Genomic DNA, 72,089 nt, shown 5'->3' with positions numbered 1-72,089 from the left:
TCATCCAAAACAGTTTCCAACAGTAGTAACCACTGGAGCTGCTGCTAGCGCGGGGGGGGGGGGGTATCGGTGGCAAGGTCCTTGATGAGTGATAAACGGACGGTGGCATGGTTTATGAAGCATAAGATTGTTGAGAGGCCATTGAGAGTGGTACGGGTATGGAAGGTTGAATATTGATAAGGTATATTCTAGATTATAGCACCAATTGCCCCACGGTGGACGCCAAATTGTTTTGGTCAAAAATCGGCTAAGGATCAAGTAACCAAATTTGTAAGGTGAGGTTTAGTGCTATGATGATAATATCGATTATGTAAAGATTGCAAACACAAACACAAGGATTGTTGCGAGGAAAAGCCCTTGATCTTGTTCGGATCACCGGCACAAAAACCCCGGGTGATGACAAATCGTCTATCACCACTTTATTAATCAAAAAAATGAGGTTACAAAGTTGGAGTTTATGATCAATGAATACAAAATGGCTAAGTGTGTGTGTGGTAGCTGCTATGTTTTGCTCCGTGTTTGATAATGAACTTGATAGTGTATCTCTAATTGATCATAAGCTCAATTAAATAGAAAATAAAAGCTAACAAGAAGTCCTATAAATATGCCACTCTCCCACTAGCTTAGTCATTCACTTTTGACCACGTGCTGAATGAGACTTGTAGCGAAATCTTAGGTAGACTAGGTCCTAGAGTTGTTATATCTATCAAACATGAGATACAAATGTTAGTAAATAATAAGTACTGAGGATCCTTGATCCTGACAGGATCTGACTAAGGATAACTGATCCAAGAACATATGCCAGGATAACGTATCCATAGTGTCAAATTTATGTGCCCTAACAAGGGCTACAAATATTTTATATATATATATATATATATATATATATATATATATATATATATATATATATATATATATATATATATATATATATGTAGGGTAAGGATCCTAAGAGAACCTTTGCAAATTGAGAACTTTGAGAACCATTTTGGACCACTAAAAACATCTTTAAAAAAAATATTTAAAAAAATCATAAAACAAAAAATAATAAAAATTTTAAAAAAGTAAAAAAACCAAAATTCTTATATTTCATTTCGGTTTCATTAAAAAAAATAAATAAATAAAACGTTGTATTATACACATATGTATAATTTTATATAATTTTAGTTACGTAATATACACATATGTACAATATCATTTATCAGATATTATACACATGTGTAACAAAACATGTAAATGTACATATATGTATATATTATACATATGTGTATATAACTTAGCTAAACCGAGTTTTTTTTTATGAAACCGGGATGATAAAATAAGAATTTTGGTTTTTTTACTTTTTTGATTTTTGTGTTTTTTTTATTTTATGATTTTTTTTATTTTTAGGTTTTTTGTGGTCCAAAATGGTTCTCAATTTCAAAAAGGTTCTCTCATGATCATGATCCTATATATATATATATAATATATATATATATATATAAAAAAAGAGTTCAAATAAAAACAATTGTTTTGTGAGAAGCGTGAGAATGGTTTAAAATAAAGTTAACCACCTAAATATAACACTATAACATGAAAATAAGAAACTATACAACTTTTAAAAACTACTAATCTCAACCACTAGATCCTAGATCTAAGGGTGTACATCTATTCTTATGCTTCTCACAAAACTATTGTGTTTTACATTAACCCTACCCATATATATATATATATATATATATATATATATATATATATATATATATATATAACACATATTAAATATTATATTATTTTTTTTCCCTTCTTCCAGGCGACAAAACCCACCCGCCCCCGCCCCATTTCGCCCTAAAATCGCCTGGGGTGCCCCCCCCCCCCAAATCGCCCCATTTTTTCCACTTTTGTCACCCACTACGTTAAGCCTAAGAAACTAGAAAAATGAGATAAATGTGGGCCATTTTGCAAGTGGTGGGGTTGGATGGGGGTTTTTTGGTGTAAAATGTCGTGATGATGTGATAATGCTTTTGATGTTTTAAGAGTTTTTATTGGGTGAGTTTTGAGTGTTTTTAATAAATGGTATTTTTATGACGTGGCAGATGACTGTGCATGTTTTTTGTTGTTTTCCGGAGTCCTTAATCCTTATTGTGGATGCTCTAAGAGCATTCTCATCCAACGCCCTATCTCTAAATCCAAAATTACACTAAAACACACTACATATTCTCTCTTCTTTTTAATTAAATAATACTTTTTATACATTTATCATTACCATTTCTTTTTCTTTCACTCACAACCACTTTCAAAATATATTAAAAAATTATATAAGGCGAACAGTAGTTTTTCAAATATACAGAAAAATCACTAAGTTTTCTAAAATATAAAAACTCTTCACTCACAACACCCTAAATCACTCTCTAAATTATAAAAACACCCCCTCACATAATATGGGGGTTGGATGAGAATGTTCTAAGAGCATTCTCAACTCGTCATTCATCCCTATCTCTATAATTACACTAAAAAACTATATTTCTCTTTCATGCTTAATTAAATAATACTTTTTTATATCTTTATCGTCCAATATTCTCTCTCATCTACTCGCAACCAATTCAACATATATTAAAAAATAAATAAGGGCAAACAAATTTTCTCAAAATTTACAAAAAAATCACTACTTTTCTCATGTCACCCTATAATTTACACTCATAATCACTAATAACCTCACCCTATAATTTGCAAATTTCTCTCACATTATTTTAGAGGATGGGTTGAGAATGCTCTAAGATTCATAATAGATCCTTTAAATTTTTATAAGTAGGTTATTTATATTATATAGAGTGGTTGTAAGTGGTTATGAGTAAAGAAGATAGATAAACTTTTGTAAATGAGTAAATTTTTAGAAACATTGTTCATCCTCTATAACTTTTTAATGTTATTTTAAAATGGTTGTGAGTGAAGGAAAGAATAACGAATAATGATGAAAGTATTATTTAATTCAAAAATGTCATTGTTTTTATTGTAATTATAAAGATAGAGATTTAGATGCTATTGGGAATGCTCTAGGACGAATAAATAATGTATTGATATGTGTTAATACTTTTATTAATATCTTTATGGGTTTTCTTAGATTTTTATTGATTTAAAATAAAAGAATTCATTTAATATCTAAAATTAAATACATGTAATTTTTTATTTTTATTTTTTTGGTGAACGGTTTTTTCTTTGTTTTTGTCAGTTATATGGTTTTAGCTCTCAACTAAAACTTAGTCGTAAGTTTTATTTTTGAGGGGCACAAAGTAATGTTTAATCAAATAAAGTAGTACTCCATGAGTAAGTAACGCATTATTTTCAATAGAAAATTATTACGATAATAACATACATTGAAGTGAGGTCATTTATAGTTCACAATTATTAGAGCATTCACGTTTCATCCTTCATTCTTATCCCTATAATTACACTGTAAACACTATATTATTCTTTCCTGTTTAATTAAATAATACTTTTTATACTTTTATCATTACAGTTTTCTCTCTCCTCTACTCACAACCAGTTCAACAAATATGAAAAAATAAATAGGGACAAACTTTGTTTCCCCAAATTTACAAAAAAATCACTACATTTCTCTCTCCACCCTATAATTTAAACTCACAAACATTCAAAACCCAACCCTATAATTTACCAATCCCCCTCACATAATTATGAGGGATGGGTTGTGAATGCTCTTACTAACGACGAAAAAGAATATTATTTTTCCTCTTTCCACGTGATTTTCATTTCCATTTATTATTTTGTTGGCTAGATTTCACACACAGCAATAAAATATTTGTTTTTTTGTTTCATCTAATTCTTTAACAACGAATTACATGACTGTTATTTTTAAATATACAACCCACATTTTTAATACTATTGTTTACTGCACGATATAAAAATAAATATACTCAACAATTTAACATAAATTGAAATGACAAAAATACAGTTGGAGCTCCTTAGGTTGAGTTTGTGTATACAAAATTTCATAGGTTTAGTCGATTAAAAGTTTAAAACTTGGGCCATCACTATTATCTGAAAACATTATTAAAAGTACAAAGTTAATTGTAACAACCAATATACATGAATAATCGTTTTCTTAAATTCAATATATTACATATAAATATAACACATGATACAAGTTATTTATATTCAAACTCATTCTATGTCTACTAGTCATAATGAAAACCATACATCAATAAATGTATCTTAGTGCGCTAATAGAAAATCCAAAAGTGTTAGGGCCTCTCACCTATATATAAGAATAAAATATAACCCATGAGACAAGTTACTGATAAACTCATTCTTTGTCTACTTGTCATAACTTTTCTCTAATGAAAACCTTTACATCAATAGATGTATCTCAATGCACTAATGGAAAATCCAAAAGGGTTAGGCATCTCGCCTATACATTAAGGCTAAGCCTGTAAAGTAAACTTAATACGATATTATCTAACATATCCATAACATTTTAAGTGAATGATTCTCAAGCGTTTCAATTGAAGTACAAAAACCCGAAATGAAAAGGCGCATGATACTTGTGATGCTACTGTTGTTGATAACAACTATGACATGTGGAGTCATGGAGAACAGTCATTGTATAACAAAATTTTGAAAAAGGAAGTATGGTTCAAAGCAAACGGTCCACAAAACAAAGTCGATGCCAAATTGACCAAGCCAAAGCCATCTAGGGCAATAACAGGGTGAGGCCTGATTCACGACACAATTAACAATGGGGTTGAGAAACAGGGTTGTGACATGGTTGAGTTCAAGTGGTAGTGTGAGGGCATAACACAATAAACCTAGTAAAATATTATTTATCATAACAACGAAAAGTAAAAATGAATGCTATATCAATCTTATCTATCATAACTGGGTGGGGCTTGATTCACAACATAAATAACTTTCACACCCCAACCTACGGCGGAAATGCCGGGGCATGAGCTGATTGCTCACAGCGCTCGAAGTACTATCATGCAATATTTAAATGACAATATCTATTAATTAAACTCAATTTTCAAATAAATCAAGTACAAACAAATACATAATCCATAAATACAACAATAAAAATTTATATTCCTAATGATCTTGACTAAAATATTCTTCTAACTTAATTATTCACTAAGTCTTCACCAAATCTTGCAACTACACTCCTACGATAACCTGCATATGCGTATAAAATAGAAATTTGTTAACAACACATGTTGAGTGAGTAAAAACATCAGTTAAGTTAGATATAATATGTGATATTCGTCAATTTCGGGTTCTATTTGTATTCGTTTGTGTATTCGTTTATCACGTAAACCGACCCGATTTATATCCCGAATATTTCAAATATATAAAATATTGGATTTTATGTTACTAAATCATTCCCACATGTTCAATTTGAAAAAACCCTTTTACAGATTCGAAAACGCCTTTAAAACGATCAAATTACATCAAAAACGAACTTCCGGGACGCAAAATGAACCACGCAAGATGAGCTGACCAAACCCCACCCTCATGGGCGCGGCGCCCAGCGGCCATGAAAGTTAGGGCGGCCGCGCGTGGTGGCCTCAGACCTGCAGCAATCCGAATTTTGTTGTTTTGTGTCTTGTCTTGATCCATTTTTCATGCAAACTCTTGTAAATTACACTCATATTTGACCACCAACATTACCATATATATACACACCACCATTTCCCTTCATTTTCCCCTTCTACAACCCCAAAAACTCTCTCAAACATCAAAGATCCAAGGTTGTTTATTTATGTGTTCTTGAAGGTTTGACTTCCAAAAGTCAAACTGAGTTTAATCTTTCATTCTAATTAGCTTACGTAGTCTTATTAACACTTGTTTATGGTGGCACAACATATATATAATATAATACCCCTTGTTACCTTTTGTAGTTGCTTCTCCGATTCCGGTCTGTGAGGTTTCGGACCTTGTAAGGCAAGGCTTCATGGAGAACTTCGTGTTCTTGATATATATATATATATATATATATATATATATATATATATATAACTTGTTTATACATATTAATCTTGCTTAACTTCTACTCATTTTAGTTTGTTTGTCATATTTACAAGTTCCATGGTTATGGGTTCTAAGAGTCTATGCTTCGGTTTAACCGTAAATAGCTCTAACCGTAAACCGCACTTTTGTTTAAAGACTTTGTTATTAACTTTTCGGATGTAAAACTTAAAGTATTTTTATTGTACATTATTATACAAGTTCTTTGGTATATGGGCATGTGGAAACCATCTATGAACTTGTTGTGAGATGGAAACCGAACCAATCCGATTTTTACTCGCTTAAGACACACAAGTGTGTTTTTAGCTATCAAGACTTGTATATTTCTTCAAAAATAGTTTACAAACTGATTTTAATTATTTTCTTAAGTACTTGGAAATGTTGGATCCAACTTGATCTCATAACAAAGTTTGGACCAACAAAACTGAACACTCGTTTAACGTGCGTTGTTAGTTCTAAAACAATAGAACTACATACTTGGTTAAGTCTTATTAAGTTTTATTGAGTTATTCCATAACATTCATTATCTTGGAAACTTGACTTTGAGTTTGACCAATTATCAAGACCCGAAGCACTCGTTAAAACCCGTTTTAATATCTACATTATAAAGGGACTTGCATTTTAGCATTTTTACCCGCCTTATTATTTAACATAGGTTGAGTAAATATTAAGGCTAGATACTTTAATCCGGTTTCAAGCAAACTTATATTTTAAAGACTAGTATAACAATTTATTAATATTTACATTTTTAAACCTTAACTTTAAATTGTATGCATTTATTTTCATTTATTTTATTTAAAGATTTCGTAGACAACCTTTCATATACAAGATTTCCTTTCACCTATACCTTGCTCGTTCAACCTCATCCTTCCGGTTACTCGTCATTTTACCGATAAAGTTTATTACTTGAATGTGAGTACTTTCATCCCCCGTTTTCCATCTTTCGTTTTGGGGTGATATTGCATACTTATTCAAACTAACTGTTTTATACTTGAGTCTTAAACCACAAATTTTATTGTATATTTTACTTAAATAAATGCTCGATTTGGTGTTATATGCTTACATGCTTAATTGCTAATGTGTTTACCGCTTTTGGTTGGTTGATTCATAAATCCGTGAACTATCTGGTATTCTCTTATAGAACGGTGTCGTTAATGTATTCTTATTAACGATCTCATGGAAATCCGAATCTATCTGGTATTCTCTTATAGACGGTGTCGTTAATGTATTCTTATTAACGATCTCATGGAAATCCGAATCTATCTGGTATTCTCTTACAGACGGTGTCGCTAATGCGTGCTATTTAGCGATCTCATTTATTAAAATTGTTGCTATTATTTATTGTTTCGTATGCAAGTTGTAGAATTTCTTATTATATACATATTCGTTCAAAACTATGAAATTGCTCATCAACCTTTGTGTTGATAAACTTTATTTTATGCAATGTTACAGGTTTGACTATAGTTGACTCGAGGACTTGGAGAAAACGTTATCAAGACTATTAGGATATTAGTAAAACGAACAATATATTTGTTTACTTGTATTCAATTTGTTTGTATGAACAAGATGTGTTGTTTATTGATTTATGAAATAAATGAGTTGATTAAATATTGTCACTTTAATAGTGTCTTGTGTTTTGGGCAATCCGTTGCACCCCGGCATGTTCTACCGCCTTTGGTCGGGGTGTGACATAATATAAGATATAATAAATAAAGAAAAATGTAAATTGTGTCAAGTGAGATAAGCAATTTAACCAATAAGCAAGTAAATAATGATGTCGGTAAGCCTGCTGTCAGATGAACTGAACGATGGCTAACACGATGGACGTATGATCATACTAGACTGAGAATATGTTGGACCTCTCCGACAAGTATTCAAGTAAAGCATATAAGCATATAAAACGTTAGGTATAAATCGTTAAACACACAAGACAAACAACTGCAAGTTGAGTATTAAGTAATAGGTAAATAGATAATGTACGTACATGTCCCCAAAAGATTTAAAATAAGTAAAAAAGAGGAGTGATTACTCACCTTAACGGATGAACAAAGGATCAAGTGATGATGAGAGAAAATAAACAGTTAAAACCTTCGGGATGCACCGACAAGAATTCCTAGTTGATGATAATTTTATGAGTTAAATTACAAAAGATATAACACATAATGAATTAAGGCCTTGATATGATTTGAGTTAGGATTGGGATTATAATGTTTATTGATCGAACTAATATTGTTATTGATCCTTTACTTAAATAATTATTATTTATAAACTCGCCTTTAATTTATACTTTATATATCATAAAAATATAAATGAAATAATTTAAATAAATATTTATCTCAACTTTTTAACGAAAAATATTTTTAACACGTTTAACGTATTTGTTATACATACATACATATAGGGGAGTGTTCAAATGAGAACCACCCCTTAAGTTAAAAACTAGATAGAATTACAGAAATTGTCTTTTATGTTTGCACTGAATTTCATTGCGTGTCCTTTATCTTTAAAATTGATATGTTTTATCCTTTACGTTTTCAAATATAACAAAGTTTGTCCTTTGTCCCTAACCTAGTTAGTTTTTCTCGTTAACTAGATTATTTATGTGCCTTGAACATAAGAATAAATTGGTCATTTTGCTATTAAATTAAAAGAAGCCATTTTAAGAATTAAAATTTACATATAACTTCAAATGAGATATGGATTGTTTTGAGATCTGGTAACTTGTCACGACCCCACCACCGTCCTCCGTCACTACCTCACAACCGTCACCATCAACTTTCTCCGGCAACCACGACAACGGTGGTCGTCCTCCGGTCAATTTCGTCACCACCGTCACCATCAACAACAAGTAGAATCTATTAATTATGAAGAAAAAAAGGAGCAATTGGAGTGTTCGATGAGAAGTAGCCGTGGAAAAGTGTTATGGGGTTTGTTCATGACTAATTTGGTACATTGGAGGTGGGGGTCGATGAGTTTGGTGGTAGCTGTGATTTGATTTTCAGAGTAGAGAGAGAGTGAAGAGGGAGAAACTTATATTTTTATATATTTATTAAAATATGTTTTTAAATAAATAGGCAAAATGTCCAATGTACCCTCATGTGCAAGACATGTGACCTGATTTAACGAGAAAAACTAACTAGGTTAGGGTCAAAGGACAAGCACTGTTAGATTTGAAAACGTAAAGGATAAAACATATCAATTTCTAAGATAGAGGACACGCAATGAAATTCAGTGCAAACATAAAAGACAATTTCTGTAATTTTGTCTAAAAACTATGAAAACTTCTATGGACCAATCACAAAATTTCTTTCTATTTTTTCTTTTTTTTCTATAAGGTTATTATTGTAATATGACAACATTCTACTTCTCACGTTCATTAAATAGACTCCCCTTATTTATCTCTGTCAGTTCCAAGGTTTATCAACTATTCCACGATTATCACGTAATACATCACATACAAAACGCTGAAATATTCGCAATCACACAAAATTCTATTCTACAACCGATTGAAGAAGCGTGTACGAATTACGTGATGTTATATATTTTCCTTTAAAAATAATTGATTTAAGCGTTCAAAAAACCTCTATGTTGCAATTAATGAGATTTCAATTCAGTGGATAATCGGTGCTTGATTAACATTATTGGTGATTCAGATGGGCAATCAAATAATACATCATATCACAATCATGAAGGTGCGTCAATAGATTTCTTCAATACTCATTGTATATTTTTGTTAAATAAAAAGTATGGATATTATATTTGTTTGAATTCATTATAAAACATTACAAAGATATATATGATTGTGAATATATGTTTTCTTTTTTATATATCATTGGTAGCATGTAAAGGATTTTGGTGGGACCTTGCTATTATTGATTTTGTTGTGATGTATTACATAAAACATTTATTCATAGAATTTTGTAACTATCAACATGGGATTTTGTTTTGAACTTGCTCCATATTGATTTGTTTTGTTATCATTACATATATGTTGTACATATAGCATGCTAGCCTTTTTTTAATGATTTCATTATTTACACTCATGTAGAATCGATGACCAGTAATGTGTATCAATCCCCCAACGGAACAATATACTGGATTCCTAACGTGCCACTGGAGCCAGTACGTTTTATGATAAATGGGAGGATGTTGTCACTATGTACGAAGGCTACACTGAGAAAGCTGGATTTGAAACTCGTCTAGGTACTACGAAATATAATAAGGAGGGAATCCTTACACATAGGTATATTTTGTGTAACAAAGCCGGACAACCTGCTGGGCAGAATTTTGACTCACTGGATGGTTGTACCAAATCTCCTGTTCGTTGTAGCAATTTCAAAGTTACAAATTGTTGGGCACGTATAAAACTCGGCGTTGAAAAAGGTGGCACACGCTTTGAACTATATGGATTTATCGAGAATCACAACCATGGTTTTGTAAGTTCCTACAATTTAGACTTGACAAAAAAGAGAAAGAAGCTAAATTTCTCTGAAATGGAGTATATTGCCAAATGTCGTTTGGCAAATGTTGGCCCAACAAAAGCATTTAGGTTGTAGACCGCATTAAAAGGGGGTCATCATATGGTCCGAGGTACAAAAACTGGATTCAAGAATTGGTCCAGGGATATAGACCAAACGATAGGTTTGAAAGACGCAGAAATGTTTGTAGCATACGTGAAGGGACGTGCTACAAATTTAGAAAATTTCACATTTCTACACCAAGTGGTTCTTGGTGAGCTTATAGCGATGTTCTGGGATGATGGAGTTTCAAAGTGTAACTTTGATGCTTTTGGTGATGTCTTGGCTTTTAATGCAACATATCAGACAAATAAGTAATTGCTTTTATCCTTTTTTTAATACATTTTATATATTTTACTTTTATTATATGTACTTTTGTTTTTTTATAGGTACAACATGATTTTTGTATCATTCACTGGTGTTGATCACCACAAGAAATGTGTTACTTTTGGTGTTGGGATATTGTATAGTGAAACAATTGAGTCATACGAGTGGTTTGCTGAAAGCATTTCTGCAAGCACATTCCAAGCAACCAAGAGTAGTTTCAACCGATCAAGACCCGGCTACGAAGCAGGCGGTTAGTAGGGTTCTTGACATGGCAACCCATCGTCTTTGTATGTGGCATATAATGAAGAAACTCCCGTTAAAGGTATGTATATTTTCATATATGTATATATAGTATAGATATATGTTGTGACACATACGTATGGTGCATTAATAAATGTTCTAAAACAATTGGGGTTTGAAGCGCAGGCAAATACATATATGATACATAAGTTTCACTTTACATATGTTGTTTAATAACATATATGTAGGTCTGTAAATTCCATCTTTTGTGAATTTTTCCTTTTCAGATTTCGGGAGAATTGTTAGATAATACAGATCTTCGAAGGTCAATACATAAGTTGGTTTGGAATGTTTACATTAAGCCATCTACGTTCGAATCAAGATGGAATACACTAATGAATGAACATGGGTTAACCAAACATAGCAGTGGGTTCCAAGATACTTTAGAGATATCCCAATGTGTTGCTTGATGAAAACATCAAGGTGTGAGAGCTCAAACTCACTTTTCAAAGTATATTCCAGTTTTACAAACACGCTCGTTCAGTTCATGATGTGTTTTGAAACTGCCCTGGATGGTCAAAGGCATGTGCAACGCGAACTTCAATTTAAAACGATCGATACTACACCTAAAATTAAAGCAAAACTACCTATTGAACAACATGTTGCTCATATCTACACCAGAACTATATTTCTTGAAGTTCAAAAGGAGATAATAAGAGGTAAAGATTTTTGTTACATAGCTAATCGTGAGCCTGTTACTGGAGGTTTCACTTACACAGTTGTCCACCAAGACCACAGGAGAACAATTGTCAATGAGTATACGGTACTTTAATATACTTGTTACAGATTACTGTTTTGTTTATGTAATAAAATTTTTAACTTTACATTATGCATACTTCTTAAAAATTAAAAATTTTAAGTTAAAAATTATTATTACATAAAATTATTATTACTTTATAAATTATTCATAAAGATAAAAATTTTATTACATAAACAAAACAGTAATCTGTAACATAATTTAAATGGTTTAACACAGGGTAATTTAACAAGATTAGAAAAGTAATATAACGGTAGCCTTGCATACAAGCTGAAGTTGGAGAAGGCACTACGTGAGACCAAAAATTGTGTGGCAGAGTAGAATGTCAGGGAAGTAGTAAGAAGGGGTGATAAGGTGAAACACCCATCTGCTAGCAACCGTTCACCATATAATGACAAGTACAGTTTTGTTTATTGCAAGTTGTACAATTATATTAATATTTTATTTCTTGAAATATACATATATGAATGAAGCAATTGTACACATATGTACATGATGTACATGTATATTAATATTTTATTTATTGAAGCATACATATATGTTTGAAGTTATTTTACACATATGTGCATGAATGAAAGTCATGCTAAGGGGAAGGATAAAGACAAGCTTGTTGTGACTAATGCATAAGAGTAAGTTATTTGTGTTATCATATAAGTTATTCATGATGATAGTACAATTCTTAACAACTATTAATATTTTGAATGTAGCTCAGGAAAGGCAAAAGTTTTGGAAGATTAAATGGAGGCCGTTGAAGAACAAAAGTAAGTATTATACTGTTAATAAATTGTAGACTATTAGCTGTTAATGGTATTGATAAAACCATGTATGTTAATGCTATGAGTTATGTAGCCATGTAATAAAAGTGCGTCGATATGGTACATACGAGGTTCGTTTTAGATTTATGTATATAAGACATGTGTGGATACATATGTGTATAATAATACCTTATTGACTTAATTCATAACATGATACATGTATGAACCATAATTTTGTAGTGTCAATGTAGGACACATATGTTGACCAAATAGCTGTTGCGCTCTGTTTTTTGTTATGAGAGTTGTAACCATCATACGTATATGTAAAGTAAACATAATTATGTAATATTAGTTAGTAATGATATTTGCAATCACTTGTGTAGTAATGCAATTTTCTTGACAAATTTGGGATATTTATACCTAAAAATGTTCTTAAAAGCCTATTACCTGGTGAAGAGGTATCTACTAGGGTATTTGATTGTTGGGCAACAGTGTTAAATCATGAGGAGAAATACTAAAGCCAGAGTTCGAAGCATCGACTGTTTTGTCATGCAACTGTATTTGTAAGTGTTTAAGTATTATCCCATTGGTTCATATTTTATTTACAATTTGTAAGTATTAATTTTATTGTTCTGCTGGGTGGCAGGCTGAAGAATTACTAAATCCTATGATGACAAACAGATAAAAAATGTTCGATGCATTCAAAACCAACTCCGCGTGTGTTTTTGAAGGACGTCACCATCTAAAGACCTTTGACATAGTACTTTTCCCTGTGTTAAATAAAAGGTCACTATTTTCTGGTATGTTTTGATTTGAAGAATCCAGCAATTAAGGTAATTGACACCTCAATAGACAAGCGGGTACAAGTTGGTGTGAAAGACAGCCTGTTATTTTCAGACAAAGACGCACCTATGAAAGTGGTATGATGATAACACATGGTTACGATTATTAACATAATTTAAATTTTTATAACGTATGTGTGTAAACATTAAACCACTTCTTTTATTGCATAGAAACACTATTTTGTGGAGTATTTGATGTCGGTAAACCATTTGAAATGTGATGTCATCCATATAGTTGATGCTGAACTAGTAGAAATCCCATGGGCAACAAAAAAAGGTAATGTGGATTCTGGTGTTTTTGTCATGCGCCATATGGAGATGTTCATGGGTGATTATGAAACGACATGGGATTGTGGTTTTCCAGCAAATGAGAGAAGCAAGAAAGCAAAACTGAATATGTTAAGAAAAAAATATGCAGCAGGGATCTTATCGTCCGAAGCAAATATTAACCTAGATAAAGTTATCAGGGAGGCGGAACGATCGACAATGAAGTAGCACTTAGGATTCGTTGCATATTTATGAAGTTTAAGTTTTTTTTTTTGTGCCACTTTGGATTCGTTGTTTAGTTTTTTGTTTATGTTTTACTTGGAATGTTATAAAATTGTTTGGTTATTTTGAAATTGTTTAAACTTTCCTTTCAGGCTATTGTGTTTTTTTATGATGTGTTATGACCGTTTTTTTAATATGTAAAAAGTAATACCATATCGATTCAGTTTTTTCTCAATAATATCTCAGAACAAACAGATACATATGTGCAACTAGACTAAAAATAAAGTATTACATCCATATACTTTTGTAATGTATATCTTTTGTAAAAATAAAGATTTATTCACAATCATATATCTTGTTTTATAATGAATTCAAACAAATATAATATCCATACTTTTTAATTAACAAAAATATACACTAAGTATTGAAGAAATCTATTGACACACCTTCATGATTGTGAATATGGTATGATGTATAATTTGATTGCCCATCTGAATCACCAATAATGTTAATCGAGCACCGATTATCCATTGAATTGAAATCTCATTAACTGCAACATACAGGTTTTTTAAACGATTAAATCAATTATTTTTAAAGGAAAATAGATAACATCACGTAATTCGTACATGCGACTTCAACCGGTCGTGGAATATAATTTTTTGTGATTGCGAATATTTCAGAGTCTTGTATGTGATGTACTACGTGATAATCATGGAATAGTTGATAAATCCTGGAACTGACAGAGATAAATAAGTGGAGTCTATTTAATGAACGTGAGAAATAGAATGTTGTCAAATTACAATAATAATCTTATAAAAAAGGAAAAATAAAAAGAAATTTTGTGATTGGTCCATAAAAGTTTTCATAGTTTTTAACTTAAGAGGTGGTTCTCATTTGAACCCAATCATATATATATATATATATATATATATATATATATATATATATATAGGATCAGGATCATGAGAGAACCTTTTTGAAATTGAGAACTATGAGAACCATTATGGACCACAAAAAACCCAAAAATAAAAAAAAATCATAAAATAAAAAAACACAAAAATCAAAAAAGTAAAAAACCAAAATTCTTATTTTATCATCCCGATTTCATAAAAAAAACTCGGTTTAGCTAAATTATATACACGTATGTATAATATATACATATATATACATTTACAAGTTTTTTTGTACACATGTGTATAATTTAAGATAAATGATATTGTACATATGTGTATATTACGTAACTACAGATTAAATAAAATTATACATATGTGTATAATACGACGTTTTTTTATTTTTTTTTTATTTTTTTAATGAAACCGGAATGAAATATAAGAATTTTGGTTTTTATATTTTTTTAAAATTTTTATTATTTTTTGTTTTATGATTTTTTTAATATTTTTTAAAAGGTGTTTTAAGTGGTCCAAAATGGTTCTCAAAGTTCTCAATTTGTAAAGAGTTCTCTAAGGATCCTTACCCTATATATATATATATATATATATATATATATATATATATATATATATATATATGGGAGGGTTATACTAAAAATAAGTAGTTTCATAGGAAAATTAGGAATAAATCATAGTCATTTGATCATGTTAATCAATAGTTGAGATTTAAAATTACCAAAAACCGATATAGTTTCCTATAATTACTCTTTCACCACTATATATATATACACACACACACATATATATAGGGGAGGGTTATCCTAAAAACAAGTAGTTTCCTAGGATGACTAAAAATAATTCATAGTCATTGGATCATATCAATCAATGGTTGAGATTTAAAATTAGCAAAAACCGTCATAGTTTCCTAGAATTACTCTTTCACCATTATAACCGACATAGTTTCCTAGAATTATTCTTTCACCATAAGTTTTAATGTCAAATGTCAAAATTCTATTGATTCTTACCATTCCTAGGAAACTACTTCTTTTTATTTGAACTTTTTTCTATATATATATATATATAAGCTTATAAAGATTTTTAACGACAAGAACCGTCAATATACATCAATATAAAGTGTCGGTTTGAAAAAAAATAACGTTTATTTATCATAAATATTATATATATATATACATAAAAGCTTATAAAGATTTTTAACGACAAAAACCGCTAATATACGTCAATATAAAGTGTCGGTTTGAACAAAAATAACATTAATTTATCATAAATATTAGTTATAATTTATTAAAAAAATTAAAACATAATTTAAAAAGACTTGAACAACCAAACAGGACGGTCTTCACCTTCACCAACTGTGCAAATATGTTAAACCTTTGAAAACTATATATTATATCTTAACCGGTTTATCCCCAAAATCAATTAGAAACCCTAGAAACTGAAATCACTCAATTCGTTAATTGATTGCTAAAATTTGTTTAGGGTTTTCGTTAAGCAGAATCCGACGAACCATATGCATGTTTAAATTACCTGTAATCAAGCCGAAATGAAGGAGAACGATCGAACAGAAACCGACGGCAAGAACATGGACAGAAAGCCCTTATTGAAGATTGTTATAATGAAATTCGTTGGGAGTTTAGGCTCTCGAGGTCTCCGTGATGATCCAGCCGAGTTTAATTGATTTATTATTAATCCTAGATGATATAATCCCTAAATTAATAGTCGGTTTGCTTATTTTGAACAACAATATCAGTTTTGATCTTTATTCCTTAATTGCAGTGTCGGTTTTGGTCGTTTTGGTGAAATAAACGATTTACAAATGATTCATTCCAATTTTAATACGAAGATTTAGGTTCAAGAAAACAAACGGGTATACGAATTGTCTTAACGGGTCATAGATATGGATATGGGTTTGGGTAAATGGGTTAAAGGAATATTTATATAATATAATAATATAGCAGATTTTACAAATAAGCCCCTGTACTATTTAAGTGAAAACAAAGTAGAGTTAAAGTTTAGTTTTGGGTTAAAAATGTATATTTTTTAAAGTTGTTTTAGTAATTAACTAAATAATATCTTAAAATAATAATGAGTCGATAAACGCTCTATTTTACGGGTAAAATTTCCCGAATATAAAAACGGGTCGGGTTATGATTAATAATTGTTAATTTGGAATATTCGAGTTGTTACAATAACAATGGCTTGACAAGATTTAGCCAAACCAAAAAGCACATGGTGGATTAGGAATGGAATACTTGAGAGACATGTATTGCGCTTCTTGCAAAATGGCTGTTGGGAGCTCTGGAAGGGATTTTCAATAGCATGGTACTTTGATCTTCGATCTTCGATCTTCGATCTTCTTAAAAGAAACGTTGGGTCGTAAACAAAACTCTATTTTGGAAGGACATTTGGTTCGAAATGGTCTCACTTATAGACTTGTTCTCAGGGATTTTCAATATTAAGAAAAAACAAAAATTGCATGGTCTCCCAAAGGATCACGATCAACGGCTTAACCATACAAAACATGATTGGGTTTGAAATAAGAAACATTTGAGTCATGTTGAAAATTCAGAACTATCAAATCTCTTCAACATGATGGATGGTTTTGAGTTTAATCAAGGCAGAGACGATTTGGTTTGGGTTGGCAAATGGTGGGTGAATTCTTGTGAAGTCTGTAACACTTTGTTCCTAAGTTTATTAAACGATAGAAAAGATGGGAAAGGGAAATAGTGAGAGAAAAGAAAGAGAGAGGAGGAGAAGAATATAATGTTATTTCATGTTCCGTAGTTTGAAAGAAAAGTAAGTCAGAGATTTTATGTGTTTTTGAGTCGAATGGAATAGTAAATAATGGGTTTATGTTGTATTTTATTAATTAGTTGAGGGTGATTTATAAAAACTTCAAAGAGTTGGAGTTTGGTTAGACTCTTTTCTTTCCAAATCTCTTCAATTCAAAAGATAGAAAAATAGTATCAATAACCTCTCCAAAGCTACATCTACTCACTTGAAGATTATAGTTAATCGACAACCATGTTGCTTACTTGCTTTCATTTGATGAACTAAAGATTATAGTTACATCTAAAATGTAGTCTTATAAGTTTATTTGTCACATTGATTGACGTAGTTGGATTGGACTAAAACCTGAATAACATCAAAATTAATATACAAATAAAAATATATATATAAACAATATAGAACCAATTCCCTGTCCTAATTGTTAGGCCCTTTAAACGACACAATCGTCCCATACTTGGTATTATTCCCATCAGGACCTAACTAATGCAACATGAAGAACTTATCCTTTATCCCTCTTTCACTCATATGATATCTTCATTCAACATTGAAGATTCGGTTTCAATTGACAAAGAGAATAAAACATCAAGGTTATCATTTCTACTTGAAGTTATCTTTTTGGAAACCATTGTATTTAGTTATCCGTCTCTTAAATTTTGGATTATGGAAACCCGCCAATCGATTGTTAGTTCATTCCCATAACCAAAGTTTAGACATCGGTTCAAATGTGGCGGCATGATAGGAGAGAAAGAGACCATAAACCAAATGCCAACTTCACGTGATACCCGTCAATATTCTTAATTTTTGGCCATTGCTTTAGCTATTTTTCAAGTATAAAAATGATTTTTTTTTTTTTCGATTAACTTAATGTAATTTCTATCCAGTATACTTGTAATATACGGGTAAACATGAAATCGATAGTTTAGGACTTAAAACCGAAATTAAACTAAATATTTGTTATTTAGAAATGAAAATTGATGGGCTTTTGTAAAGCCGTTAATTCGGTTATAGATTGTACATGGGCCGATTTCTTTTGGTGTGAGAATCTGAGCCCAATAGTTTTGGGTTTGGACCTGTGATATTGTAAATTAGTTGTGTTTGGCCCAATAGCAAGAGGAAGTCAGGAAACTATTAAAAACAGATCAATAAAAAGTATAGATACTTATCACTTGTATAAGTAAGTTAATAACAGTTATAACACAAAATCTTTTTGCTTTCATACAAAACTTACTAATTTTAAATATTTATCTATTTTGAAAATAAAACAAATATCATTCTGCTTATTTAATTTAAGAGTTCTATAACGTTGTTAATCATGGTATATATACTTCAGTCAGCTTGAAATTACAATTAAAATAGAATAAACCAAAACGAAAAGATCGATGGGTGGGTGTAGTGGTAAACGAGTAAACTCGATAAAAATTCTAATCTAATTGCGTTAAACAAATTCAAGCCTAAAAATAAGTTTGTTTAATAAACGAATTCATAGCTCGCAAGTCTAAATGTGGTTAACATCTATATATTTTTATTTAATATATTAAATATATATATTTACATAATAACTATTAATATATATATATCTAACTATCTATATAATTGTCTACCATGAAATCCTATGTGTCGCTCTCAGGTTGTTTCCTCCATTCCTTAGAGCCACCAGATTGCTTAATTTTTAAATGGAGTCTTCTCATGCATTTGACCCAAATTCACGGGTATGGGTCTTACCAAACCCGGAAAGTATTTAAATGGGTTATAACATCTCATATATTTATGAAACTCTTTCATAATCAAACAAGAATTTTTGCGGGTCATGGGTCTCACCAAACCCGGATAACTCCTAAACAGGTTATAACATCTCATTTATTTGTGAAATAACTAACCCCTTAATCATCAAAGAATAATTTACACGAGTTATGGGTCTTACCAAACCCTAATAGCCCTCAAATGGGTTATAAGATCTCATTTACTACTAAACACTATCATTAAACCCTAATTTAATTTATCTCTTTTACATATTCTCTGTTGATGGTCTATCATCTTCATCGTCGGTTAATTTCCGATACTACCCACCATTGTCAACTACATTAACGTTCCCGTTTTCATTAGACAAATAATTGTGTTCATGTTTGTTCATTTAAAAAAATCAACATGCTCGTGTCTGTTTATGTTTGTTCGTTAAAAATCTAAAAAACCTACACATCTCAATTGAAAAACTCAAACGCTATAAAATATAATAACAAACTAATATATATGTATTAAATTAAAACTAAACTTCCTTAAAAATAAAATAAATCATCATAAAATAGCAAAACGATTAAAACAAAATTTTGAATAAACCCCCGTAACACGGGAGGGTCAAACTAGTATATATATATATATATATATATATATATATATATATATTTAATAACAAAAGTAATTAAAATAATATATATATATATAATATTTTATAATAAAAAATATAGGGTTTGGATTAAATACAAATTAATTAACGTGCTAACTATGAGAATCAAGTAGCGTAATTATAGTGTAGCATAATAACACTATTTGTATATAATTACGCTATTTGATTCTCACAGTTTACATGTTAATTTAATTTATTCGTTAACTTTCTTCAAAAAATATAAACATAAATCTTACTACTCTAATAAAAGGCTACTATATTTTGCCACTTGTCATCCTCTCACCACTCCTTACTTTTTTAACCCATATTTACTAATTTAACCCATATTCACTAAAATGATATTAATTCAGATCAACCCGCCCAACTAATATTATCCGGATCCGTATATTTTTTAAGCAATTTGTTTCCCCTTCCAAATAAAAAAACCCTACGCTGCAGACCCTCAATCAGGCATCGTGACCCCTTCGTTGACAATTCGCCATTACTTCGCTGCCTTCTCCCTTATCTGATTAAACCTACGGGACTGTTCATCTCCACCGCTGCTATTGTTCATCTCCACCGTTGCTTCAGATCGTTCCATTGTCTCTTACTGTTAGGTAAATTTACGCAACCCGACTTTATAACTGTTGGTGCCTACAGTGAATCATGGGGTGGGATTAAAAGAAGAGGAAAATGACCTTTGAATTTGATTTGGTGGTGTTATCTAAATGTTTGATTGATGTTGATTGTTATCGAATATGTTTTTACTTAATATATTATCTTCACATATCTTTTTAATTAATATGTATATAGTGTCCGTTCTGATGCTTTTTGTCATCATGATATCATGTTTGTTAATAATAAAGTTATTTAAATTATAACTATAATCAGGACTTAGGATGTTGGTGAATTGACTATCCATCTGTGGATTCACAACAATGACAATTCACTATCTGATGCTGATCAGCTTCGTGGAGTATCCATTCCCGATATTCATTCTATTGGGTAACCTAACCACAACATTTTATTATTTTTTAAGAGCTTGATTTACTTTTTTTTTCCTATGGTTTAACTACTTTAGTACCCAGCCTGATCAACTACCACTTGAATAAATCTGTTAGTTTTTTCAGTTAAGCAGAAAGGGCATTTTTGTTATGTTTATTATTTAAAGGAATGTTTGGGTTAAATATACTTAACTTTTATTATTATGATACTCAAGTAGTTAAACCTCATATTTATGATTTCTGTTATCAAACATGCAATTGCTTTGAACTTCTCGATTGGGTCAACTGTCAACTCATGTTTGGATCGAAAAATTCGCGTTTGGCGATAATTTATTTATAAAACTATATTCATCATTCACTCACAGACCAACTCGGCACGAGCCACTCATTTTTACCAGTTTATTAGTTCTTGATGTGTTGAGCTTTCATATTTTTGTTTCAATAATAACTAACTTCTTTTGGTAAATTTTTAATTTCCACTTTGCATTATGCATCTACGTAAATATGATGATATTCATTTTACTTTTTATATTGTTTAGGAGATTTAGTAGCACAAGGTACATCAATATATAGATGTTCATCATTTGTAAGGCCCCGTTACAGGTAGCCCTACTTTCGTGTTGGATTTACTCATAAACGCAGTTCTAAATATCAGAGTTAATTAAAACATTCGCGGAATATAAAAGCTTTCATAAAACATTTCATAACAAAACACCTTTTGTCTTAAAACAACATCTTGTCTTTCAAAATAAACAAAACATTAAACTTAAACGTCTTGCGTCTTCCGATGCCAGCCCCTTATTCAGTGCCACGTGTCTCCTCACGCGAGCTGCCTCATCCTATTCACCTGCGTGCATACTAAAAGTCAGCTACGCTGAGTAAGTTCTAGTTAATCACATAATCATACAATACCTTCTTACATTTCATACTTAACCTCTTAACTTTCTTACATACACACGTAAGTGCATATACTTTCATTCTTACCTTCATACTTCCTTTACATACATAATCATACGTTTTAAAGAGCCTTTCGCCCTATAACCTCACAGATATTATAAGGGTCTGGTCCCTAACATCACAGATATTATAAGGGTCTGGTCCCTAACATCACAGATATTATTAGGGTCTGGTCCCTAACATCACAGATATTATTAGGGTCTGGTCCCTAACATCACAGATATTATTAGGGTCTGGTCCCTTTGTTTCGTGTAATTGTACTGTACCTGTTCATACATACTTTCCTTAACAATACGTGCAATCTCCGAAGATTGTTCACGTACCATCATCATAACATACATACATTATGCATACATCATATATTCATACATACATCCTATCTTTCATCATACTTATCAATCATATCTTAACTACCACCTGACGGTACATGCAATATCCGAAAATCGTTCACGCACCGTCAAACAATCATCATACATAAATCATACAAGGCATACACTTACCACTTAAGATAAGTGTATTAACTATCACATCGAGTATGCACACAGCCCCGAAAACATAACAAGGAAGTGGGGCTAGAAACTCACCTCAAGGCGGTTGCGTTCACCGTTTACGGTTATCCCCTTCTTTAGCTGCGTGCGACTAACTGTATAATAATTATACGTATCAATAACTATCACTACACATATCGTCTTTTTAGTTTAATTATTACCCTCAACGAACGGGGGTCCGGGGGCAGTGCCCCTGGCAGCGGGGTTCTAGGGGCGGCAGCCCCTAGCGGGGTCCAAGGGGCAGAGCCCCTGGCTGGGGTTAAGCTGCCAGGTCAGCTTGGAAAAATTTTATTTTCATTAACTGTCTTATCACATTTTCCATTAGCATTTTGAATCATTGAATAATATGCTACTTAAAAGTTCAAGGGTTTATTTGTAATTAAATCATTCTTTTCTAAGTCCAGGGACCATTCTGTCATTCTGTTAAACTTCTAATTCGTTACTTATCCTTAACGAACTGACTTACCATGACGAACTGGTTCTTGTAACGAATTGGAACCTTTAACGAACTGGACTCTTAACGAATCAGTCCATGTAGCGAACCAGTCCAAGTAGCGAATTGGACCTTCTAATTCGTTATCTACTTTAACGAACTGGTCATAACGAATCAAGGGTGATTCGTCACCCCTTTCCCTTAACGAATTGAACACGAACTGTAATCAGTTCGCTATGTTCCCATGGACGAACTAGCTAGCGAATCACCTTTAATTCGCTATATTCCTGTAGCGAACTAGGGTTAGGTTAGGAATGTCAGAACATTCCCTGACATTCCCCCTTAACCTCGTACCACTTTCCGGCGCCGCCTTTCCAGCGCCGTCATTGCCGGAAAGCCGCCGGAAAAACGCGATTTCGCCGGAAAAACGGGTTTTAGCTCGTTTTTCACCGTTTTTCGTCCCGTTCAATCCAGATCTGAGCTAGGGTGACTCCTAAGCTCATCATAGGTACGGTTTATACCCGAATCCACCGGGATCTCGTGACTTAAACGGTTTAACGGTGTCGGCTCGTCGTTTCATGATTATATCTAACGGATTTAAGCTCAAACAATAAAATACTATCATTACCTCGGGTCGGTTCTCGGTTTCCTTCTTGATATCGGTTTAGAGAGAGAGAACTAGAGAGAGAATCTTAAGTGTGTGTTTTGGATGGTGTAAGGGATATGTGTAAATGAATTAAATGGAGGATTAAGGGTATATATATTTTTGATCATGGGCTTAAGCCCATGGTCTTTCCTTCATTCCTCCATAACCCAAGTCCATAACCCATATCCATTTACCTAACACAAGTCCATCTCGTATTCTATTCAACTAAACCGATAACGACCCGCTATAAAATAAACGAACTTTATTTTATTAATATAACCGAAAGTAGGATGTTACATCATTTTTGCAACTACACAATTTCCATGGAGTTTACTTCAATGCAGATCCCAACAACACTCTGCGTATACATGATCTTCAAATGGTAGATAAGGTACATGAACTTATGGTTTTTAACCAATAAAAAAACTTATTTCTTACAAGCATTGAAAACTTCATACCAATGCATCAAAATATAATGATTTGTTTACTATGACTTTCAGGTATAGTTATATAACAACAATACTTTGTGCATACATGATCTTCAAATGGTAGATAAGGTACATGAACGATCTATTGATAATGGATCAATAGAATGATGACATGTATCCAAAAAGATGTTGTTTTAATAGTATAGGTAGATTTGTTTAATCTAAGTTATGTAATTTCTGTAATTTTAATGTAAATTGTAACTGTATAAAATATATGATCATTTTGTTAACTATATTTCAGTTAAAGTACAAAATTTTCATCAATTAACCGTGTAATATACGGGCCTCAAACTAGTAAATACATATATATATATATATATATATATATATAACAAGTTAGTCGAGCCCGAGCCTCGCTCAATCTTGAAAAATACACATGCGCGAAGCAAAGTTCGAGTTCTCATAACTAAATAAATAAGTTAAACGAACCAAACTCAGACTAACACTAGTTGGGTTGGTTAAAAACGGTTAAACCCTACATCCCCAAATTCCAGGGTTTTGATTGATAGCCACAAATGTAATAAATTGTCAGTTAAATCTTATATATATATATATATATATATATATATGCATGCGTATTTCAGTAATATAACGGGACGGTTATTCCTTTTGTTTAATTCTTGCAGAGTTTTACCAATCAATTGAGTTCTGTTCTGAATTAGATAGATACCAACAATGTCTGTTGAGTCACCAGGTATATACCTCTGTTTATTACTGTATTAGATATTAGGTTTAGGATTGATATTTGTACTTGATTTTATTATAATCTTTGTTTACAATAGTTTGTTATTGCAAAATGATAATGAATCATGTAAGTAGCTAAATCTTATGTATCTAATTGGAACTAACAGACGGGTTGGGGGGGGGGGGGTGTCAAAATGTATTAAAAAAATCAGAAACAAGGGGTTCGGCTCAAAATTTCAGTCGAAAAAGGGTAAACTTACACTATGTATACAAATTTCCGGGTGAAAACAGGTAAATTTACAGTACTGTGCAGAAAAAAAAGGGCCTGGGCCCTCACTAAGCTTCGTCAATTCGGGTCGGATTGGGTCGAAACAGGTCAAATAAAAAAAACGTTCTTTTGGTTCGGTCAGAACGGGTTTGGGTTGAAATGGTTGTTTTCTTCTTTTGCCATTCCTAAAAACATGATTTCATCATTAAATATACCTTTGGTTCGAGTCCCGGAACGGGGTTCGGGGTCGGGACTCAGGACTCAGGACGGGTTCGGTTCGGAACAGGTTTCGGGTTAGAACGGGTTTCAGGTCAGAATGGGTTTCAGATCACAACAGCATTCGGTTCGGATCGGGCTTCTAATGCATATGTATTTATATTATTAAAATGACAAATTACTCCTATTGTATATAAGTAATTTGGGAAATGGGAATTGATATGTGTTTGCTGATATGTTTTTTTTACAGATGCTTTAAAACACAAATTATTCGGCTCTAATGGTGCATCGATTAGCAGAAAAGAAGACCCTTTTGATTTTGTTAGGGTTTTGTTGGGTATGTTGTATTATTATAATTGTTACTCAGAAAACCATGTAATTATCATATTTGATTTTAGTCTTTTTTGATAGTTGTGAAAGTATTTTTATATTTTTCTAGATGGTGCTATTGCTGGAGCTGCTGCTGGAGTCGTAGTCGAATCTGCTTTATATCCACTTGACACGATTAAAACTCGCCTTCAAGTAGGTAATATGTTAGTTATAAATCTTTTTTATATAATTTAATATATTTATATTTTTAGTCTATTTTTCTTTTTGTTTCCTTTTCACGCTAGACAGTTCGTGGTGGAGGACAAATTGTTTTGAAGGGTCTGTACTCTGGTTTGCTTGGAAATCTTGCGGGTGTTTTACCGTAAGTTATACTGAAATCGTTGTATTATTTTATTTATAGGAATAGTGTTGATAAAATTGTTTATAATTTTCAGTGCATCAGCTATATTTATTGGTGTATACGAACCTACGAAGCAAAAGTTACTAAAAATCTGTCCTGAAAATCTTAGTGCCTTGGCTCACCTGGTGAGTTCTGAGTTGTCTTTTTATGATCATTCTTATAAGTTTAATTAAACAAACTTAATTTCTTGTTTGTGTTAATTTGTTACTAGTATAAACAAACGAATATAATTGAACATAGATGAACGGACACTAACTAAAAGTAAACATGAACATTAATATGTTGCACCTAAAAGTTTATAAAACTAGACTAAATGGTAATTGGTGATAATTTTAATTTCATAAAACTAAATTAAGTTGTAATGGACCTAAAACTTTTTAACGAACATGTAAACAGACAAACATAAATGAAGGTAATTGAATTTAAACGCACTAACATTCATGAACATAAATGAACAAAAAGATTTATTTACTTACGTTAAGTTAGTGTAACTAAAACTTAATGTAGACTGCAGGTGCGGTTGGAGGAGCTGCTTCTTCTATTATACGTGTACCAACTGAGGTATTTAATATGTACTGCTACAAGTACACATCATTTTCCTTTATTTTATTTATATTATTATGTTGATACCTTTTTACCATGTTGTATGAAGGTTGTTAAGCAAAGGATGCAAACGGGCCATTTTGCTTCAGCCCCTGATGCTGTTCGCCTTATTGTTGCTAAAGAGGGATTTAAAGGGCTTTTTGCTGTATGTGATTCGAATAGTAGAATATGGGCGGGCTGGGTAACGGGTCAGATTGGAACGGGGCATTTTTTGTATGGGTCAAGATTGGTTGACCCGGATTGGGTTGACCTGACCCACAGACACTTGTGTTCATTTGTCAAATAAATTATGAATAATTAATAATCTTAATTATGATTTACAATAATTATAATACTTAGGGGTCTTAATTTCTGACACGACACGAACCTAACACGAAATTTGCAGGTTTGGTATAAACAAGTTCGAGGCAGGTTCGGTTCGAACCTGCGAACCCGTTTAGCAAAACGAGTCGTGTTAGGTCAACCAGGAAGGTTCCCGGGTTGACCCGTTCAACCCATTTTTTTAAATATGATTTTTATTTGATAAATTAAATTGGTTGGCTATCTAATGCCAAAATTTAAAACTAAAAATATGATTTTTATTTGATAAGTCAAATGGGTTGGCTATCTAATGCCAAAATTTAAAACTAAAAATGGAAATTGACATAAGATTTTATAAGTAAAATGTAATTGGTTCATATAAATCTGTATATTTTATTGTAAAAATGTAAACTTAAAGTATTAATCTGAGAAAACAATGAAAGATAAAAGACTTTCGGGTCAAGGAGGTCGTCTTCGGGTCAACCGATGAATATACGTGTCGTGTTTGGGTCACATGTCTGACATAATTTTCGGGTCGGGTTCGGGTTCATATCAAAATTTCAGGTGCGTGTTTGGGTTCATGTCAAATTTTCAGGTCTGTGTTCAGGTTCATGTCAAATTTTCAGGTCCGTTTCGGGTTGGACCTGTCAATCCATGAACACAACCCGTTTAGCACCCCTTATATTAATAGGCTAAATCTTTGAGACAAACTCTTTGGACTTTGGAGGCTCTACGCATTCAAATTAGGGTTATTTTCTTTTTAGTAGACCCGTTTGAGATAAAAACATGTTTCAAACTACCCATTCTTACGTAAGCTTTTGAAATTACAGGGTTATAATTCTTTTCTATTGCGAGATTTACCATTTGACGCCATCCAATTTTGCATATACGAGCAGCTTCGAATCGGGTATAAATTAGCGGTAAGTTTACTATGGTCAAAGTTTGTTGTAACCAACCGATTGGCACATTTGTAACCTTAAATATTTCACCGTTCACTAAGAGATTTTTTACTACAGGCGAAACGGGATCTTAGTGATCCTGAGAATGCTGTGATTGGTGCTTTTGCAGGTAGTTTGTTATTTCAACGAGTTTTTTAAATATTATTGTTCATAATAATTGGTTTTGCATAAATTGTATGTGGTTATTTAATTCATTTGTATATGCTAATTTTACCATCTATGTTTGTAAGTGCAGGTGCAATCACAGGAGCTGTTACAACACCTTTAGATGTCATCAAAACTAGATTGATGGTTCAGGTACATTCGATATTTCTTTTGTAAACTTATTCTTTTCAGTTATAAGTAACATATTTTCACTTTGTATGTATGGTAACTTTTATAGCATGTAATGTGGTGACGTTGCATTTTCACGCGTCGTCAAAAAATAATGACATGTCGCATTTTATCTGCTATAGAAGGTTACTTGCCCATAATGGTAAAAAATTGAAGTTATGTTACATGCAATGATAAACAAAAAGTGATTACATTTTGTTGAAATAACTTAATTTTAAAGTACTATAACATGAAACTTTGGTACATTGCCAACATATAAGAAAACAAGATAAAATTTCAAAGGTTTTGGGACAAAATTAGGGCATTACCAATTAAAAGAAAATAATATTGGTGCAAATATTAGTTGGCCTATAAGTTTTCCTTTTTTATTTTTGTTATTTCTCTTGAAAATGTTTTTAAAGAATTATTTGTCATTTGGAATGTTGTTTTTTTGCAGGGATCGGCTAACCAATACCGAAGTATTTCCCACTGTGTCAGCACTATATTAAAGGAAGAAGGACCTTCTGCATTTTTAAAGGTCTAATTTGACTTCATAGTTTTATATATATGATGAAGCAACACTTCACTTGTTAGGTATTAGTAGTTACAAAGTAAGGGAAAACAAAACAAAATCAGTTTAAAAATAAGGTCTTAAGGGTGGTTTAATTGGTACAATATGGCCAATTATCTCACAAGTTCAAAGGAATGTTTTACTTTTACTTGTTAAATGTTAATATTAGCTTCATTTTGAACACGAAGAATGCGATCTTATTATGTTGTATTTACTCGATGCAGGGGATTGGGCCACGTGTCATGTGGATAGGTATCGGGGGCTCCATTTTCTTCGGCGTTCTCGAAAGGACAAAACAGATACTTGCTGCGTATAAAAGCTCCGATTCTGGCAAGTTCAATTAAAAGGTTTAGTGCAAATGGGCCAGGCCGGGCCCTCTTTTCTTCAGTGTCAAAAGATTTTTCTTTTATGAATTTTTTATGTGTCAAATTATTTCTTCCATAGTTTAGAAAAAGAGATGGTTGATGACAAATTATTAAATGTCAAAACTTGATGAGTTGGCACTTGGCAGGTTGAATTCTTTAACACTAGCTAGATTCATATACTTATTTGTGTCTTGTTTTAGGTCGAGCTAGGTAATTCATACTGATTTATAACAATTTAAACAATTAATTACTCCTCAGATGAAACCTTTTTTTTCTGTTTTTTTTTTGTTTTCTTTCTGGGTGTGTTAAATGACTCATATTCGCGGGTTGGCGAGTTCAACCCAACACAAGCGTGTAAATTTCACATTAACTCGAAAATCGTGACGACTAGAGTATACATGGGTTGTTTTTTTATTTTTATTTTTGTTTTTATCAAGAAAATAAATAGAAAAATAAAAATCATGGAGTCGTTAATGGTTATGGTGGGACCTGTTTATCTTCCAAACCGACCAAGTATCTTCCTATTGGCTCCCATTGCTTTAATCTCACATCATCAAACATGGCCCGGTGCTTGAACAATGCAAATTAAGCCACGACTCTCTCTTCAGCATGTTTAATATTAAATCACTTTAATTTAAATATAGGTGTTGGTTCAAACAAATAGTAAATGAGAAAGGGACAGGAAATACTAAGGTAAGTAATGAAAGCATTTCATTTTATTGATGTTTGATCTGTGTTGGAAATCATTAATATATATACAGAGGGTGTATAAACCGTCTAATACACTTGATTGTAGCGTTTGGTATGTATAATGAGAATTAGAAAGAGAATGAAGTAAACTGGTGTAAAATTTTGTTGTTTATATGGTTTTCACGGTTCTTTATTTATTTATTTATTTATTTACTACAGTCTTTGTTATATAGAATGAGGTTCATTCTCTTACGGGGCATCTAAGAATTATAAGAATTTTATTATCAACTTCCGGCCAATCTCCCATAGAAAGTAATATGATTGACCTTTATGTGTTTTTACGTCAGGTATTTGATAAAAGCTCATTTTAAAGTTACAATATAATTATTCGTTATTGCTATAAAGCGAAAAATCTCATGTATCACAAGGTGTTGTTTGGTAGTCTCTTAATAGTCTCTCTTAATGGCTTATAACCTCTTAATGGTTAAGAGATAATCTTAAGTCCGAATGGTTAAGAGGTTACCTCTTTATGGTTCTCTCTTAACGATTCAGACTTAAGGCTACCTCTTAATCATTAAGAGGTTATGAGTCATTAAGTGGTAGCTTCTTAATGACTGTGAAGAGACTACCAAACAAATTTACACTTGTCATGTGATTTTTAAATAGATAAAAGAAAATGAACTATTCAAACTACGTTATCTGTAATCTATAATACATTATAATGCATATAGGCAACCCGAGGCTTTAAATTAAATGCGCATTCACGCCTCCGAAGGTTCACAATCCAGCGAGTTCAATGCAACAATCCGGCGCCTTCAATACAATCATTAAAACCATCTGGTTATAATCATTCAATACATAATCATCAATGGACGGTTTAACATGCCCTTTTAAACCTCCCAGTTTCCACCTGTAAACCCTACGTATCGTCATATTAGTTCGTCCATTAACATGTCGTTGAATGCTTTCACTGGCTTCATGAAGCACCACTTTACGATTGCACTTCTAATTCTGTATTATAAATTTCATTCCCGATTACATTCACTAATTATCTATGGCAGCTAAATTCGTTAGTTTCTTACCAATTTTGTTATTTGTTTTGGTCATTTTGTAGAGTAGTCGTTCAATTAAGTTGTTAGGGTTCGGCCAAGGGCACAATGATTCTTCTTTAGCTTACTTCCACCCTTTCATAAACTATTAGCATTGAATTGGGGTTTTCCTTATTTTCATTGGCTAATTGGTTTTGGTTTTTAGTTCATTAATCGTGTTTTTGTTTGTTATATGTCAGGTGTTGAAACTGAGGTCGTTAATCCACTGGAAGCTGGATGTAACAGTGAGCCAAATTTTCAATATTTGAATACATGATAAAATTACATGCCATATTAAGTCTAATTGATCATGAACTGATTGGATTGATTATTCAGAAGCAAACTGTTTTTCAAGGGTTTATGGTGAATGGTAGCACAAATGCACAACTGGACAACGGGCAAAAAAAAGAAGATTAGCTAAAAATAAAACTTCAAATACGTCAAAAGAGTCAAGTTTGGATCTTTCTACCAAGTAGGTATGGTCTATGCTTAGCGTTAAGTTTGATTTACTTTATTATAGGGACTAATCAGTAATGCGTCCTCAAAATTCAAGATCCGCGAAACACATATCCATATTATTTCTGGTGTATTAAGTACTATATCCCTGCAATTTCTTTTTAAATACTATATTCAAAATGTGTAATGGTCAACTATTGCTGCCAAATATATGTCCATATTACTTCTGGTGTATTATGCAATCTGTTTTTAATAACTATTATGCAAAAAACAAAACATTAATGGAGTAACAACTCTATAATGAAGTTGAGTAATGCAATCTGAATTTAACTAATATTAAGCTGCAATAAACGTCCTCATTCAATATGCGAATCAATGTTGATTGAAATTGAGTTCGCCATAAACTCGTTTAATTTGTAATGCAATCTGTTTTTTTTATCTCATGTATATTTTAGAAAGACAACCCCATAGTGTTTTGCATACGCTTTGGTTGCACAAACAAATATGACATATATCAATGTAAACAAAACAAACAAACAAACAATTGTTCGTGTTAGTTCTTTGAATTAAATGAACATAAAATATTGAAATTGATTTGCTATGAATTGATTTATGAGATAGAGGCAACAAATCCAAAAATGCATGATATATGTAAACATAGTTTCATGTCTAATTATTATATAAATAGTGTATTTTATGTCGAATGCTATTGCGTGCATTTTAGTATCGTGTAATTCAAGTGGCGAAATGCAATGGACAGATTGGGAACAAGTTGAAACATGTTGGCCTTTGAAAAATAACACTGGCCCTACTTTTTGTTATGGTGAAGAGATTGGTAGCCAAACTTTCTCTTATTGGCCATATAAGGTTGGTTTAATATATACAACAGTTATGTTTTTAAATTTTTTCTTTGGTTGTTACACTGAATTAGTTTTGTGTTTTCCAGCAAGTGCATCGGGTATATATATGTTCAGCGAGAGTCTTTATCAGCAGATTTCAAGGGTGAGTACCTGGTGATCAAAATCCAATTTTGTAAGAATAAAGTAGCCATGGATCTCACTCATTCAGATTTAAGTGGACGCCACAGGAGGCTCTCTGAGCATCATGTCGTGGGCGAGCACTATGCTGCTATTTCGTGCATTTTATTTTTCAAATGATCATGCGTTTGTGGGATGTGCAGCCCCTGCTCTAAGGGTAATGTATCAAAGTTTGAATTCCCTGGGCAGTTGACCAACTGGAACTCACAATGTAGCGATCCCTGTGGAGACAATTGGAAAGGTGTAACACTCACTCTATTATTCTATATGCAGTAAACATTGTGAATTTTGTTAAAAAGATTAATGTTTTAAAGTCAACGTTGTTTCTTTAAATTTTTCATTGAAGTATGACACCGAAGCTATAGATGAAGAATTCATAATTAGTGTAATGGTCCAATTTTTTTTTCTTTCTTTTTTTTCACATTTAATGGATTTATGTTGACTCGGTTAATTTGGCAGTTTACATCTCATCTTTTGTGCCTTATGTTCTTTCTTACAATATGGTTGTCTTTTTTTATAAATGTATGGAATTTAGAAATCATTTTTGTGTTCGTTTTTTTAGTTATAATTGAACATATAATCGAACACGAACAATTAGATGAACATGGTTTCCTTTTGTGCCTGTTGTTTAAGAAATGAGTGTATGTTTCATGAACATAAGCTGATAGATAAATGAAAATAATCTAGCAAACATCAATTAAAAATTAACATGAACATTAATTTTTTGGGTCTAAAGTTTTAATAAAACTTGACTAAAAGTTTATTCGAACAAATTATAGTTTATTCCGTCTATATTTTGGTATTAGTTCATGGATACCCTTCGTGAAACGCGGGGTGACAATTCTTGACATGAAAATAGTTAGGTTATATGTTAATCCGTTTAATTAATAGGTTGTGGTCGGGTCGACAGTATAACTTGTTTAATACCAACATGTTAAAGTTTAGAATACATAGTATCTTATATATACAAGATCAGTCCTTTTACAACCCACTTGACTTCTTTACATGAGTCGTTATAATGGATTTCTTTGATCAAATAAATATGCAAGATGTGTTGGGTTCAAGACATATCACTTTATTCATAAAATAAAACAGTAAACACATGTCTTTTATGATGTTCTGTTATTCACAATATTTAAAAATATTGTTTAAACATAAGACTGCTAAGGATACTCATGGCTTCAGATTTGGTTTGGTTTCTCAACAGCATAAAATGAAGCACCTATTATAATAACCGAATCATACATCAAAAACAAATGTGCTAGAAACAACGAAGTAGTAAGGGTAACATAGTCTTTTGCAGCACACTGTTTGTTTAACCCAGTTGGTATCTCAGATTGTGGCCCGTTTGACCAGTTCAAATAAGTCAACAACTCTTTACCTTTCTCCCCGGTAAACCGGTCCGGAACAAACGTTTCTGGCTCATCAAACACCTACGGATCTCTCATCGCCAAAGGCTGGTATCATTCAATACATATTAATAGTTATGAAAACAAACTGAACGTGCTCATGTTCATTCCTTAAACTTTAACAGAACAAACGATAGGACAGTCACAGTTAAACTATGTTAATGGGGGCTATATATCCCTTGACATCTTATAAGCCTCTAAGTGCTTGCTTATGATCTCTAAAATATTCTTTTCTTTTTGTTTGTATACTATGTAATGGTAGAAGATATTGTCGTATTGTTTATTTATGATATAGTTAAGTTAGTTTTTTGTTCATTTTGTTTGCCTTTGTTTTAGATTTTATCTTTTTTTTTCATTAATTTTTTTTAATAATATTTGTTAGTAATTAAAACTTAGTCAAGTGTATGCTCACCTTGCAACTTGTCAGGTGTTGACGTTAAAGACTTATCACCCTCTTTGTCTCATTATTCTTGTTTTTACTCAACATACACTAGCATGTGTTGCATTAACCTATAGAAAACTACGGTACTCTCACAAACAATGCCGATGCCATCGAATTTTCGTTGCGAGCCTTACTCATATGAACTGAATCCTTATTGAATCTTCACCGCAACGCGCGGGCATACCTACTAGCATATGTTGCATTAACCTATAGAAAACTACGGTACTCTCGCAAACCGTGCCGATGCCATCGAATTTCGTCGCGAGCCTTACTCATACGAACTGAATCCTTATTGAATCTCCGCCGTAACGCGCGGGCATACCTACTAGTATAGACTTATACATTTATCATTAACCCTTTGTGTTTTGCGGATTTAGTTAGCATTACTTTAAAAATAAAAATAAAAATGACTAAAAAACATATTTTTATGTAATATGTTTTACTTTGATAAAAGTATATATGCTTAGAAAAACAAAATTTAAAGTAAAGTTATGTTTGGAAAACAATCTCACATAATCTTTTATAAAAGTTTTGTATTTTATATATAGGGATGGAATTATGTACAAATGAGTTTATTATGCCAAGCAAAAGTGAAGAAAAAAAAGGACGTGATGGCGATACTATAAATATATCAAAGCTGGTATTACTAGAGTAATTTTTTTTAACGATCAACAAAAGAATATTATTAAACCACTAGCAAGTAGCTAGCTAGTCAAAAACATACAACCACCAACAAAACAATCCACCCAAAAATAACAAATGGGAACGAAAAAAAACACCAAAAAAAGAAAAAAAAACGAACCCTAGACCCCAATACCAAATCAACTGCCACTACATTCGAAAACTGTATAACTCCTCCCAAAAAATCCCTCGCCTTCTCAACTCTTTATTCAAAGAAAACTTGAAACTAGCATTATTGTTAATTTAACTGGGGTAATTACTTTATATAACTAGATTAAATATCATTGTACTGTAGACAATCTAGTTATACAAAGTAAAGTGCTTATTCAAATTATACACACAATTATACTACAAAAACCATGATGTGTTGTTTTCACTATTGTTACTATGTTTTTGTTGTTTTTTTTTTCATTTGATTTGTACACTTGACACCTTAATTCTATTTGTATTTGATGCACACACTCTATATTATAAAAACATATGAGCATCATAAAGTTCCAAAATCTACTCAAGTTATACAACAAAAAACCATGATGCGTTATTTTCACTTTTGTTAGTGCGTTTTTTTTTTCATTTGAGTTGCACACATCACACGTTAATTATATTTGTATTTGATGCACACACTCTATATTAGACTAAAAGTTGTGGCTCGCCTGGCGCGAGCGAGTCGAGCGAGCTACGTAGATCACGCACACCACACTGTGGTGCCGCAAGCGAGCCCACACAAGCCGATTAGCTGGAGAAAAAAGAACGTTGGGCCTAGGGGTGGGTTTTTTGACCGTTAAGCTTGGTTTTTTTTAAACAAATTTTTTTACCTATATAAACACCATTTACTTAAAACAATTACCACCATCTTCACATTCTCACTACACTACTTAAAAAAATTTACCATATTACTCATACACCTGACTAGCTTAATCAATATGGATCTATGAGGTGAGTGTTACCGACAGGATATGCCTTTCGGTCAAGAAGACAGGTTTCGCAACGAGATTGAGCTTAACATGAGCCGAATGCCACAATCGTCTCCCGAGTTTATTATTTCGGAGACGCAAGAGCCTTGTAGGGATGTCACCAAGGGCAAACGAGCCAAAAAAAAACGAACCAATGAGGAGCAGGAGGCTCGAGCCGAGCGGCCCAAGAGTTCGTTTCTAAAAGAAAAACAACTCCTTGGACTAAAGGGGAGAATACGGCTTTGTATCGTGCTTGGGTTGAAATATCTCAAAATCGACATGCCGGTATTTTATTCAACCTTTTTCTTCTCGGGAATCAGAACACTCACGGGCTCGTGTATGACTGGGTAATCGCTTTTCTGCCTATCATTCGGAAAGATATATATGGAGACATGCACAACTCTTAAGGAGTTTCCACGTAAGATCGAGGAGATTTAGTTAGTATCACTTCTACTTTTACGCACCATAAAAAGCTACCATGACATACAATGACTGTTCTAAAGTCTTTTAGGCCTAATAACTTCACTAGTTAAGCACACAGACTCAGTTTGTCCATCACTTTCCATGGTTGGATCAATTTTCTTTTAAACATTGTATATTCACTTCTTACGAAGTAGTAGACTTGAAAAATTATTTCATCTCCCAATTAAAAAAAAAATTTAACTTCTATCGCCCCGATCAAGTCGAAGTCTTCAGGTAAACGGCTATCCTGAAGATCCAATGGATCAGCTGGACCGACCACATACGAGTATGTGTCCTTCTAACTAAGTATGAACGACTAATTTTCAGCAAAAGAATAAAAACACATCATAAACCGCCCCGGTCACTTTCAGTCATCTGGTTAATGGCTATCCTCATAGTCTACAGGTAGAAATGAGGACCAAACATATCCGAAGATATGTCCTTCAAACTGAAGCAACCGACATAATTCTAAGCGATAGTGACGTTTTTTTTTTTGTAAGTAAAAACGAAAAACACGGTTACTCGGGATTGATCATCCCATTTAGCTCAACAAGGTTTTGAAAACGAGTTATGTCAAACGCTTTAGTAAACAAATCAGCGAAATTAGCTAACGAATCAACCTTTTCGAGCACTATCAATTTCTTCTCAGCACAATCCCGTATAAAATGATGACGGATGTCAATGTGTTTAGTTTTGCTATGCTTTACGGGATTGTTAGTTACTGAGATAGCAGCAGTGTTATCTATGCAAATAGGAGTATGAGTGAAATTCAGACCGTAATCGCGCAATTGCTGTTGTATCCAAAGAACCTGGGAGCAGCAGTTCGATGCTGCCATGTATTCTGCTTCACAGGTAGAAATGGCGACTGAGGTATGCTTCTTGCACTGCCATGACACTAATCTGCCTCCAAGAAACTGACATCCACCTGTTGTCGACATCCGATTCTGATTGCATCCTCCATAATCAGAATCCGTGTAGGCGACTAACTCCAAGTCTCCCCCTTTCGTGTACCACAACCCTAGCTTAGGCTTGCCTTTGAGATAACGCAATATCCTCTTCACACCTTTCATGTGAGATTCCTTTGGGTTTGCCTGAAAACGAGCACAAAGACAAACTGCAAACATAATATCAGGTCTAGATGCAGTTAAATACATTAAAAAACCTATTATTGCCCGATATTGGGTGGGGTCCACGTCTGCATCACTGTCTGAATCAGCACCCAATTTATGGTTGACGCAAACTGGAGTTTCAAATGGAGTGTTGTCCTCCATCTTGAAGCGTTTGAGAACGTCTTGGACATATTTAGTCTGATGAATGAACATCCCATATTTCTTCTGATCAACCTGCAATCCTAAAAAGAAAGTTAGTTCACCCATAGCACTCATTTCAAACCTCTTTTTCATGACGGCTTCAAACTCCTGACACATGGCGACTTTTGACGCAACAAAGATGATGTCGTCCACGTAGACTTGAACCAGAAGAAGGTCTCTTACTTTTCTCTTCACGAACAGTGTGCTATCGATCTTTCCTCTTTCAAACTCATTCTCAAGCAAGTAATCGGATAGAGTTGCATACCAGGCACGAGGGGCCTGATGTAGCCCATATAGCGCTTTACTTAGCTTGTACACGTGATCAGGAAAGTCTGGGTCAGGAAAACCCGGAGGCTGCTCAACGTACACAACCTCATCGACTTTAACGTTAAGAAATGCACTTTTCACGTCTAATTGGAACACCTTCATCTCCTTGTGTGCAGCAAATGCCAAAAACAGTCGAATCGCTTCCAATCTTGCCACGGGCGCAAACACTTCATTGTAGTCGATCCCCTCTTGCTGATTAAAACCTTTTACAACCAGCCTTGACTTGTTCCTTATGATTATTCCTTTCTCATCTCTCTTACATTTGAAAACCCATTTGGTGCCAATCGCATGCACATTCTTCGGTTTTGAAACCAAATTCCATACCTCCATCTTCTTGAACTGGGCTAACTCTTCTTGCATGGCTTCGACCCACGAGCTGTCCTTGAGAGCCATTTGATAGTTCTTTGGTTCAATCTGGCTGATGAAGCAGGTGTACAAGCATTCGTTAATGATGCCTGTATCTTTAATGCTTGTGTAAACACAAGTGTGCTCATTCAAGCTTCGTCTTGTTTGTACACCGTCGGACAGATCACCTATCACGTTCTCCAAAGGGTGATTTTTGTGAGCACTCGTAGTCGGAACCGAACTGACTTGCAGATTGTCTTCCAGGTTCGAAGATAGTTCATCAATGGGTGATTGTTGTTGAGAGTGAAAAGGATTGAAGAATTCCTCTTCTGTAGAGGCAGCAGGGGTATCAACAGCATTTGACGAGGAAGGTTGACATTCATCGTAGTGCGTCGTTGCACAACACTGTCTTCCTCATCATAAAGAATCTTCGTAGCTATTCTCTCATCAACTTCTGCACAATCCAAGTAAGGCAAATTAAAAGATTTAAAAAGCTTATCATAGTCGAAAGCCCCAGCGGGTCCCGTGCTTGGTTTTGGTGATTTGTAACTTGTGATGTCAGTGTTACACACCACCTCAACCTTGCTGGTCGATAGATTAAAGACTCGTCTGTTGGGTGTCCCAACAACATATCCGACTAAAATACCTTCGTCGGCTATCTCACCAAATTTTGAGTTCGTCTTTAATATCGAACACGGGGACCCGAATGGTTCGAAACCATTCAAGTTAGGCTTTCTACCATGCATAAGTTCATAACATATTTTATTCAATCTTTTAACAGTTAATACTCGATTAAGGATATAACAGGCTGTTGTAACAGCTTCAGCCCAGAACACCACAGGAAGTTTAGAATCAGCCAGCATGGTTCTGGCTCCTTCAATTAGCGTTCTGTTCTTCCTCTCAGCCACCCCATTTTGTTGCGGAGTATACGGAGCGCTGTACTGGTGGTCTATCCCTTTCTGTAAGCAGAATATTTCCATCTGATAGTTTTTGAACTCTGTCCCATTGTCACTCCTGATGTATTTAACCTTTCTCCCCATAATATTCTCAACCTTGGTAATCAAGTTAATTACCAACTGAACCGTTTCATCCTTTGTCTTCAGGAAATATACCCAAGAATATCGAGAGAAATCATCAGTTATCACCAAGCAGTATGATGTTACACCTAGGCTTTTTACATTCACGGGACCGAAGAGATCCATGTGAAGTAGGTCTAGGGTACTGACTATTGAATTAACCTTCTTGGTGTGATGAGATTTCTTGTGTTGCTTTCCCTTCTTGCACGATAGACATTGGTCTTCAAAGTTGAAATTTTTCAAGGGAACACCCAGCACCAGCTCATTCTTGACAATGTAGTTCATTTTTCGAGGATGTATATGCCCCATTCTTCGATGCCATAACTCGGACTCCGATTCAGTTGCTTTTGACAGAAGACATGATTCTTCTGTTGCCATCTCAGTCGACCTCATGTCCATAACATATGTATTCTTTTCCATTGGAGCCTTCATTACTATCCATGCCTCTGGTATCTTGAAATCAGGATACAGTACAATCGCTTCATTTTTGGTAAAGTGCACAGTGTAATCTTTGTCACAGATCTGAGACACACTCAGCAAATTATGCTTCAGCTCTTCAACGAAATTCACCTTTTCTAGCTTCATTTTACCATTTGTTACCGTCCCCATTCCAGTAATTCTACCACCACTCTCTCCAGCAAAACTTACTCTACCTCCCTGAACAGGTTTCCATTCGTGTAACAAATTCTTGTTACCCGTCATGTGCCGGGAACAGCCGCTATCCACAACCCATAGATTGTTTGCAGCCCTGTTCAACTGTTCCTGCACGATTAAAGTAAAGGATTAAAATCTGGGGACCCAAGACCTATTGGTCTTGGGTCGATTAAATCTGTTAAAAGGCATCCCGTACTTTGGCTGACCAAAGTTAGTATTAGAATGATTTCTGTAAGTCCTAAAAGGATACCTTCTTGTAGATTGACTATGAGGCCATCCAAACCTTCGTGAATTAAATGAATTATAACTAATGATTTGGTTGTTAACAGGGAAAAACTGAGATCGATTTCTTTGAAAACCTGGATTAGCCCAATATCTGAACTTTGATGAGTTTGCATTCTTACCATTATAGTAATTACCGTTAGCTCTATTCTCAGTTTTCGAAGGCCTCATACCTCTGAATCTCTGATTCAGAGGCCAATCAGCAATCAGGTGTCCTATTTGATTGCATCTGAAAGAACTCCTGTGTTCAACTTTCGTCTCAACAGTTGTTTTAGATGTTGAGGTTGCATTACTGCCCGTTTGTCTAACATATGGTGGGACATACGGGTTTAGTGGAGAATTCTTTTCAGTTGGTTTATGTTCCTCTCCACGTTTTAGTAACACTGCCTCTTCTTTTGTCTCACTAGACTCGGATGTCTTGTCCGAATTTGATGAGACAGAACTAGGAACAGAAATCTTAACATTCGAAACAGGCTTACTCGTTACGCTTTTACTAACTTCTGGATCTTTAATCGTAACTTTAACAGGAACTGTCTGACCAATTTCAACATCAACAGATTTCTGATTACTAGGATCATAAGTATAGTTATGATTATAAGGTGGTGGAACTTCAGAATATCCAATTCCTCCCCTTTTAACTGGGGAACGTTGATCACTTACGAGGTGATCAAGTATTGCGGAGGAATTTCTAAATTGCTCAAGCTTTCTATTTAGTTCCACCACTTTCACCTGGTAATCAGCTATCTGTTTATCCCTTTCAGCAATTAGTTTGGTTTTCTCTTCTAACACTTCATAGCTAAGATCAATTACTTGTATTTTTTCAGCTAGACTGGCTTTAAGACTTCTGATATCTTTCTCACTAGCTTTTATTTTTACCGTGTAACTGTTTTCTCTAGTTTTAGTGTAATAATGATCTTCTTTTACTGTTTTAAATTGAGCATCCAAACTAACAAACTGATCAGTTATTGTTTTCAATTGTTCAGACAGATTTTCACATTTCGTACAAGGGAGTTTAGAACTTACCTCAGAGAGCTGATCATTCACCTCTGCCATATAAGCTTGATCTTCTCCTGTCTCTCTGTTTTTTCCTTCAGTTTCGATGTTAACCAAGTTGGCCTGTTCGAACACTTCCTCAACTTGCAGATTCCAATTGTATTCCCCTTTCTGTCTGGATATCATCGCCCTATTCTCGTTACTTCCCCCATTCGGTTGTGTTAGCCTGTTCTGACTACGTTCTACTCGTTCATTTGTGCATTCTTTAGCAAAGTGTCCATTCTGTTGACAGTAATAACACCGAACCTTTGACTTCTCAAACCCTGGTCTTTCGCCAACAAACTTTCTACCAGTTTTCTTCATAAACCTTTTGACTCTTCTTACTATCATCGCCATCTGCCACTGCAGATCCATCTCCTCCAGATCATCAGCATCGATCTGATCATAGTCTTCGTCTAAAGTTGCAGGGTCAACGATTTTACCTTTAATGTAATTTTCGTAAGAAGCAATGAAAGATGCATAGAGAGCAAACTGTTGTTCAGCAGATTTAACACTCATGGGCATCTGAGAGTAGTTGTTGTTCGGAACACTTGAGGAAAAACTACCCTTTGTTGCTTGAGGTTTAGAAGCATTTGTTCCACCAGCTACGAAACACACATCACCATCCATGTTGAGAGTTACATGACCATCATGAGTTGAGTTAGAGCTCGAGTCTCCCTTTGAGTAGTAAGCAGATGATTCTGACTTCGAACTTGAACTTGAATTAACTTTCGCACCATACATTCCCGGATCCTGAACATGATCAGTTGATGTCTCTTTTCGAACCATGTTAAGTTCAAAAGTTCGTAGTTTATTGACTGCTGTTTCCAAGTCAATGTTGGCAAACTCTTTATCTTCTCTCATCAAGACAGTGTACATCTCCCATTTCGGTGGGAGAGCATCAAGAAGTTTTTCCACGATCTCTTCTTCTTTATAGTCAATTGAATAGTTCCTGAGTTCGGTCATTAAGTGGTAATACCTTGTGATGATATCATCAAGTGACTCATTCTTCAAATGCTTGAACACCGAGAATTGGGTTTTGAGTAGCTTAATTTTGGATGCACGTATCCCCACATTACCTTCATATCGGTTTTCAAGCGCTTCCCATAACTCTCTGGCGGTTTTATATTTCTTGAAGGTGTGAAGAATCTCTTGTGGAAGAGCCATTGTTATCGCAGCATGAGCTTTGCTTTCAGCCTCATACATCTTCTTTTCTTCCTCTTCCATCTTATTGTATTTCTTAATTTGTTCACGACCCTCATACAAAGCCGTTGGTGGAATGTATCCATCTTGAATGCACACCCACATCTTAGCATCTTGATATTTAACATATTGCTCAAACCGATCTTTCCAAGCCACGAAATCGGTACCCTTAAGCATTTTCGGTGCCTTAGTAGCTGAACCTACTTCCACCTCCATTTTCACCAGTTCCGTAATATTTATAGAAGTCATCTTTGGAGGAAATACGAACGAACACTCAAAGAAACAAACAAAAAATGTTAAATTATTCAGAACAGTACCAATAGGCGAAGTTAAACTTAACTTCGCTTAACTTCGCTTAAGTCTTAACTTCGCTTGAATTCTTAACTTCGCTTCTTCTCAACTTCGCCTGATTAGGCGAAGTTGCAGATAACTTCGCTTAAGTTAAGCGAACTTGTGAGGTAGGTGAAGTTGTTAATAACTTCGCTTAAACTTATATCTTCGCCTAAACCCTACAAACAGTGGCGGCAACTTCGCCTGATTAACACAACGTTTTTGCAGGTTTGATTTTGACGTTTTGCGAGGTATGCGAAGGTGTAATGGGTTGTTTTTGGTGGAGTGAGGTGAGTAGTACACAAAAACTCGGTATTCCAACGTAAACTCGTCCCGTGAATAGTCGAACGGAACGATTTCTACACCCGTGTGATAATCCCGAACCACACAATCACAAGCATGTGTGAACAATGCTTTGACATATGTAACATATACTTGTCAGAAGAATGTCATCTATGTAAGGACAAGTTTGTTTTTAGTTGCTGTAGGTTCCCAGCCGAATCTACATGGAAATATCTCGTTCTACGTAGGTGCGGAATCCCTACGTAAGACGATACGAGCGTAGAATCGATATACGTTAAACACAAGCAAACACACATTACAATACTCAAAAAACACGTTGTATTGCAACTAATAACACGTGATATACAATCACCGATTACACGTACTGAAAACTTGATTTTCAAATAACCCGTAGGCTAACCTATATATCATACGACAACTTCGCCTAACAAGTTTAGGCGAAGTTGTCACTAACTTCGCTTGTTCCACAAGTTCGCCTATATCAGGCGAACTTGTGATACAAGTTCGCTTAAACATCAATATAAATCCAAATAACAAGATTACAGACACTAGATACTGAACTACTGACATCATGTACCAACAGTTGCTCCCACTCATCTTGAGGTAGGTACATTAATCCACTTGGTTTTTGATGAAAATAATTGAATAAAGATTTCATCACATTTTGATGTTTGCATTAACCCATGTATGAATTTTATTGAATTATAAACTAAATGTTCTTTGACCTTCAGTTTAAAACTTTTAGGTTGTTTTATGAACATATAAATATGTAAGCCGATTGTTAGAGAAAGTTGTTTTAATGTTCATCTAATGTAGCTCTTAACGATTATAAGCTACTAGAACAATAATGATCATTAAAGAAATCTTTTGTAATATAGGTAAGAAGATTCTTTGATAATTGGTTTATCCTTGAATATAACCTTTTACAATCAATCGTGCTTCTTACTGACTTAACGTTTCGTATTGGAATTTAGTTTAGTTATGAACACTCTTAGGTGATTCAACCAAATCTCAAAACGTTAGCCTGACTTATGGAGTCAATTATGATTGATGCTAATTGTTTAATTATAAGGGGTAGGATCATTACACTTTCCAACATTCATTTCAACTTTAGTTAGGGAGGTTACATAATCATCAATGTTAGTAGGTTTTAAAACCTAGATGGCCTCCTGATTTGATTATTGGGCAATTGTAAAAAGTCTTAGTTTTATGGATTAGCTCTTAGTTAGGTTGCTATCATTTTCAAGATTCTAAGTGTATAAGAGTTGGTGTAGTATGTACAAGAGGTGTAACTGGAGTTAAATTTGGAGTAAAATTTAATGACTCTCTTTCCCCCGCCTCTTGTACTTTTGACAAGTCATTATAAGGACTTTTATTGCTCCCACCAACCTTATAAGCCTTTAGGAAATTTACATGCGTATGGTCAATATTTAAAGACCAATAGATTTTAATAGAGAAGCAAGTTAATAATATAAGTTATTGTAGTTTCTCTTGTGAGGATTATTTTAGTAAGATATCGGAGTATGCCCACATTTAAGAAGCAATGAAACTTTTGTAAGTGTAATAGTAAATTCTAGAGAGATAAGTTTTGATAGAATAGTGTTGTGATGGAGCAGTGTCTTGTATAAGAAGTGTAATTACGATAATATCAAGTTTTCACTCCCCCACCTCTTGCAGATCTTGTAAGTTGTGATTGAGACACTTAAGGCTCCCACTGATTTTTTAATATCTCAAGGAAAACTACAAGAGAAGTTTCAGTGATGTGCGTGAAGTGGGAATTTGTCATATATATGTTAGACTTGATTTGATTTCATTAACGTCCAGATGTCATAATAAACTTAGGGACATATTTAGAAGAAATCATAATAAGTATATATGAATGGATCTCTTTAAGATTGCTGACCATAGAAGACAGATTAGATACAAGTAAATAGTCTTTTAAATGATAAAAGAATTATGTCTGAAATTCCGTTTGGATAAGTTCCATGAATGTCAGTGAAATATAATTTATGGTGGACCCATACTTATTCCTTAAGCCAAGTAATGTTTTATGGCATTTAACACATGATTAAAATCACTAAGAATGAGATTAGATGAAATAATCACCCTCATCAACCATGTCATGATTTCTCATTAAAATTTGGTTTTAATGGATGGATTTTATAAGTCTCATTTGTCTTTTCTTAAATTCTTATTGCATAATAACAAAAGTTGTGAAAGCATGTAGTATCATCTAGTTCTATTTTATAATTGTTTCAATCCAGATACTGATAACAAATAATATGAGATTTTAGGATAAGAGTGACTTTATGTTGGCTATGCAAACCTCACAACTGTCATAATGTAGCTTAAGAATTGATATTAAATTCTGATTAATCTCCAGAATATTTAAGGTATCATAAAGTGTAACTAAAGGATAGTTTATCATGGTTCTAATAACCTTAACTTTTAAATTTATCACTAACACTCATTTTAGTTATTTGTTAATTTCGGGTAAATATATAAAACTAGACTCAATCAATCATGTGTTAATGGGAATATTAGGATTAGCAAACTTAAATATCATTAATATACAACTATTAATTTTTATTTTTTAAATTATGGATAATCTTGTTGCCTATGCCTAATCTAATGGCATATTTTTGCAATGAGACTTCTCCTTAAAGAACTTAAAGTTGGAAATAATACTTGTATTTTGTCTATGAACCTTAGAATTATCCTCTTTTAGGTTTTAGTGGTAATGAGTTGAATAACATCTTATTTCTAGTACCAGACATTTCTTTTCGTGTACATATGTTGCTGATCAACACACTCATTTTCCTTTGGTACTTCTGAGTGTTATAGTTGATTCGTAAGACACCAAATTGTACTATTGAAAATTTTAGTAATGTAATGTACTATAAAACTGTACTTATTTTCATGTGTGAACCCTTAATTTTATGGGTCATGATATTGTACATTATGATGTATTCAGGGATACCATTTAACCTTATAGTTAGAATTTAGAAGGAATGCATGCATCTTAGGAGTTATTTTGATTGTCTTAGGAAAAACTAAATTTAGAATAACTCTAGTGATAGCATTTATTTAAATAAGTTCTTGATTATCATTATCATAAAAGACATTATGGTTGACTTATCCCATTTTTATGCTCTAGTTTTCAATATAATGATTGTTATTAGAAAGAGCAGTAGGATAGTCATATTATGTCTTAATGGATAATTAAAAATGAGAAGAGCTAAATGTTATTAAAACTCGTTATGATGTAAAACTTATATTATGTTTTAATATTAGAGTAGATGATTTGGATGGGATGGTTATTTATAGAAGAAAGTTATAGTGAGTAATGTTATGGGATATTAAAATAACACAGATTAAAATTTATGATCATTGAATTAATGAATGATCATTAATGTGAGGATCATTATTGAAGATGTAATATGTCTATTATTAACATCAAACTAATAGACAATAGTTCTACTTAAACAAAAAATAAATCACCTTTGAGCAGAATTAAAATTTATTTAAGTATGTGTGCAAAACAACTGTAACATATCACCTTTGGGCAGAAGTGTGACAATTATTTTAATTATGCACGGGCTAGTTTTGCTAGATAAAAATGTAACACATCACCTTTGTGCAGAAGTGAGACATTCGTATCATCTTAGGCAAAAACTAACAAAAGCTTTTAATTAGACTTGAATGATATGGTAAATGTAACAAATCACCTTTGGGCAGAAGTGATACATCAAAAGTTCATTCAAGTTAAACCTTCTTAGATTTGTAAATATATATATACACACAATATTTAACAATTTACAAAACTGTTTAGTTAATAGCAAATCATTAGAGTTCTCGTAAAATTTAGTTCTTGGAAAATTGAGTTTCCAAAAAAAATTTGAGTTTTTAAGAATCTTAATGGGTTTACGGGTTTCTAAGGTTTATGGTTTATGGTCGGTAAACTAGTTAGAAACTCATACACTGACTTGAAAACCCGTAGACTAATCCATGATCTTTATTAACAAAATTAATAATGATAAGATTTGGTTCAAATCTTTTTAATGATTAACAATTATATTTGTTTTATATTTTAAGGGGATTCAAATCTTTTAAGAAAATATTAAAACTTCTAAGTTATCCAAGATTTGAAAAAATATTTCCCTAAATAATCATTAACAAATTTTAATCTAGAGTTTGAACCAACATATGCATAATTTTCGATAATAATGATGAACACGAAGAACATCATCGAAAATTTTAACAATTAAACATACAAAAAAAAAACTTGGAATCGAAATCTTTAAACATGAAATTAACAGATTTCGAAAATATTAGAGTTTACTAAATATGAATTTTAGCAATTTTAAACAGTTTCATATATTGTTTCGTAATAGAACATGATAAAAGAAACCGAAAAAATTAGGGTTTATCAAATTTTAGTCCATGTCTTCTGATTCAATTCCAAACATGAATAACTAATTAATCAACATCGCTCTGATACCACATTTTGATCAGTTCTTCATGTAAGTAATAGAAAACATAATAAATTTTAAACCTATGAACCTGTTATAGCATGGAGAGTAGTAATCGCAGCAGAGTATGGATGTAGACGACATAGTTGTCAGCTTGATCGAGTTCCCCTTTAGGATGTATAGTTAAGGATGGTGTTAGGGTTCTTGAGAGGAACCTGGTTTAGGAGGGAGGAGGCACACAAAATTATATGTGTGTGAAATTAGGTTATGATGTTATTATTCTCTTTATATATACACTCAATGGGAAACCCTTTATTAATTAATTATAGGTAAAATGGGCCATCAACAATTACCAAACTAATATATAATAAGGTATAGTTAATATTTTGATCTATTATAATATAAATGATTATAATGGCAACATGAGCAACTTTATAAATGTTAAAAAGATTTTCTTTTATCTTACAAAAAATATCTTAACTTTTTAAAATGATGTAAGATTTTTATTTTTCGCAAGTGTAATAACCGAAGTTTGTGACCTCGTGTTCTCTTTAGCAAACCAACAAGATTTGAATTAAAGATTTGATACAATTTAGTTTAAATATAACTTATTGGAAAATAAAAAAGAATCATATGTTTAGTTTATATCAAAAGTTTTAAATTATTAAAGAACAATAGTTAAACTTTTAGGACAAGAGGGACTCATTCCACAACATCTAATTGCGTAGAGAACAATAAGAATCATATGTTTGTTAAGTAAAAGTTGTAACTTTATGAATTGAAGGATTGCCAATAGTTAAATTGTCCTAATACATAATTAGATTTACTCACTGAAATTGGGTTCAATCCAACCATGTTCGAAATTATAAGTTATTAGTCTTTTCAAATAATCCGTTATAACTAAAATCGACCAGTTATGAAAATATAAAACCGGAAATACTATAGACTCGTTTTAGTCTACAGTCTAATCAAACCAACTCAAGCTTTCAGTAGGATAAACTATACGGGAAAAAATGGTTATATGAGTGCTAGAAAACAAATGTTGTATATTTTATAATTTATACTTATTATTTATTGAATAAAGTCTACAAATTTCAAAGATCTTGAAATAAAGGTGACTTTAGTTAGGGCCAAGTGATTGGAATATTTTGATTTGCTTTGGCTGGTGATCCGAAGTCATGGCCAGGTAATTGGAATATAGTTGATTTGCTTTTGTTTGGTGGTCACATTTTTATTATATTCGGTACTTGAATGGAGACATCAAATTAAAGTTGATGAGTGGGTGAAAATAATTTCAATTTTCAATATTCACCATCTTTTCTCAAGCCTCAATCATACACTTAATAGCATATACTAGGAACATGTGTAATGGATGGAGCTCCTACGAAGACGTTTTACGTCATATGACGCAGCGTTATCATATAAACTTTCTGTTAAAAATAGGTATAGTGGATGAGGCAATGTTCAGTCATTACCTCATTATTATTTATTTTTATTTTTTAAATAAAAAATAAAACAAATAACTTTCCATTAAATAAAATAAATAAATAAAACTACATTAAAATTAAAGCAATACATTAAAATAATTAATAAAAACATATGACTAGTACTAAAAATAAATATTACCGATTAAGTTTATATATTTTAGTAATTTTATCCATTTTTATTTCGGCTAGTCTCTGGGCATATCCGATATGTAGTCGATCGTCCTTGCAAAAAAGCCAGATCTTTATTCATTTGCCCCTTGTTCAATATCTCTGTGAACACCTTTGCATCACTTGAAAACATTAATTCCCAAGGTGGTGTAAATCGCGAATCGGCGGTTCATTTCGTTGCATCCTTCTATCATTTCCACACTCACACCCGCCAACGACGAACCTGCCTCTTTTCCCTTTCGACTTCTTCTACCGCCAAGTCGAGACAACTCCGCATACTCATCCTCGTTATCACCGACTTCATCATCGTTTAATTCGATGTTTCAAGCATCAGACCACAGTGTTTCTAGATCAACCAAGGACAAGGTTTTAGAGCTTTTTGTCCGTCGCCTACTTTCGGACCCGACGGGACGTAGGTTCCACTTAGGGTAATTAAAATATGATTCCAACAATTCATGTAAATAAAGGTCCCCTGAGTACTTTGGTACTCAGCCAATGTCGCCGCAATAATATTCGCATCACTAGCACCACTACCCCATGAGTTAAAAAATTCGTTGTAAACAGATTGAAAAAATTGTCATTTGGCGTTTATATCGGACCATTTTCCCGATATAGAATCGGGTTGTCGATATTCTTCCTCTTTGGCCATTATCCTTAAAAACAATTTCCTAATTTTGTCCCAAAATATTCCTAATCTTTGATAGTTAACTATAAACAAATTAGAAAATGTATTAGTAACCATTAATATTTTGTTTAAAAAAAATAGTACATAAATAAAAAAAATATATTAAACACTTACAACATTCGGGATCTTTCGAGATGGCAGCCCACGACCGTGCAAGGGTCAAAGACTCCCCGGGGATCCACAACGTACTTGTTTTTTTAATACTAAGGCTCGCTCACGTTTTTCTTTTTGTGTGACCACTCTCGCCCGGCTCTGCTCGAACTAGCTTTTTTAGATTTGCTCGAACAGGGTTGTGTCTCCGGCTCGTCTTGAAACAACAAATCGGGTTGCGTCTCTGATACTGTCTTCTCTTGTGTCACTAAGAAGTTTGGTTGAGTCGATGGGTTAAAAACACTAGCTTGTAAGTTGGTGGGAATCCCTAAATATTGCATTTACGATAACAAGTTAGGGTCGGAATAAAACCCAACGAGAAGTTAGGGGTTGGTTGACTTGCTTGGGTGGTGTTCGGTTGAGTCAGTTGGGTAGTGTTCAGTTGAGTCTGTTGGGTGGTGTCGTGTTGGTTGGTTGCAAATTGTTCAAAACCGAACATGGAATGGTTGGATGGATTCATAATGGGTAGAGAGTAGAAGAATTTTGTTATGTTTTTGGTAGAGAATGAAAGAATAAGTTATAGTGTTAAAAAAAGTTTGATAAGTTTGGTTTTTTATAGTGTGAAACTATGAATTTTAATAAATAAAATGTGTTTTTTTTAATATAGCCTTTGATAACGGCTAGTTTTGATCAACATCACCCTTCACCTGACGCTTTGTGGGAAGCGCTCCCCACCATAAACAACTCAAAGCCCCCAGGAGGCGGTCCCCCCCTCCCCGCTTGGGGGGGGGGGGCGTTTTGGGTGGGCAAAGCGCCCACTACACCCGGCCTAATCTTTTGTAAGATTGATTAATAACTAAATCATGTTTAATAAAATCGATGATCATTTGGCTCAATGGTATCTTGATGTGTTGCAAGGTGCCCATTCTTTAGGAGATCAAGGGTTTGAATTTCGTGGTGGATATCGGTGTAGTATTATTAGAAGTAGATTACATTGTCATTAAAATAATCATGTTAGAAGGGATAAGTACACACAATTTTAATGTATTTTACGTTAATTGTTATTAAGGGATCAAATGAGTCAAATAGTTTGTTTTGAAAGTAGAGTAATCTAATGATAACACGTGATTTTCAGTTTTTCTTATAACGCATAAGTTTTATGCTAGGGGTGTTAACTCATACCAAGAATTCGGTTGAGTTTAGACGTGCTAGAGCCAAACTTAACCCAAAATTATAGTTTGTTTAATAAATAAGCCAACACTTGGGTTGAAACAAACAAATACCTTATATAAGCATAATGCTTTTCATATTATATAATTACATAAATAAATATTATTACAGGATTAAGTTAATGTAAGAAATCAATATGTAATGCTAATTTATTTATAAGTTTTAAATATTTAAAAATAAATAAAAAAATTTAGTTACAACATTATATACATAATCTTTTTAATTAATAGAATTAGTAAATCATTAATTTCTCTTTCCATTAACATAACTAATCAAATTAAAATAATTAAAAGAATTTAAAGAATTCTTCTATTTTGTAACTTATTTTTCTTCTCTTTTGATTTTTTTTACACAAATACAATTTGTTAATACACTATAATTTCTTTTTATTTAAAAACTATTTCTTACAACCCAATTTATCAACATCCATCAAAGCGTAACGTTTTTTTTAATAGTTATCAATTCATTTTTTTTTTCTCGGTTGACATACCTAAAAAACCATTGTGATGAATAATAAAAAAATATATATCATATGCATTTGTCAATTAAATATCAACAATTAATATACAACTTACACAAATCATATAACATACACTAGTTTTGAGCACAAAACGTATATAACATACACAAAAGCATGCAATATACACATGAAATTGAATATAAACAATCATATAAACTACATAAAAATACATATATACTAAATGTGGACATTAAATTTTAACAAAAAATAAACTACGTATATAAAAACATATAACTTACACTTGTGTTTTTGCATAAAAACATATATTGTAGTGTAATACCCTTAAATAAACATATATATGGGTGGGTTAAAGTAAAAATGATATATTTTTCTATGAAGAGTAAGAATAGATCTAGGTTATTGGATCTAGGATCTAGATGTTAAGATTGGTAGTTTCCAAAATTTCAAATAGTTTCCTAGGATTTAGGATTCAAGCTACATAACTTTCTAGATAGACTCACGTAGTTTCCTAACTTCAAATTTTATGTTCTTCTTACCAATTATTAGAAACCTTTTTATTTTTATTTAACCATCTATCTATTATAATAAAATACTACAACTTTTGCCACTTGTCAAGCCCATAGCCCTCACCATTTTTCAACAAATTTCCATATATGCTCCTTATTTTTTAAGTCATTTCAATATATGAATCAAAATTTATGTTTAGTAAATGTAAATACTAATTGATTCATTCATTAACATTAACGGTGAATTAAGGAAATATCAAAATTGAAGTTACAGATCTGCTAGAATAAAATTTGAAAGTCACAAGTAACTGCAAATTAAAAAAAATAAAGGTGCATTATTGTCGAAGAATTTGGATTTATATGATAAACTACAAATTGTTTTTAAGCAGGGATTCGAACAGCAGTGCATAATTTTTTATATAAGATTGGTTTCAAATTTGAATTTAAAATTTTCTCATATGCATTTCAACTCATGAAATGTGTATATTCTTAATTTTCTACAAACATTTTATACAAATATTACAAACATGAAGAATACCTATTATACATATATATATTGGTTTTTAACATTAAATTATTGAAGTAGAATAGTATAATTATAATCTATATGTATAACGATGTACTCTATGAACTATCTGTCATCTATTTATATGACTTTTTGTGTAGTATAAAAGATTTTAGCAATAAGAAGATCAATATTTAGTTTTCAATATTTTCTTACATAACTCAGACCAAAATACTTCAGAAACATATGTTTTATGACTTGATTTATATTTTTCTATACATTCAAATATATTTAATTTAATATGTCTTATAAGATAAATTACTTAATTAAAAGCATTTGATATTTTAAACCAAAATATTTGGTTCAGTCCCATTCCATTATTTTCGTTTTCCAAAAATTATTTAGGATATTGAAACCTAGAATATCGTTTTCATCAGTTATTTACATAATTCCTATAATATATTACGTTATTAATTTTATTTTTATACAAATACAACGAATTGAGGTTATGTTAGTATAATATGTTGGTTAGTACATAATTAAAGTGTTTATTATGGTTTATATTCAAAATAATAAAAAATAAACAATCGATTCATTATATGTGGAATGAGAACAATCAACTTAGATTAAATCCTGATAACGCCAGCGACTAAGGCTTAGCCTTTAATACCTAAAAATATATATGATTTAAAAACTAAAAGTTTATTTTTGTTGACTCGAAACCTTCTATTTTGACCCAAGAACCAACCCGAATTACTTCGGTTCAGGTTTGGGTTAGTATTTTCTTGGGTTCGAGTTTCTCGGGCCGGGTTAGTTTGGGTTCTGTAACACCCATGGCAAACACAACATTGTCCCACTCTTAGGCTATCCCACATCGGCCGTGGACAAGAGAGATCACTGGTTCATAAGTAATGTCCTGCCTCTTCAATCACCAACGCGTTTTGGGCAACCAAAAACAAATCCGTGAGCTCTTCGTGGGCAGAGCGGACAATATTGGTGGTGCGAGGGGCTGGATGTTACAGTTGGTATCAAAGCCACTCTTGTGCCGTTCGGGATGATGGGACATGCCTCATCGAGGACGATGAGTCCAAAGGGGGGTTGTCTGTAACACCCTTGACAAACACAACATCGTCCTACTCTTAGGCTATCCCACATCGGCTGTGGACAAGAGAGATCCTTGGTTCATAAGTAAATGTCCTGTCTCTTCAATCACCAACGCGTTTTGGGCAACCAAAAACAAATCTGTGAGCTCTTCGTGGGCAGAGCGGACAATATTGGTGGTGCGAGGGGCCGGATGTTACAGTTGGTATCAAAGCCACTCTTGTGCCGTTCGAGATGTTGGGACACGCCTCATCGAGGACGATGAGTCCAAAGGGGGGTTTTCTGTAACACCCATGGCAAACACAACATTGTCGCACTCTTATGCTATCCCACATCGGTCGTGAACAAGAGAGATCACTGGTTCATAAGTAATGTCTTGCCTCTTCAATCACCAACGCATTTTGGGCAACCAAAAACAAATCCGTGAGCTCTTCGTGGGCAGAGCGGACAATATTGGTGGTGCGAGGGGCCGGATGTTACAGGTTCGGGTACGGCTTTTTTTGGGTTGGGTTTCAGGTTACGGGTAAAAGTGGCAGTCCTATTTTCAACTATTATATATAAGAATCATTACCTTCACTATGAAACTTTTAATCTTCTAAATTTCTTCTAACAAAGAATAATCACTATTATTTGAACATGGTTATAAGGTTAGTATGTATTTGTCATTTTCTTGGCAATTACATTCATATGAATGAAACAAATCATTTTGTTATAGTTTAATTTTCGGTTATATGTTGCTTGATTATATAATTTTTAATTGTAAAATATAAAATTAATTAAAATTTTGTCATACACAGAATATTAATGACAACAAATTTATAATGATCAATTAATTTCAAATTTTAAAGATTCCAAGGATGATTATAACATCAAAGTGTAGGTAATATGATTTTTGGGATAATCGTGTTTTTTTTATAAACATGAGCAGATGTTCTCAAATGATATTATATTAATTGATTAAAATCTATGACATTTTATGTGTATGAATATTTTTTTAATTGTTTCATGGATATATTATCATTTATCTAGAGTTGGTATGTATTTGGAGAACCTTTTTTTGTCACACGGACAGCTATACGTGGCTATATCAAGAGTTATAAACAGACTTATATGTTACCTTATTAAGAGTTACAAGCAGTCATGAACTAACGATTTTGGTTTTTGATAAACAATGTATACTAATACAATCACAAATGTAGTGTAAAAGGAAGTTTTTTCTTATTTGTAACATATTTGTGTAATCTTAGTTATCTAATTTATATAATTTCAATGTTAATGTAATTGTATTAACAATATATGATAAATTTGTTAAAAGTATTTCACTTAAGGATTAAAGTTTAAATTTTTCATCAATTACCCGTGTAATACACGAGCCTCAAACTAGTTTTCTATATATATTTGTTTAACATGACCAACACAAGTGACCGTGAGTTAACAGCATTTAACATCCATAAACACAGTATTAACCTTAACAAAATGCAGAAGCAACAAAGACGAGTCTTGTGTTTAGTTCCCATCAGAACTTGATCTTCTTCTGGTACCGTAAGCATTTAGTTACATGATTGTTACCACCAATAAATATTTAGTAGCTTAAACGTATAAAAGAATCATTGAAAACCGAAATACAAAAATGATAATTTATAAAAACAATTCCTCTCCGCCGTGTAGTGTGACGTTGGTTAGTTGGCCTTAAGAAGTCACGTAGCGTGATGACTCTTTTTCACAGGGAGTTTGAACCCTAGCTGCAGTTTCATGCCTTCACTCCAAAATGTCATTTTTCAGTTTTAAGACCTTAAACCATATCCAAACCCCGTGATATCATTAGGGGTTCATTTTGTTATCATAATTCATCATAATTCGACACCCAGATTACGAGTTCTTGTTTTCCATCCGTTTTTAACCCTCGTCTTTAAATCGAATTAATGACCCGTTAGGGTTTTGTACATATGAATGAATTGTCTATTAGTTTCTAACGAAAAACTCTTATTTTCTCTCACCATAATCTACCTTATGGTTGTATATGATCCCACCTCGGCCTCTACGACGTCATTTTCGTTTTTACCTTGATTTAGATGTCAATGTTGGTCTCGGCCATATATAGATCATTGGCGACCCGTTTGATTCACTCTTGTGATGTTTATCACTTGCGAAAGAATCCAACACTATAATCCAATTCCTTCATGGTCATAGTCATGTTTTATATACTTAGGACGTCACCTTCATCTCTATGACTTCATAAGTTATTTACACGTCGATTTTGACAAGTACTTTATTTAAAACATGAAAAAAAAATTTTATTGATTAGGCTAAATAATATCAATCATTATGTCGAGCTAGCTAAATCAACATAAATTTTTAACATAATAAAAGCACAACAACTAGTCGCGTACCTTAAAGCTTTCCTTTTTGTCGCGCGTCCCTTCCGGTTCGATCTTTCAGATTTCCTACAAATCTCAACCTGGTTACTCATTAGGATACGTTTTTTTCATACCATATTCATTAACATGTGCCACACTATCAAAAGAGTTCATGTAAACATTTTTGTGGCATGTTAGACATCATATTTCTCATTCAAATATTTCATCACACCTTATAGGCATGATTCCTAAGCTATATGTTTTGAATTTCATAATTTTCTACCACTTCATATAATCCTAATTTCATTAAAATCTCACAAATAATCCATTTACATGTAAAAGCCAATTCACTCAAGCCAATTCACTGTCTATTGCTCATGAAATTGAGGTTCTTCACCTTAAGATTAAAACCCACTTGACCACTAACAAAAAAATGATTTGTGCCAATTACTTCACAATTTCAACATTTAAGATGAATTTAATCACTTATGTACTATCAATTTTCATCATATGATTACAATCCATTCACTAACTGCAAGTAATCAACTTGTCATCTTTCCCCGCTATTATCAATTACGATGAAAAAGAGGTTTTCCATTCTTTCTATCTTCTTGATGTTGAACACCACACATGTGTGTCTCTCAATTTTATGTTTTATCATGCCTAGTTTGTTTTTGTACATATCTATCCCTTATACTTTAATTAAGTATTTTAAAGACCACATTTAACCCCTTTTTACAACCTTACACTTTAATCTAGTTAACTAAGTTAAATTTCTTAGTTATCAACATTTTGCCATATAACACATCATATGTGTAAATGCTTACGTTTGATAGCATATAATATTTTGGGGGTGTTACGTGTACACAAAAGCATCTAACAAACAGTACCAATTATATATAAGTTACACAAAAATGCATATAACCTAAACATGTGTATTTTAGATTACAACGTCAAATTGTTTTTTTAAATATTAAATACACATGTGTATATATCGCACTAAATTGACTTATCGTCTAAACCATCCCTTGCTAACGATAAGCATATACATACATAAATGTATTTAAACAACGTGATTTCAAGCTTATAAAACTACGTGGATGGAGCTCTGGCCTTATATAGGTCTCAAAACAAGTCAAACTCAACTTTAAGTTTTCTTAAGTTGTAAGAGCTAAACTCAAGTTTAGTCAAGTCTAGAGTCGTCGTTATCTCTAAGATAAAAACTAATTTTTTTTTCTTATATGAAAATTTAACCAATTACAATAAAAACTAACATAAAAAATATGTTATTATTATATGCATCTAGCCTTAGGGAATTATGCAGGTACCACACATTTAATTGCTTAATATCATATTACCTACGCAATGAAATGGCCACTAAATGGTATTAAGGTTGCTTTCAACGACAAAGCTTTTCCACTATGAGTTGAAAGAATTTTGGTCAAAATTGTAGTGTTTAATAATAAGTCAACGCATTAGCCATTGGCTAATAATACATGGTTTTGTGTTCCACTTAAAAAGGGGTTTTGGCACTAAGAAAAAAAAAGTCAAACACCCAAGCTGAATCCAATCAAATACTTCACTTGGAAACTTTTTTCGTTTGTTAGATCATCATGTACACGCATTAGTGTTTAATATAATTAAAGCTTCAAAATAATTGAACCATTTTATTTACTCAATTACTACTGGCACAATGGTTTAAAAACCGGTTATTAACTCGTATCGGACTGGGTTAAAAATGGTACAACCGGTTGAACCGGGTAATACCGGCAAGCTCAACTAGGTCGAACAGTTTACATTGTAACTTTATATAAATGCAACTTTAACTAAAAAAGTTACTCAAAAACATATGATTCCATAACAAAATGTAATTCAAAAGTCAATCCATAAGACCATAATAAAAATTTAAAAATAATACAAAAACTCTCAATTTCAAAAAATAATCCAAAAAGTAAACTCGTTTTAATGTTAATCGCTAGCTTAAAAGTAGTTTTACAAAAATATGGGACGTAAATATCAAAAATGTCTTGAGTTAAAACCGGTATGCCGGTTTAACCCGGTATTTTTGAAAAAAAAAACCACCAGTTCGATGCTCTAACAAACCCTCTAAACCGGACTCAAATACTGGCCCGATATGCGAAACCCAATATTAACGGTTCAACCGGCGGGTATGAACCGGTTTTTAAACACTGCACTAGCATAATAACATGTTTTAGTGTCATTACATTAATCAAAAGAGTTTTTAGTAAAAATTTTATTTAGTTTTTCTTATTATTTTATAAGAAAAACTACGTTTGTTCAAACCTTATATTTTGTTTATTCTAAACTTTATTTTTTTGATTAAATTACAATTCTAAACTAGAAGATAAAGTAGCTTCTTCTTTGCTTAAAAAAACCTTTGCATAACACATACCACATACTTTTACATTACAATTCCAAATTCACCCAAAGAAATAACAACAAAGTAGTAGTAAGACTACAACCATTGGCATTTTTAAGATTGTAATCTTGAGATTTTGAAAATAAAAGAAAAAGAAAAAAAGGTGTAAAGGGGCAATCTCGATCGGAATGGCAAACCAGATTGCAAACCCAATTTGTTTGTCTCATTCACACATGTCACATTTCCATTGATTACTTTTTATTTTGATTTTTCCTTTTTAATTCATAACAATTATTTATATATATATTTTGGTTTTTGTTTTATAACTTATTATATTTGACTTTTTTAAAAAATCTAAAAACACAGTCTTACTTAGTTGTACGATGCAATAAGGAAATTGTACGATGCAGCTCGAGAAGAAAATCCAGAGAAGCTTGGTATAAGGAATGCAAATCAATTAAACGGTCGTTTTAGCCGACTTAGCGAAAATGGGAGTATATGGGTTGGTGCGTACAGGGCAACATATCGTGCAAGAAGAAGTGGAATGGGCATGAAAGAAATTGAGAATAATGCTCATAAAATTTACGAGCAAGATGGGGGAAAGATTAACGACATTGTCGTTTTTAATGAAGTTATGTGTAAGCACCCTAGGTGGGATCTACAGATTAACCATGATGCAACACGTTCCTGTCCTGAATGTGAAGTGGGTGATGAAGAAAGCTCTAAAAGCACAAAAAGAACAAGGACAACCGAAGAAGGGGACTATGTCAATTCCAACCCAGACACACCAACTAGTGGTGGTTCAAAAATTCAGCGTCCAACAGGTAGAGATGCGGCCAAAAGAAAAGCAAAAGGAAAAGGTAAGGTTTCTGAGGAGTTTACTGAACAACTTCGTGTATTGAACCTTACTAGAAATGATGAAATTGAACTCATGAAAAAAAGACTCGAGTTTGAAAAAGAAAAGGAAGAAAGGAAGCGAGAGCAAATAGAAAAGAAGCAGGAGGAAATGGAATGGAAGCGGGAGGAAATGCAACATATGCAGTTGACAGCACTGTTGCAAAAGTCGTTGTTGTCGCCTGAAGAAGAAATGATGAAGCGTCATTGTAACATCCCGAAATTTTTATATTGATAAATAAAAGAAAGTTATGTTTAGTAATTTCACGTTTTAGTTATTTAATGTCGAGTAAGGAACGGGTCTTGGGCTTAGTTATTTTATGAACTCGGCCTGTCTCGACCCGTAGGAAGCCAACCCGAGCCTAACCAAACCCGTAGTATATAAACGAAAGTTCTTGACACTTCCACCATTTTCACCATCTTCCTTCACTTACACCCACCCAAACACTCTCATTTCTAGAGAGAGAAGCTAGAGAGAGAAAGTTCTCAAATCACAAATCCGAGTCCACAATCTAGTTCCTAATCGTTTTTGGTAAGTCCCTCTCGAAAATCATCCGTTTTCATAACCATTTTCGAGCTCAAATCGAGCAAAAACTCCCTATTTTCGTAACTTGAGTTTTCGGGTCAAAAACCGCCTTGTTTTGATGTCAAAATGCAAGCTTTTGTGTTTAAAAGTACAAGGAATCGATAGCCCTTTCAATCCCGAGCATTTCCATGTCAAAAACTTCGATTTTGGGTCAAAAATCTGGAAAATCTGGAAAACCCGTGGGTTTCTCCGTCGCCCAGCTTGAAGGAGTCGAATCAGACTCATTCGATCGAACCAGTCGATCGAATCAGTCCATTCGATCGAATGCGTAGATCGAACAAGTCCAGTCGACCGAATAGGGAAGCAACCGAATAGTCTCCAACTCATTCGATCGAATGAGTTTTGTATTCGATCGAATGAGTGTTGTATTCGATCGAACGTGTTCCTATTCGATCGAACGTGTTCCTGTTTGATCGAACGTGTTCCTATTCGATCGAACGTGTTCCTATTCGATCGAACGTGTTCCTATTCGATCGAATCAAGCCAGAACCAAGCTGTTTCCGAGTTCGCCTAAGGTTTAACTTCGCCTGAAGCGAAGTTCGTTTATAAAATGAATTAAAAACCTAATGGAAAATGTGTTAAGGCAGTTATCGAAAACGAGTAGTAGTAGTTAATTGATATGTGTAAATATTATACAGTTAGCCGAGCCCAGTTAAAGAAAGGAATTTCAATCAACGGAGAGCGTAACCGTATTCAGGTGAGTTTCTAGCCCCATTTCCTTGTTATGTTTTCGGGGCTGTGTGCATACTCGATGTGAAGTGTGAATCCACTTACTTTAAGTGGTAAGTGTATGCTATAGATGTTATATGAGGTATATATTTATAATGCTTGTCGGTACGTGAACGATCTTCGGATATTGCACGTATCGCCAAGGATAGCGATTGCCAAGTGGTTGATAGTGTGTATGAATGATGTGATGTGACTTGTTCACTACGTAAATACTAAACTAATATGAGTGTGACCAAGGCAGGTTGAGGTAGAGTGTGTTAGAGGTAGCAGGAGTCTAGTAAGGGTGTTAGTGGCATAGCGTGAGTGCGTGATAGGGAAAGCCTATACGTGCCTTCGTTATTAAGTGGCATAGCGTGAGTGCGTGATAGGGAAAGCCTATACGTGCCTTCGCTATTAAGTGGCATAGCGTGAGTGCGTGATAGGGAAAGCCTATACGTGCCTTCGTTATTAAGTGGCATAGCGTGAGTGCGTGATAGGGAAAGCCTATACGTGCCTTCGCTATTAAGTGGCATAGCGTGAGTGCGTGATAGGGAAAGCCTATACGTGCCTTCGTTATTAAGTGGCATAGCGTGAGTGCGTGATAGGGAAAGCCTATACGTGCCGTTGTAATTAAGTGGCTAAGCTGTAGGGGTAATTAAGTGGTTAAACAGTGGCATGTTAGACAGTGGACTATGTGTCTTCGGATACGTATATATATATTGTATGAAGTGGTTGTATGATAAGTTGCTTGATTAACTAGAACTCACTCAGCGTAGCTGACTTTTAGTATGCACGCAGGTGAGCTGATTATAGAGTTAGCATGAGGATGACACACGGCATGGATTGAACGGCTGGCATCTGAAGAAAGAAGTAAAGATGTTTTAAATATAAAGTTTTGTGTTATGGTATCAAAGAAAAGATTGAATGATTTGTAACAAATGATTGATGTTTTATATTCCGCGAAAAGTTTTAATAAACTCTGATTTGAAGAACTGTGTTTATGAGTAAATCCGACGCGAAAGTAGGGCTTCCGGTAACGGGGCCTTACAGTCATCTGATGAGGAAGCTCTATGGGTTCGTCTAATTAAATCCGGTTCACCGTGTGTTTTAATTTTAGTTGGTTTGTTATGCATCTGTAATATATTTGGTTTTTATGTATGTGTGTTTTACTTTATGCATGTAATATGTTTCATATGTAATCTATTTCACTAGTTTGTAATGCATATGTACTATATATCCAACATTATCTTCGTTTTACTGGATGTTTAGTTTTTTGTATATATAAGATAATCTAGCATTATCAACTACATATCCAACATTATCTTCGTTGCCACATGTCACGGTTTTACTCATTGCTTGGATTTTGTTTAGATAAAATAATATGGCATTATCAATTACATATCCAACATTATATTCGCTGCCACATGTCACCATTTTACTCATTGCTTTGATTTTGTTTAGATAAAATAATCTGACATTATCAACTACATATCCAACATTATCTTTGTTGCCACGTGTCGCTGTTTTACTCATTTCTTGGATTTTGTTTAGATAACATAATATGGCGTTATGAACTAGATATCCAAACATTATATTTGTTTCCACGTGTTACCATGTTACTGGATGCTTAGATTTTGTTTAGATAAATAATCTACCAATATCAGGTTAATATTATTCTATATAAATGAGAGTATAACATTGACAGAGTATTATCCAATAATAACTCTTCCTTTCTTAAGTATTTGGAAAATGTCTCTGAATGATTACCAATCGGAGAGTTCCGATTCATCTAACTCAAATGAATTTGATGAATGGGAAGCTAGGGTTGCTGAGCAAAATCGGCAACTTGATTACATAATTACAGAATTTATTATAAGCATGCCAAATATGATCATAGGAGATCATCCTCCTAGATCAAGAAGAAGGTATTGTGATCGTGAACGCGGGCATGGAGAGGAACGTTTGATGAAAGACTACTTTGTTGACAGCCCAACATATGGTGAAGACACATTTCGGCGTAGATTTCGAATGCGCAAACCATTCTTAATGATAAGCCTACAAACCGACAACGAAGGAGTTCTAGTGAAGATGATGAACCACTCTTTCAATACTCTACTGAACGAATTGCAAGCCTATCCATTTATATTACGAATAGGGCACAACTTCGTAATAGAGAAGCTCATAACATTCTAAAAAACGATCTGATTGAGCATATATGGCAGAAATTTGGTGTTGATGAATAAGTATGTAGTTTTGTATCATTAATATGTGTAATTTTGTATTTCATGCTACTATTGTAACTTATTTTATCTATTTTATAAAATGTGTTTGATTAATATATATATTTAAAGTTTTTTATATTTAAAAAAAAATATAATTACTTAATTATATTTATATAGTTAATCAAAACTAATTATAAATTGAATTTATTTAATAAAAAAAAGGATGGGATTGGGTTGTTAATGGGAGTAAAAGATTGGAGTGGGTTAAATTTTGTAGATTGAAAATAGAGAAATTAAATTTATAATGTGAGATTGAGATTGTGAGATTGTTGATGGGATAGCCTGACTGTTTAAGAAGCACCAAACGTGAAGTGAGGGGTATAATGGGTATTTGGCAGCAAGATGAGAAGAGCATATAAGGTTAAAGGAAAATATCATAGCCACGAAGGCAAATGCTTAGATTTTTTTAAGTCCACACACATCACAGCTAAAGATCTCCTCTTTCTCTCTCTAAAACTAAAACTAACTTTCTCTCTCTAAAACTAACAAACATTTAATCAGTTTTCTTCAATCGATTCTCTCTTCCAGATCTCTTCGCTGAACTATACGTACACCAGGTATACGTAATTTCATATGTATATACACACTTAGGTGTTCTAACTTTATTATTGAAGATAATTTTAGCTTGTTTGATATTAATAAGCCTATGATTACTTGATTACAGTTTTAATTAGGTAATTAATTCCTGTATGTTTTAGGTTTTTATCTGATCATATTCTTCTATTCAGCTAAATTCAGATGTTTACTTAGTTTTTATTATTGGATTTTTTTTTTTTTTTTTTTTTTTTTATTATTATACTTCCACAAATATGTCTGTTTAGTGTTTCTTCTGAATTGCCGAATTTTTCCTAATTTGATTGAATACCTAATTATCCTAATGATACCGGTACGGCACATGGCATGATCTTACCTACTCATTTACTTGATTCATTAGGATGTAGAATGTTATGTGGCACATAGGCAAATCGCACGTCGGTCAGTTGGTATGAGAGGCTGAATGTTACAATTTAACACTTATCCTGCCTTATTTTATTTCCGTTATTCTTTTCGTTATGCCTTTTCTTGTATTTACAAGGAGACTTTCTTACCCGATAAACCTGTGGTAATAGTAGGAAATACTGGCTAGTGTATAGAATGCTGAATTACAATATTTTCAATCTTGATTGGTAGCAAAACACAAGATTGAGGTTTGCAGTTATCAAAATCATCTGTCAGTATCAGCAAAAAGGAAGGGGTGATCTAGACATCAAACATGGCTGATGCATCTGCCAAGTGGACAGATGGTCTGCGATTCTCATCATTGTTTTGGCCTCCACCACTAGATGCTCAGCAGCATAAGGTATGATCTATGTTTCTTGTTGTATTTTGTAGTCGTAAATCCGTTTAGAGGGTCATAAACGCATACCATATGAACATATTAACTGATTTTACTTGTGAAGTTGCTGATGTGGCACTGGTTGATACCATGCTGGCTGCCACATCCTTTAGATGCGACATATGCAAAACATTCTTATGTGAAAAGGGCTAAAAGGATAAATATCTTTACATGTTAGAAAAATGATCTTTTATTTATATTTATACTTCAATTATCAAATGTCACATCATTCCATGTGGAATATACATTATGCATTATACATATACGCTAGAAGGACAAATAAGCTTTACGCTTGTACTACACATGTAATATTGATTTTACAGTTCATCTTCTTTCTAAATCAGGCTCAAATTACTGCATATGTTGATTACTTTGGTCAATTCACATCAGAACAATTTCCTGAAGATATAGCTGAGGTAATTTCTTTTGTACTTTACAAGTTAACCCTGTTTTTTCCTACTAATACTGTGGTAGTTATTTTACAGTTATATATACATGCACACACACGTATATATACACATATTCATGTACATGTATATATGTACACACATACATACATAATTACATATAATATATTACAGTCATCCTCACTTTGATATATATATATATTTATATATATATGTATTTTGCAGCTGGTTCGCCATCAATATCCTTCTCAGGAAAAACGCCTGTTTGATGACGTCTTAGGTACTGTATTTCGTATTTAATTAAAATCACTTTTTTTGGCATTCCATGTTGATATATTGTCTAATCAAAACTAAAATTTTCAGCAACATTCGTCCTTCATCATCCAGAACACGGGCATACTGTAATTCTTCCAATAATTTCATGTATCATTGATGGTACAATGGAGTATGATAAAAACACTCCCCCATTTGCTTCCTTCATTTCACTAGTCTGCCCAAACAATGATGTAAGAAAACACATACTATTTATAACTTAGTCAACCGTATGGTGAATGTTTTAAAAAAATGAAAACATCCAATGTTCTTGAAATGCAGAATGAGTATTCTGAGCAGTGGGCCCTGGCATGTGGAGAGATTTTGAGAATCTTGACTCATTACAACCGCCCGATTTTTAAAGTTGATCAAGATAGAAGCATAAGTGGAAGTCAAGCTTCAACAAGTAAAGCTCCCGATGGTCAAACTTCTTCTCCGGCTGGGCAGAATGAGGTCAAACCTTCGAGACCATTGTCTCCATGGATTACTGATATCTTGTTAGCTGCTCCTTTAGGTATCAGAAGTGATTACTTTCGCTGGTAAGTCATATTTCATCTTTATTTATAGCTATGTGATTGTATAATATGTAAACTGATCAAGAAACTAAAATTAAACGTTTATGTACTCATAGGTGTGGTGGTGTAATGGGAAAATATGCTGCAGGGGAACTCAAACCACCTTCTGTTGGTAAGCCTATAGTTGAAACATTTGATTTTTTTATTTTTTTTTGGTTACATATTAATGGAAGTAAAACAAGTTGAATTTATATTATATTCAGTAATGGCATCTTCTCGGGGATCTGGAAAGCACCCACAGTTAATTCCATCAACTCCTAGGTGGGCTGTTGCTAATGGCGCTGGTGTAATTCTGAGTGTTTGTGATGAAGAAGTGGCTCGTTACGAAACTGCTACTTTAACTGCAGCTGCAGTTCCTGCTCTTTTACTTCCTCCACCAACAACATCTATGGATGAACATCTTGTTGCAGGCCTTCCGGCTCTAGAACCATATGCAAGATTATTTCACAGGTTACACTAATAGTAGTATAATTTTGGATTAATATATGATTTCACTAAAAAAACTAATATTTTTCTCATGCTTGCATGTAAAAGTCACCCAATCTAATTATGACATATTAAAGTCCATGTCAGCAAAAATTGCTTATGTGGCATTTTGTATGTTCTAACCATGCAAGTAACCTGCATTTACCATCAATTTCACAAGTTTGTGGAATTTAATAGGTGAAGAATTTGGTTGAGGGACTTTTTCATGAAGAATGAGAAATTTGTTGGTTTTTGATGGTATTAATCTTCTAGTTTTTGCATGGAAGATTAATAAAAGGAACATTTGAAATGTTATTGGTTTTCTTTTTTTAGGTATTATGCAATTGCTAGTCCAAGTGCTACCCAAAGAGTTCTTCTTGGACTTCTAGAAGCGCCACCATCGTGGGCCCCAGATGCTCTTGATGCTGCTGTTCAACTAGTAGAGCTCCTTAGAGCTGCTGAAGACTATGCATCAGGCATGAGGGTAAGTTAATTATGAAATTTCACACACATACATGTAAGCGTGTGTGTTTGCGTACACATCCATAATGATTTATTAACTGTTTCAGCTTCCAAGAAATTGGATGCATTTGCACTTCTTGCGTGCAATTGGAACAGCAATGTCGATGCGAGCTGGCATTGCAGCAGATTCTGCAGCTGCTTTACTTTTTCGGATATTATCCCAACCTGCTTTGCTTTTCCCTCCTGTTTCACAAGTTGAAGGAGTTGAAACTCAGCACGAGCCTCTAAGTGGTTGCATATCTAAACATAAAAAGCAGGTACACCCTTCAATGTTAAAAGGAAACAAGCCAAATGGGTCAAGTTGAAAGTCAACCAAATTTCGTTTCGGCAAAAAAAAACATCAAAATTGTTAAACCTAAAAAGTTGGTTACCTTAAATCAATCTTTCTTTTCTTTTATGTGGTAATTTTGATGGTTATATCAAGCATAAAACCTCGTACATCATGAAATAAGAAAAATTGATAATTGAAACTATAAAATCTTGTGATCATATGTGACACTATTTTAGACAAAAGTTGTTTCAAGTTAAGTTAACCCAAGGCATACCGACTAAATAACTAATTACCTTTCTAACCTTGATGCTTGAGATTACTTTCTTTAAATATATATCAACATACTGAATTTCAGTTTTCACAGAGAGAAATATCAACAACAGAAGCAACAATTGAAGCAACAGCACAAGGTATTGCATCACTGCTCTGTGCACACGGACCCGAAGTCGAATGGAGAATATGCACCATCTGGGAAGCTGCTTACGGTTTAATCCCTTTAAGTTCGTCGATCATCGATCTCCCAGAAATTATTGTTTCAGCCCCATTACAACCGCCTGTCTTATCATGGAACCTATACATACCTCTTCTAAAAGTTCTTGAATATCTGCCACGTGGCAGCCCATCTGAATCTTGTCTCATGAAAATATTCGTTGCAACCGTCGAAACAATCCTTCACCGAACATTTCCCACTGAGTCATCAGTTGACCAAACAAAACATGTTTTCGGGCCCGCTTCCAAGAATATAACAGTCGCTGAGCTTCGAACAATGGTCCACTCGTTATTCTTGGAATCTTGTGCCACCGTGGAGCTCGCTTCTCGGCTTCTTTTCGTTGTGTTAACTGTTTGTGTTTCTCACGAAGCACAACCACATACGGGTAAACGCGCCCGTGATGAAAATAATGAAAGTTCAGGGACTAATAGTAAAAAAGTGAAAAAACAAGGACCACTTTCGGCTTTTGACTCGTACGTTCTGGCTGCAGTTTGTGCTCTCGCGTGTGAGCTACAAATCTTCCCGTTGATTTCAAAAGTCGGTAACCGTTCAAACACAGCCGATGAAAAACAAGTTGAATTTTTTAACGATTTCCAAACCAGTGTTGACTCGGCGGTTAGTCATACACGTAGAGTGTTGACTATTCTAGAAGCACTGTTTTCCTTAAAACCGTCTTCTGTTGGTACATCATGGAGTTGCAGTTCAACTGAAATAGTGGCAGCTGCCATGGTAGCAGCTCACATTTCTGAGCTTTTTAGACAATCAAAAGCGTGTATGCGTGCACTTCTGGTTTTAATTAGGTGCAAGTGGGATAAAACAATTCATTCTACAGCATCTTCACTTTACAACTTAATCGATATCCACAGTAAAACCGTTGCATCAATTGTTAACAAAGCTGAGCCTCGTGAAGCTTATTTGTTACATGCACCGATCTGGAAAGATGCTATTGTGTGCCCTAATGGTAAAAGACAAAATAAGGGTATAAATGTCCAGTCATCAACAATACTTAGTTTCCCGTTTAATGCTTCTGAGCTGGTGAATTTTCTTACGGTGGATCGGCATGCTGGGTTTAATTACAGTGCACGGATGTTATTAAGTTCGGTTTTGACAGAAAAACAAGAGCTGTGTTTTTCGGTTGTTTCGTTACTTTGGCATAAGTTGATTGCTTCGCCTGAAACACAAGTTTGTGCTGAAAGTACTTCTGCACAACAAGGATGGAGACAGGTAATTATTTGTTTATCATTTTCAATCGTTTAATAATCATTTTTGAATATAAATTTAAACATCCACTTTTGAAACCATGCAGGTGGTTGATGCTCTATGCAATGTGGTGTCAGCATCGCCAACAAAAGCTGCAACTGCGGTTGTACTTCAGGTCCAAGTTTCATTTAAACTGATGATCTAAACAGTTGTGGCAAATGGGTCCGGTTGGGTTGGTTAACGGGTCAAGCAGTCAATTTTTTATACGTTTTTGGTTGACTGAAACACGTTTTCTCCATCTCTTTCAGAGTTAATTTCTGAAATGGTCCCTGTGGTTTGCAAATTGCAAGCTTAGTCCTTAAGTTTGAGAAATTACATATATGCTTCCCATTGTTTCTTAAACGTAGCACGGCTGGTCCTTGGAATAGGTGGGCGTTAGTTTTTCTAGATAAGTGTGTGTGCAATGCCAAAATTACCCTTGATACTAAAAGACAAAAAAACTTATACTGGAAAAACGTAGGGTATTTTAGTCATTTTACATGCACTTAACTAAAAAACCCAGTGGCCATCTATTCCAAGGACTGTCCGTGTTACATTTTAGAAACAATGGGGAGAATGCCTGTAATTTCTCAAACTTAAGGACCAAGCTGCAATTTAGGCAAACCACAGGGACCATCCCAGTAATTAACTCTTATCTTTTAATAAGTACATACTTTGTCAGAATGATTACAAAACTTGTATTATTTCAATAGTTATAGTTTTTCAATAAAATGATTTAGGAGGTTTTGCTACCTTATGCATTGAAGCTACACTTTGGGTTTCCTGTTTGACACGTCATTCTACGTTAACTTTTCCTATTTCACCCATTCTACTGTTGATTTTCTTAGGCTGAGAGAGAATTGCAGCCTTGGATTGCAAAAGATGATGATCTTGTTCAAAAGATGTGGAGAATTAACCAGCGAATAATTAAACTAATAGTGGAGTTAATGAGAAATCATAATACACCCGAGTCGTTAGTAATAATGGCTAGTGCATTAGACCTACTTCTTCGTGCTACAGACGGTATGCTTGTTGATGGAGAAGCATGTACTCTACCACAACTCGAGGTATCATATTATTAAATTTCATTTTGTTTTACATATCATTTAAGAGGCGTTTGTGTTGACCTGTTTAACCCGTTTAGTTAAACAGGTTGACCGACTAAGCTGTTTTCGACCCGTTTAACCCATTTTTTATAACCTACCAACTCGATTAACACATTTACAACTTGGTATCGGTTATTACCGTCCAACCCGTTTGACATGTTTAGATAAATGGGTTAAACCAGTCCTGTTGTGGTTACACGATTTTAAGTGTGTGCGTTTTGACCTGCCAACCCGTTTGACATGAATAAAATATGGGTTGTGTTCAGGTTACCCGATTAAGTGTGTGCGTTTTGACCTGCCAACCCGTTTGAGACGTTTTGACATGCATAAAACTACGGGTCGCGATCAGGTTGAATAATTCAATCTGCAACCCGACCCGATTGAAACCCTACTAAAACATAACTCTAATCAAACCTTTCATAAGTAAACGAGTTGACATTACCGCCTCTATCCAACTACAACTCTTTTCTTTTCTTTTCTTGTATTCGTGTATCTATATCCAAGTATATATAACATATTTACATAGTAATGATTAACTGAATTAGAAAATATCTTATTTCAGCTTTTGGAAGCTACAGCTAGAGCGGTGCAACCCGTTCTCGAATGGGGAGAATCTGGAATGGCAGTTGCAGATGGCCTCTCAAACCTTCTCAAGGTAACAATTTAGAAGTGTTAAATGGGTCGGGTTCGTGGGTTGGTTCAAACCCGGCGCGAATATGAAATTTTGTAACGAACCCGAAAACTATGTTAAACACACGAATCTTAATCCAGCGTAAATTTTGTCACGATTCAAAACTGTGACCTCAAATTAAACAATGCTGACCCATTCATAATCAAACGAATCAAAATTGAATTTATATCGATAGGCTAAAAATGAACTGAACACTCAGTGAACTGTTCATGAACCATTTGGAGGGAAGTTCGTTTATGTTCGTTTACTTGATAAATGAAAGAAAATGAACAGAAGTTTTTGTTCATTTAGTTAAACAAACGAACATGAACACGTCTGGTTCGTTCATTTATCTTTGGGAATGTTCATTCATTTGAATTCGTCTGTATTAGTTCATATGCATTCAATTTGTTCGTGGCTTTACGCTTGTTTAAGTTCGCTCTTTAATGCATACATTTATTTTTTATAAACCCATAACATTCAGTCTAGTTTTATAGCTTTCTAGGCCCGACACATTGATTTCACATTTACTTTTTAATTGGTCCTAGCGTAGTTATGTTCATTCATCTATATACCTTGTTGGTTTAGTTCATGTACAGTCCTTTGTTTGGTGAAATTTAAACAAACGAACACCAAGCGATCCTTCAGTTCGTTTACAAGCCTGCAAATTGACATATTATGTATACAACTAATCTCATATTTGTTTGAACAGTGTCGGTTACCGGCTACAGTCCGGTGTCTTTCTCACCCGAGTGCACATGTCCGGGCCCTTAGCACCTCAGTCCTTCGAGCCATTTTGCACGTGGGCTTGGTCAACCCAAGTGGACAACAACCACCAACCAACCTAACCGCTGCATGCGGGCCCGCTTATCAGTACCTAAACATAGATGTTGTGGATTGGGAAGCTGATGTAAGTAAGTGTTTAACATGGGAGGCACATAGCCGAATCGCAACCGGGATGCCGATTCAATACCTTAATATTGCTGCTAAGGAATTAGGGTGCCCGATATCTATTTAACCGCTAACCGTCATTTTGTTTAAAGTTTTATGTTGTTTAACGTATGCCGATCGCGCATGTTATGATGTTTTGTTGTATATAGAAGTTAATACAGAGGAATTAATAGGATTTGTGTTTGTATGGAGTGGTGAGATGTAATTTGAATATTTGATGTATAATTAGTTTTCGACAAATTGAATAACGGATTACTAGAAAGAGTTTATAGTTAATGCGTAACAGAGATGCTTTCTTTGGGGGACATGCCGGTATATCAGGCACATTGTTTAGAAAGCTCATGTTTTGTAATAAACCGGATCGCCTTAGTTCCCGATTCCCTGTTCAACCGGTCGGGCCCGCCAATCTTTTATTAAGAGTTCTGCTCTACCATCTTTTACTCCAATTTAAGATTACGGATTCAGTTTAACAACCAATGGACTGTATACCTAAAACATGTGTCTCACCAGATGACGATCCGATTTTT

General features: G+C 33.5%; 2 protein-coding genes across 3 annotated transcripts; both read left to right on the top strand.

Moving 5' to 3' along the window:
* The first annotated feature begins 24,834 nt into the window (after positions 1-24,834).
* Positions 24,835-29,171, top strand: LOC143566915 (S-adenosylmethionine carrier 1, chloroplastic/mitochondrial-like). Its single transcript, XM_077053473.1, has 12 exons — positions 24,835-24,853; positions 25,578-25,664; positions 25,767-25,849; positions 25,942-26,018; positions 26,092-26,182; positions 26,565-26,618; positions 26,710-26,805; positions 27,791-27,880; positions 27,977-28,028; positions 28,155-28,216; positions 28,689-28,769; positions 29,027-29,171. Exons 1-12 carry the CDS (start codon positions 24,835-24,837, stop codon positions 29,144-29,146), a joined length of 912 nt encoding a protein of 303 aa, XP_076909588.1. The 3' UTR covers positions 29,147-29,171.
* Positions 29,172-63,699: 34,528 nt separating this feature from the next.
* Positions 63,700-71,802, top strand: LOC143566909 (protein GIGANTEA-like). Of its 2 annotated transcripts, none has more exons than XM_077053468.1 (15): positions 63,700-63,736; positions 64,350-64,518; positions 64,899-64,970; positions 65,187-65,241; positions 65,325-65,467; positions 65,556-65,812; positions 65,905-65,960; positions 66,052-66,298; positions 66,647-66,797; positions 66,883-67,092; positions 67,471-68,820; positions 68,903-68,971; positions 69,684-69,902; positions 70,504-70,596; positions 71,324-71,802. In XM_077053468.1, the coding sequence occupies exons 2-15, from the start codon at positions 64,432-64,434 to the stop codon at positions 71,627-71,629; spliced, it is 3,315 nt and encodes a 1,104-aa protein (XP_076909583.1). In that variant the 5' UTR covers positions 63,700-63,736; positions 64,350-64,431; the 3' UTR covers positions 71,630-71,802. The 2 variants fall into 2 exon arrangements, with proteins under 2 accessions (XP_076909583.1, XP_076909582.1); XM_077053467.1 differs by having other exon boundaries at positions 67,462-68,820.
* The last annotated feature ends 287 nt before the right edge of the window (positions 71,803-72,089 follow it).

This window comes from Bidens hawaiensis, unplaced genomic scaffold (assembly GCF_021521415.1).
Source record: "Bidens hawaiensis isolate Kalapana, Puna unplaced genomic scaffold, B.hawaiensis_p1.1 tig00023071_1, whole genome shotgun sequence".
NCBI lineage: Eukaryota > Viridiplantae > Streptophyta > Magnoliopsida > Asterales > Asteraceae > Bidens > Bidens hawaiensis.
Note: the sequence above shows the minus strand (reverse complement) of the source record. Positions and strands in the feature narration are given on the sequence as shown.

Excerpts from the sequence above, each read along its gene's own strand:
- LOC143566915 (XM_077053473.1), top strand. Across the intron at positions 26,619-26,709 it reads TTATACGTGTACCAACTGAG|GTTGTTAAGCAAAGGATGCA; the intron begins GTATTTAATATG and ends TGTTGTATGAAG. Across the intron at positions 26,806-27,790 it reads GATTTAAAGGGCTTTTTGCT|GGTTATAATTCTTTTCTATT; the intron begins GTATGTGATTCG and ends TTGAAATTACAG.
- LOC143566909 (XM_077053467.1), top strand. The coding sequence starts at position 64,432 with ATGGCTGATGCATCTGCCAAGTGGACAGATGGTCTGCGATTCTCATCA. Across the intron at positions 66,798-66,882 it reads ACTATGCATCAGGCATGAGG|CTTCCAAGAAATTGGATGCA; the intron begins GTAAGTTAATTA and ends TAACTGTTTCAG. Across the intron at positions 70,597-71,323 it reads GCCTCTCAAACCTTCTCAAG|TGTCGGTTACCGGCTACAGT; the intron begins GTAACAATTTAG and ends TTGTTTGAACAG.